A 72,089-nucleotide genomic window follows, 5' to 3' on the forward strand; every position below is an offset into this window, starting at 1 on the left:
GATAGGAAACATTCGGGTTCCCTTCTCGAACCCTTGCGCGCCCACGGCTGAGCCTCGCGATAAATTGGCAGCAGAGGTTATTTCAATGCCTTCGTCTATGACCAACGATCTCGTTAAAACTCCAGCCGCCAAGCGTGAGGAACATTCGGCAAGGAACGTTCGAGTGTCTTCCTCAAATCCTCGTGCACCCGCGGTCAGACCTTGCAGAGCTCCGGTGACGGAGGTTATTTCAATGCCTCCTCGGGATTCGATCGAGTGCTCCCTAGAGAAAAACGCCGTGAAAAGCCGGCCGGAATCGAAGGAGACTCGAGAGATATCGGAGTACACTGCGAGAAGTCGGATCGTGGAGCGTGAGGATCGAGTCCGAACAAAGACTCCTCCGAAATCCGAAGAATTCGTCCTCGAACCTCGTACCGTTGCGTGCATAGCGGTCGACGTCGAAGGACCTAAACAGGGATATATCCGCCGTGTTAACGTATCGCCGGATGTATTCCTGGGTGACTGCGTTGTCACCAATCGTAAAGGCAAAGCGAGCCTCCGGTGTTTTAACACCTCGTCGGAAAGAGTTTCATTTCGATTGCCCCCATTGGAGATGGAAGAAATCGAGTCGTACTCTTCCGACCTTTCTAATTCCGGGTATCATCCCGACGCATTCGGTAACCATCCCGACCTTTCTAATTCCGGGAACCATCCCGACGTATTCGGTAACCATCCCGACCATTCTACTTCCGGGTATCATCCCGACGTATTCGGTAACCATCCCGACCTTACTAACTCCGGTAACCAGCCCGATTCTTATACTAACTCCGGTAACCAGCCCGATCATTATTCTAACTCCGGTAACCAGCCCGATTCTTATACTAACTCCGGTAACCAGCCCGATTCTTATTCTAACTCCGGTAACCAGCCCGATCATTATTCTAACTCCGGTAACCAGCCCGATCAATTCCAAGACCAACTCCATTCCTACGACAATCAAAGATCTTCAAGACCCATATGTAAGCAGGTCTGTTCTATATTGCACAATAAACCCAGTGACAGTTCTAAACCAGAGAAGGATATCAAAGCCTCCAAAGTAAAAGAACTTCATAACTTACTTCGAAATCATATCTTTGATGATCCACAGAAACTCGATTCCTTTCAACTTCCATCTGCACGTTGCCATCCGAAGCGAAACGAATACGATAAAATTAATCTCTGCGCTACAGCGAAATACGCGTCAGCAAGAAAGAAATATAAATCCGAGTACCCTCGCGATAACGGATACCCCTACCAGATCAAACGAGCGAAATACGAAACCTCTGGTCGGCAAAATCTCCTTCCATCACTGGAAGATCAGCATATCACATCGCAACACCGCTCCTCCGAAGCAGCAATCGCCTCAGAAGACCGTCAGTCCTTAGACACACACGAAACTGTAATCATGCAACCGATCCAAGTTGCCATCTTACTCTCTATAGCCACGCGAGTGTACACCCTCATCGGATACGATTGTGGAGGATCTACACTGAACACGACAACGTTCTCCATCATCGATATTCCTGATTGCGAGCCTGAAGAAATCAAGCCCACAGAGGACTCAGTAAAAATCCAATTGCTACAACTAGCAGAATTTACTCAGACGAGAGTAATCCAGTGCCACATAGAAATCGACCGCACGATATTCTATTGTGGCATGCACTCACATGTTTCCATCGTCACGAACGGACGACAAGAATATTTACTGGCAACCACCAGTGAAACCTGTTCCGAGTTGCAGAAGACCGGAACAATCCTCATCACTCCGACCGCCCAGGTCACGGGAGTCCAGCCCAATTCTACTACATCCCGCAGCCTCACATTGGCGGGAGAACTTCAAAATAACGGGCAATGCGCGGGAACAACATACAACGACCCATTCGGCACTTGGACCAGTGTCGTTGTACAGGCCATCGTTCGAATAACCCTGAGGGACTACACAGCAACAGTGAAGCTCTCTACAGGTCAGATCCATCTACAGTCAGGACAAATATGCACCTTCACAAAAGGAAGCTGCCTTGATACGCAAGATGGTCATACATTCTGGGACGTCGTTCCCAACGATTACTGCAAGTTCAATAGCTACGACGTTCTCTACGAAGGACTAGCTACCAGAGTTTCTACAAAGACAAAGTTCTCACCTACACTATATATGGTGGAATCTGAAGACACCACATTCGCGTTGACAGAATCTGGTCGTACATCAATTTGCGGTTATATTATTATTCGCACGGAGCACCCCAAGCTCTTTATTCTGGATACAAGTTTGTCCGGTAAATTCAAGGAACGCACTCACACCATAGTAAGCAATCTGGACATATTCACCTACGTGAATAGTAAGTTCATCTACGTAGAAAAACATCTGAAAAGTCAACTTACCCAGTTGTACCAGGATGTCATCCGGCAAAAGTGCGAACTGGAGAAACAGGTCCTTCAAAACGCACTAACGATGTTACACTCATCACCGGAAGAAATAGCAGCTGCCATTATGCGAGAACCAGGATTCGTCGCAGTTCCAGCTGGAGAAGTGGTGCATATTATAAAGTGCATTCCAGTAACCGTACAAGTTCGGAAAACGGATAAGTGTTTCGATGAACTTCCGATCACTTACCAGAATTCTTCCAAGTTCTTAAAGCCAGGAGACCATATTATAGTTGCCACAGGTACAGAAAAGCCATGCAATGAACTCCTGCCGCCTCTCTACAAAATAAACGGAATTTGGTATCGTTTAACGCCGTCACTCACAGAAACCGTTGCCCCAGCAACATTACAACCGCTCATCAAACCCACGTGGAAGTACGTGGATCCAACAAATATCGCAACAGGCGGAATCTATTCCCAAGAGGATCTCAACAAACTACAGGACCACATCATGTTTCCAGTGGAAAGAGTGGCCGTAATAAATTCTATCGCCCAGGGAGCATCCGGCAGAGATTACGCAACAGGAAACGTTAATATGTTCAACCTGCTTGACGAAAACTCCCTGCAACAGATAGCGGAATCAACAGCACAAAAACTGTGGTCAGGATTCACCACATTTGGTTCAATCAGTGCTGGAGTGCTAGGAATATATATAGTGTTACGTCACGCCCCACGTCCTAGGCAAAGAAGATGACCCCAGGAGGCGGCACGTGGAATTGAAGAGGAAACGGTCTTTTACGCCAAGACAGCCAGACGGGCAGTCATATGCGCTAGGACACCGATAGTCATTTGAGACCGACACCCGCTAGCAGTCAACGCGGATGGCGATACTTCTACGCTGACGCAACGAACGCGGTGAGTTGACATGGAACAAAAGGGGTTACAAAAGATACGAATTCTCACCGGTTAGTTGTTGTATCTTAGTAGTACTGTTGAAGGAGCTGAGCTCGTCGGTCAGCATGGGTCTGGTATAACGGGTCGTCCAGACAGATCTCATCGAGATGAGGAAGGTTTGGCAGCTGTCTCGCTGGGGTACGCACGACAATGCGTCTGTTGGACGGTAGGTACTCGTCCTTGATGATCCTACAGCGAACGTGCGGCAAGATTATGGTGCTCCTGCTGTCATCGTCATCAGAGCTGGTGACGAGATCAATGACCTCGTAACGAACGGCAGGCGGGTTGTTGTTGTCACTGGACAGGTTTATGGTATTCCTGACGTCGTCGTCGTCGTCAGAGATGTCAACGAGATCGGCTATCTCGTAGCGACCAGCAGACGGTTTGGTGACAGGTGAAGAACGCGAGAGGTCCGCGTGGTCGACCTCTGTGTTCGGAATCGGACGGCACGGACAACCGTATACCGATACGTAATCTGACGCGTCGCACTCGATATTCTCGGTCGTTCCGAGAAGTTCAGTCCAATCAGTCGAACTTAAGACGCGGTTTAAGATGGCTGTTTGATTTAATGCCCGTTTGAACTTGGCCAGTTGATACTTTCGGCCTGCACGACGTGTACGACGCATAAGGGATGGGTATGGAAGGAACTGTTTCGGAAGAGTTAATACTCTGAAAATCCTTTTGTCGGATTTTGTCTAAGTCCCAAACGTGAAAGAAAAATTGGCCAGGGGTTCCCCGTAGGCGCTGGCCAGAGGTAATTTACCTGACTCGAAAATGTCCACTCGTTAATCGGCACTACCCAGCAGAGCAGACGAACTGGCCTCCGAGCCGGGTCACCGTGTGACAACGAGGGCACTATTAAAACAGTCACTTCACTTTAGACACTGATATGTTTCCTTTCACAAACTGTCACTTTAACTTTGATAATCTTTTGACTAAGTGTCACCTCGTTGACGTATTGCCTCGGCGGAGCTGTAAGCTTCTCCCTTTGTGACCGAGGTTGAACACGTAAGCGAGAGCTCAATTATTTATTATTAATATTAAATGCGTTTATCTGATTTGGAAAGTTATTAATTCCAAACGTCTACTCGTCAACCACTACTTCTCAGCGGAGCGGACGAACTGACCTCCAAGCCGAGTTCTGTATGATTAACGAGGGCACGATTCGAATTTCGAAAAGAAACTGTCACTGGATTTAGTAGAATGATGTGGAAATTAACTTCACGTAGCACTGGTAAAATATAATATATATATTGAAATAAAGAACGTTGAGTACACTTGAGTATAAACTTGGTAGTATAATAATAAATGAATTAAACGTAATAATCGTATACGGAGTATGAGTTAGTAAGAGTTAGAATTGGAATTGATTTAGGAATTGAATTGGAATGGATTTGGAATAGAATAGTAGAACAAACGTCGATGAACGTCGAAGCGCGAATTAGAAGAGCGCAGATCGACACGTCTGCTCGCTTCGCTGGCTTGGGCCAGACTGACTGATGTCGTTGTGTGAGAATGGAGTGAGCGCAGACCGACACGTCCGCTCACTTCGCTGGCTAGCACCAGACTGATGCAAGAGGCAGCTCTGCGTAGCCTCCTTCGCTCGGAGTGGGGGTTGCTGACGCTGCAGTCCCTTTGTCCTCGCTCGTCGGAGTGGTGACGGGTGCAAGACTGCTGACGTTGCAGTCTCTTTGTCCTCGCTCTCGACAGAGTGGTGACGCGTGCAAGACTGCTGACGTTGCGATCTCTTTGTTCTCGAGGTGGCGTTTACTCGAGCGGAGTTGAGGATTTGAACAAGTTGTAAGTGTAGATGAGGGTTTGAACAAGTGTTAAGTGTAGATGAGGGTTTAAACAAGTTATAAGTGTAGATGAGGGTTTGAACAAGTGTTAGGTAAGATTGAGAGTTTGGAGTGGTGGTTGGGTTTAGAACAATTGGGAGAGTCGAGATTTAAGTAGTGATGGGTATTAGAACAAGTTTAGGAAAAGTCGTGGGTGAAGTAGTGATGGGTTTAAGATGTATTAGAATTAGAACAAGAGTTTGATAGCGATGGGTTTAAGAGATATTAGATTTAGAACAAGAGTTTGATAGCGATGGGTTTAAGAGGTATTATGTACTTAATATTTAATCTTAGCCTAGAATCGAGGTACGGTCCTCGATTCGACCAACGTCGGAGGTCGTCCGACGTAACACCTCCCTCGCCGGAGAAGAGATTTCTCGGAGTGAAATCTCTCGGTCCGAGGTTGTGTTCGGTGAGCGCTCGCATTACAATTTTTGGTTTTGAGACGCATCGTTAGTGAGCGATCCGCGCAGGGAGCTCAGTTCTCGGCGCACGTTGACTGTATTAACAGTACGAAACACTGGATGCACTGAGATGTTGTCTGATTCTGCGCGAGGAGTTGGGGTAGGTTTCGCAATGTCCGACAGTCTATAATCGCAATGTTCATTATTTGACTGTCTTTTATTGGGGTCTTGGGAGGGAATGGGCTCACTTATGTCATTTTCACTTTCACTTTTCCGATATCTGACAGCGTATGTGTATGTTTCGTCTCTTTGTTTCAGGAAAATGAAGAATCTTGTCAAGGAACTCCAGATGGCGACGATGAGGTGGAGGCTCCAGCCGTATAACGAATGGAGAGCGATGCCATTGATGATTGTGCTGATAATAGTTTTTATTGTGCGAATTGCCACATATATTCCTATTAATCCAGCGGTTACGGATCCGAACGTGGTAAATCCTGACCATAACTTCTGTGCGGTAGATTCAGCTATTTGTTGAAGCGACTCTTCGTCGAGCAGGTTGAACATGTTAATATTTCCTGCTGCGTATTGTCTACCTGAGGCGCCTTGTGCAATAGTATTTATTACGGCTACCTTTTCTACAGGGAACATTATGTGATCCTGCAGTTTGTCGAGGTCGTCTTGCGAATATATGCCTCCAGTCGCAAGGTTTTTGGGGTCCACGTATTTCCATGTGGCCTTAGAGATTGGATGGAGTTCTGACGGTGCAATAGTTTCTGTTAGTGATGGAGTGAGTCGGTACCATGTTCCATGTATTCTGTAATATGGAGATAGTAACTCGCTGCACGGCTTCTCTGTACCGGTGTTTGAAATAATGTGGTCCTTTGGTTTCAGGAATCTTGAAGAATTCTTGTACGTGACGGGCAGTTCGTCATAACAGCGTTCCGTTTTCCGGATCTGGACTGTCACTGGGATACATTTGATAATATGGACCACTTCACCTGCTGGGACTGCAATAAATCCAGCGTCTTTCATGATGGCGGTTGCCACTTCTTCAGGGGCTGTGTGCAGCTGAGTGAGTGCGTTCTGGAGAATTTGTCGTTCTAGTTCGCACTTTTGACGAATGACGTCCTTATATAGTTGAGAAAATTGTGTACGGAGATGTTTCTCTACGTAGACGAATTTGCTGTTGACATAGGTGAATATGTCGAGATTGTTGACGAGGGTGGGTGACTTCTCCTTGAATTTCCCTGACTTCCCCGTTTCTAGTATGAACAGTTTTGGATGTTCTGTACGGATTATGATAAATCCGCAGACTGAAGATCGTCCTGTCTCGGTTAGTGCAAATGTTGTATCCTGAGAGGCAACTGTATACAAGGTTGGCGAGGATTTTAACTGTGGGGATAGCTTGGTCGCTAGCCCTTCGTATAGAACATCGTAGTTGTTGAATCTGCATGAATCTGTTGGTGCGGGTTCCCAGAATGTGTATCCGTCCTGTGAATCGAGGCAGTTGCCTTTCTGAAGAGGACAGGTTTGTCCGGATTGTAAATGAATTTGTGCTGTGGATAGCTTTATCGGTGCAATGTAGTCCCGTATCGTGATGCGTATTATGGCTTGCACCACGACGTCCGTCCAGGTTCCAAAAGGATCGTTGTAGGTTGTGCCTGAGCAGCTTCCGTCATTCTTGATTTCTCCTGCCATTGTGAGGCTACGAGAGGTTGTGGAATTTGGCTGGACTCCTGTGATCTGTGCCGCTGGCGTAATATACAGAGTTCCAGTAGTGTGTAGATTAGAGCATGTTTCACTGGTGGTGGTTAGGAGATACTCTTGTCTACCATTGGCGACGACGGAATTATGCGAATGCATGCCACAGTAGTAGATCGTTCTGTCTATTTCAATGTGGCATTGGAGGACTCGGGCTTGCGAAAACTCGGCTAGCTGCAGAAGTTGAATTCGCTCTAAACTCTCGATCGGTGTGACATCTTCGGGTTCGCAATTCAGGTTATCGATGGTAGAGTACGTAGTGACGTTGAGTGTCGGTCCACCGCAATCATATCCAATGAGGGTATAAACTTGCGTGGTAATGGTGCATAGGATGGCAACTTGTAACGGATACATGTTTGTGGTTGCGAAATTGTCTGAAGACTGGAGCTCCTCTGGAATGATCCTATCTTCCGAGGGGCTGAGTCGTGATGCGACAAGCTTATCTTCCGGTTGTGGAAGGAGATTTTGTCGACGCTGGGTTTCGGATTTCGCTCGCTTATCGGTGTTGACCGGACGCGTGATTAACGCGGATTCTAATTTCGCGTCAGCGGAGGACTGTAATGAAATCTCCTGGGAGGGTTTCTTATCGCAAGTCGCAGGAGATGCTACAATCATTGTTCGCGGGTTATCGCAGAGGTATAGTATAATACGAAATTTGTTTCTCCTTTTTGCTGACGCGTATTTTACAGACGTATAATTCCTAGATGGATGAAACTCGCTTTGCGGTGCACGGATACTTGACCGTTGAGATTGGAAGAGATCATGTTCCGGCGAAAAATCAGAGGTAGGTTTTTGAAATGAAATATAGACTCTCTTTGACTCTGATTTAGAAATTATCGCGGGATGATCTTTTATGATCGACTCGTATGCTCGGTCTGTACGAGGTAGAGTTTTATGCTTTATTTTATGTAGACGTTCTGTCGTCTTTAGAGAATCAAAGGCGGGGACATTTCCTTTCAACCTAGACTCGGAATAGAAACAATCGGACTTGATACCGGAGCTTGTAGAATAAACCTTCATAGGTTTGAATTCGCGGGAGTCTTCTTTGGACTCTGGATTAAAATTGTCGGGATGGTTACCGAATACGTCGGGATGGTTACCGGAATTGAAAAGGTCGGGATGGTTACCGAATGCGTCGGGATGGTTACCGGAATTAGAAAGGTCGGGATGGTTACCGAATACGTCGGGATGGTTACCGGAATTAGAAAGGTCGGGATGGTTACCGAATGCGTCGGGATAGTGCCCGGAATTAGTTGAATAACGCTCGATCTCTTCCACCTCTAACACGGGTAATCGGAATGAGATCGGACGCGAAGATGTGTTAAAACATCTGAGGCTCGCTTTGCCTCCGCGATTAGTGACTACACAGTCACCGAGGAATACATCCGGCGCTACGCTGACGCGGCGGATATATCCCTGTTTCGGGCCCTGTACGCTGACTGCAATGCAGGCGGCTGTTCGGGGCTCAACGGCAAACTCATTAGAGTCTGCTGCAGTCCTTGATTCGGACTGTTGATTTTGATTTTTGCGCTTATCGACCGGTTCCTCTACGATATTATTCGATGTGATACGAATCTCTCCCGGTTGCACCCGACGTTTTGAGAGAGGGAATGTTTCTTCCTCTGTCCTTGCGGCGTGCTTTTCAAGAGAGACCTCCGTTTTCGGAGAAGGCATTGAAATAACCCTCGTCATTGAACTATCGCGGGGCTCAGTCGGCAGTGCGCGTGAATTAGAGAACGGAATTGAAATGTTTCCGACTAAAACGAATTGTTTTGCAAAGGAAATCTCAGCTCCTCCTATAAAGAAGGGCGAGCCGAGAATCCCGTTAACACTGACTGGGAATTCGTCCCCGAGCACGTGGAATTTGATAGGGATTGTCCCCTGAATGAATATAACGACTTCGCCGAGTGTTACTATGGAACCCTCGGTTATTCCATGAACTTCGATCGTGCTCGTGGGATCAATGGTTATCCCAGGTTTTAAACTAGACGCGCGTATCAAATTGACTTCCGAGCCCGTGTCTAATAAGAATTCACTTTTCTCGCGAAGCTGAGGGGCGGAGATTTGTACGCGCGGGATCGGCGAGTCTACTGCGAGGTTAACTGCAGAGACGAATCGTCGATCTGGTCTTCGGGGAACTCGTTCGTTCGAACGGCGGTCTGCGTGAATGTTTGGTTGCGCTTTGTTGGGGCGGCCTCCCGCTGTTGATTCGTTCCTGTCGGGAGGCCTGACTCGTTTCCCGAGCGCAGGTTATTGTTATAGGCTCTTTTTCGACATTCGTGAATGTCATGCCCGGGAGTTTTGCAATAGTTGCAAAACTTGCGGGGCTCTCCCGAACGTCTGTCGCGATTTGAATTCGGGTCCCGGTTTTCGCGCTGCGGGTTTTGTTCGCGAGGGGTTTCGGATCGCCACTGCGGAGTTGGAGAACGATAAGAGTTGCGGTTCGAGTTTCTCCACGAGTCTCGACGTTGGTCGGACCCGTTATCGCGACGCTCATCCGGTCTGTTGTCGCGACGTTCAGGGATGCGTTCGCGAGAATTGAAATTGTCAGAAGAGCGTGGGCGATAGGAGCTTCTGTTATCTGAGAAGCTTACCTTGCGGGAATCGTCACGATTAGATTCGCGACGACGGTTTTGATACAGCTCATATTGCTTATATGCAGAGATGGCTGCTTCGAAGATCTCTGCCGAATTCTGAGAACGGCAATGCAAAACTTCGCTGCGAAGTTGTGGGAGTAGACCGCGAAGGAAGCACTCGACTGTGAAACGATCGATTTCTCTGTAGTCGTAATGTCCTTCGGTAGAATCGCTGATGGCGGTTCGTAAATCTTTGACTCGATTTATGAAGTCAAGAATATGCTCATTGTTGCCCTGGGCTACGCTTGCCAATTCGCCACGGTACTGGTCCACGAATTTGTAGGGTCCCAGTACTGTTCGTAGCTTATCGCAAAGTTGTGAGATCGTACGTATGTTTTCGCCTTCAATGGCAGCGTACGCACGATCGGAAAGTTTATTGCAGATTAGTTTAGTAAGGGCACGTTCTATGGATTCGGGGATAGAATCACGCGCGCGTTTGCAGGCGCGGATGAATTTTAGGACGGGAATCGATGTTCCGTCGAATTTGGGTACGAGTTCTGCGGCTTGTTTCAACGCGAAATTTCCTGTTGGCTCATATTGCGGGGTTTCGCGTGGCTCTGATAATGAAGGTTCTCGCGTGTTAGAGACGTTACTGGGGCCTGGTGTAGGCGCTTGGTGACGTAAGTTTTGGTTCAAGGCTTGAATATTGTGGAGCTCTTTGCGTATTTCATCGAGCATGTTATTTTGATTCTGTGCGTCTTCTTCATATTTAAGACGCAATTTAGCAATGAATTCGGTTTGCTCTTTTAAATATTCCTCTTTACGGGCGAGATCTTGCGCGTAAAGAAGTAGCTCTTCCTCGGTTGGCGGAGGAAGGTCTTGATTAGGATCCGCTCGGGGATCCGTTTGGGATCGTGTGATTGGGCGAGACATTTTGCGATATTAGTGTGAATTCTTACTCGACACACGATATAGAGAACAAATGTCAGACGTACGAAAACAATTTGTTAATGGTTCAACTACCGGCGACCGTTTTCGTGTCCTACCGACTGCGCCAAATTTTGTTACGTCACGCCCCACGTCCTAGGCAAAGAAGATGACCCCAGGAGGCGGCACGTGGAATTGAAGAGGAAACGGTCTTTTACGCCAAGACAGCCAGACGGGCAGTCATATGCGCTAGGACACCGATAGTCATTTGAGACCGACACCCGCTAGCAGTCAACGCGGATGGCGATACTTCTACGCTGACGCAACGAACGCGGTGAGTTGACATGGAACAAAAGGGGTTACAAAAGATACGAATTCTCACCGGTTAGTTGTTGTATCTTAGTAGTACTGTTGAAGGAGCTGAGCTCGTCGGTCAGCATGGGTCTGGTATAACGGGTCGTCCAGACAGATCTCATCGAGATGAGGAAGGTTTGGCAGCTGTCTCGCTGGGGTACGCACGACAATGCGTCTGTTGGACGGTAGGTACTCGTCCTTGATGATCCTACAGCGAACGTGCGGCAAGATTATGGTGCTCCTGCTGTCATCGTCATCAGAGCTGGTGACGAGATCAATGACCTCGTAACGAACGGCAGGCGGGTTGTTGTTGTCACTGGACAGGTTTATGGTATTCCTGACGTCGTCGTCGTCGTCAGAGATGTCAACGAGATCGGCTATCTCGTAGCGACCAGCAGACGGTTTGGTGACAGGTGAAGAACGCGAGAGGTCCGCGTGGTCGACCTCTGTGTTCGGAATCGGACGGCACGGACAACCGTATACCGATACGTAATCTGACGCGTCGCACTCGATATTCTCGGTCGTTCCGAGAAGTTCAGTCCAATCAGTCGAACTTAAGACGCGGTTTAAGATGGCTGTTTGATTTAATGCCCGTTTGAACTTGGCCAGTTGATACTTTCGGCCTGCACGACGTGTACGACGCATAAGGGATGGCTATGGAAGGAACTGTTTCGGAAGAGTTAATACTCTGAAAATCCTTTTGTCGGATTTTGTCTAAGTCCCAAACGTGAAAGAAAAATTGGCCAGGGGTTCCCCGTAGGCGCTGGCCAGAGGTAATTTACCTGACTCGAAAATGTCCACTCGTTAATCGGCACTACCCAGCAGAGCAGACGAACTGGCCTCCGAGCCGGGTCACCGTGCGACAACGAGGGCACTATTAAAACAGTCACTTCACTTTAGACACTGATATGTTTCCTTTCACAAACTGTCACTTTAACTTCGATAATCTTTTGACTAAGTGTCACCTCGTTGACGTATTGCCTCGGCGGAGCTGTAAGCTTCTCCCTTTGTGACCGAGGTTGAACACGTAAGCGAGAGCTCAATTATTTATTATTAATATTAAATGCGTTTATCTGATTTGGAAAGTTATTAATTCCAAACGTCTACTCGTCAACCACTACTTCTCAGCGGAGCGGACGAACTGATGTTACGTCGTCCGATGTACGACGTTGGCCTTGTACACACACTATGTATACAAGGTCTGATCTGCATAAGATCCACACACCGTCCCCTAGACATAAGAACATAATGTTAAGATCTCATTATTCTATTGTTCTAATCCTTATCTCCGTCTCTACCCATCACCATAACTTCACCTTGATCACCACCTTACCTCAGTTTCAACCCATCACCACGACACATAATGCAATAAAGTATTGCATCACTCTGGAAGCATCTAGAAGCTTCTAGAAACGTCGAGAAGTCCAAAGACTGCTGCATCAGCAGTCCCACGCTCGTAGAGGGCAATAGGACAGCCACGAGACTGCAGCGTCAGCAGAAATGCACGTGCAGTCCCCGGGAGCGAAGACGCTGCTGCGTCAGCGGTTCTCCCACTCCGACGACCGAAGAACAAAGAGACTGCAGCGTCAGCTATCCCCACTCCGAACGAAGGAGGCAAGGCAGAGCGGACGCTTGCATCAGTCCGCCTCCATCTTGCGACTCGAGCAGTCCGCCTTCAGCCAGCGACTCGCACAGACGTGCCTACCTGGCCTCAGAGTCAGTCCGGCTTCTTCCGGCTTCAAGAGCAGACGTGTTCAGTCTAGCTCCGCGAAAGTGAAGTGTGTCGATCCTTCACTCCTAATTCCAATTCCAATTCCAATTCTAACTCAACTCAACTCAACTCATACATTATTCCTACAACATATTACTATATCCATTATTCATTAATCCAATTACTACTCCTATTATAATATTACTTACATATTGTATACCAGTGTACTTACCAGTTCTTATTTAATATATCGTTGTTATACCAGTGCTTCGATCTTGTTATTCTTGTGTTAGTTCAACACCATCTTCCAATTCAGTTCTTGCATCGAATATATTAAACTCGTGACATATCCGGACTTGGTCTAAAGTGCGCAGTGGAAACGCTGAGCCGCCAATAAGGAATTTGAAGCGAGTCATAGAGAAGTTCTCGTGCCACGTCTAGAATTGGTCTAAAGAGCGCAGTGGAAACGCTGAGCCGCCACTATAGACGTGAAGCGAGTTAACTACCCAAAAAGGTTAACAACAAATGGAAGTTCATTTTCATTATCTTATTAATATTCCGTCACTACTATTCCTTACCCATGCGACGCCCACGTCGAGCGGGACGCAAGTATTAACTTGCTAAATTGAGACGCGCGTTGAGAAATAAAGCGGTGCTCGATCAAATCATTGCCACTACCGAGTGGACAGAACTTCTGGGAACCACCGAGCACATTCCGTGTGACGCGTCCGATTACGTTTCTGTATACGGTTGCCCTTGCAACCCTCCTAAAGAGGTCAACCACGCGGACCTCTCGCGAGCTCCGACGCCAGTTCTACATCCGGTCGATTGTCCAGAGGTGATCGACATAGCCGACGACGACGACAGCCGAGACACGATCATCGTTCCCAGGGTCCGTTGCCGAATCATCCGTGACGTTCCTCTCCCAGCTCATCAGCGTGTCGTCTTGCGGCCAGCATCCAAGGCCACTAACGTCGTCCCGAACCGAGCAGCAGCAACTCTGCCAGATCTTCCCCACCTCGAGGACATCTGTATAGAAGATCCGATGTACGACACCTACTGTCAGTACCGCCAGTTCCTGCTGCAACAATATTATTAGGCGTTAATACAACATTGCGGTGAGTCGTATAATATCTTGTATAATTGTTGAATCCTGTAAACTCACCGTTCTCGTTGCATCCTCTCGCGCGCGATTCTTGTCGGGACACTCCTTGTAACCGCGTCGGACGTTCTTTTCTTGACTGCATCCATAGCAATATCGGTTGTCCTAGTGCATATGACAGCCCGCGGCTGTCTCGGCACGAAAGACCACTCCTCATTTTAATCATAATATCTCAACCGTCCGTCTGTCACTGTTCTCTTTTCTCTCTCCTGGTACCTGTAACAAAAACACAGTGACGGACGTGACAAATTTGGCGCAGTCGGTAGGACATCGAAGTGGTCGCCGATATTTGCATTAATAAGCCCGACGCGTGTCAGTACGAAATTCACATTTTAAATCTCATTTATATCTTTCAAAATGTCTCGCCCAATCACGCGATCTCAAAGGGATCTCCAAGCAGATCCTAACGCAGACCTTCCCCCAATGACCGAGGAAGAGCTACTCCTATACGCACAAGACCTCGCCCGTAGAGAGCACTATCTCAAAGAAGAAACTGATTTTATTGCCAAATTGCGTCTCAAATACGAAGAAGACGCACAAAACCAAAAGAATATGCTCGACGAAATACGAAAAGAGCTTCGCAACATCCAAATCACGAGTCAAACCCTACGTCAACAATCGCCTACACCAGGCCCTAGTAACGTCTCTAATATGCGGGAACCTTCACCGCCAGAGCCACGCGAAATCCCACAGTATGAACCTACTGGTAATTTCGCTCTAAAACAAGCCGCCGAGCTTGTCCCTAGATTCGACGGAACTTCGTCTTCCGTCCTACAATTCATACGCGCATGCAAACGCGCGCGTGACACCGTACCGGCCACTGCAGAGCGTGCCCTCACAAAATTGCTCTGCAATAAACTCCACGATCGTGCTTATGCCGCTATAGAAGGCCAGCACATATTCACAATTTCTGCACTATGCGAGAAATTACGAACAGTACTGGGCCCATACAAATTCGTTGACCAGTACCGTGGCGATCTCGCGAGTGTACTCCAAGCTCCAAACGAGCACATCCTAGACTTCATTAATCGCGTTAAAGACCTTCGAACCGCGATTCAAGATGCCACAGATATTGGCCTTGATTACGAAGAATTAGATCGCTTCGTAGTAGATTGTTTTCTACGAGGTCTCCTTCCCCAGCTGCGTGCCGAAGTGCTTCATTGCCCTTCGCGAAATCCTGCCACTGTTTTCGAAGCAGCCATCTCTGCTTACAGGCAGTATGAGTCAGACCAGACTCGTCGACGAGAACTGATCCGCGAAGAAAAACGAGTCAGCTTCTCTGATAACCGGCCGTATCGCCCGCGTTCCACGAATGAGTCCCCTCGTGACATTCCAGAGCGAACTCAAGAACGCCGCGATAACAGACCGGACTCGTCTCAGCAGTCCTCAAGAAACTCAAACCGGCACTCTTATCGCTCCCCGACGCCGCAACGGCGATGGGAAAATAATCCTCGCGACCAAAACACGTACCGCGATGGTCGCACAGATCGCCCCTCAAGCCCTAACAAATTTTGCAACTACTGCAAAGTCCCCGGGCACGATATTCACGAGTGCCGTAAGCGCGCTTTTAATAATAATAGGAGGTCGGGAAACGAGTCCGGCCTCCCGACCGAAGCCAACCCCAGGCGGGAGGCCGCATCTTCAACCCAAACTACAGCCCGCACCCAAACAGCTATCCGGACGAACGACCAGTCCGACGATTCGTCTCAGCAGTAAATCTTGCTGCAGACTCACCAATTCCGCGCGTAAAAATCTCCGCCCCTCAATTACAAAAGAAGTGTGAATTTTTGTTAGACACGGGTTCGGAGATCAATTTAATTCGTGCGCCAAGTCTAGAACCAAATCTACCTATAGATCATACGAACACTATAGAAGTCCAAGGAATAACCGAGGGATCCATTCCAACTCTCGGTCAAATTAAAATACACTTACAGGGTCAAAACCCTATCGAATTTCATGTCTTGGAAGAAAACTTCCCAATTAACATCGACGGAATCCTCGGTTCTCCCTTCTTCAGAACAGGAGCCGAGATCTCCTTTGCGAACGAATACATTATGATAGGAAACATTCGGGTTCCCTTCTCGAACCCTTGCGCGCCCACGGCTGAGCCTCGCGATAAATTGGCAGCAGAGGTTATTTCAATGCCTTCGTCTATGACCAATGATCTCGTTAAAACTCCAGCCGCCAAGCGTGAGGAACATTCGGCAAGGAACGTTCGAGTGTCTTCCTCAAATCCTCGTGCACCCGCGGTCAGACCTTGCAGAGCTCCGGTGACGGAGGTTATTTCAATGCCTCCTCGGGATTCGATCGAGTACTCCCTAGAGAAAAACGCCGTGAAAAGCCGGCCGGAATCGAAGGAGACTCGAGAGATATCGGAGTACACTGCGAGAAGTCGGGTCGTGGAGCGTGAGGATCGAGTCCGAACAAAGACTCCTCCGAAATCCGAAGAATTCGTCCTCGAACCTCGTACCGTTGCGTGCATAGCGGTCGACGTCGAAGGACCTAAACAGGGATATATCCGCCGTGTTAATGTAGCGCCGGATGTATTCCTGGGTGACTGCGTCGTCACCAATCGTAAAGGCAAAGCGAGCCTCCGGTGTTTTAACACCTCGTCGGAAAGAGTTTCATTTCGATTGCCCCCATTGGAGATGGAAGAAATCGAGTCGTACTCTTCCGACCTTTCTAATTCCGGGAATCATCCCGACGCATTCGGTAACCATTCCGACCTTTCCAATTCCGGGTATCATCCCGACGTATTCGGTAACCATCCCGACCTTTCTACTTCCGGGTATCATCCCGACGTATTCGGTAACCATCCCGACCTTTCTACTTCCGGGTATCATCCCGACGCATTCGGTAACCATCCCGACATTACTAACTCCGGTAACCAGCCCGATTCTTATACTAACTCCGGTAACCAGCCCGATTCTTATTCTAACTCCGGTAACCAGCCCGATCCTTATTCTAACTCCGGTAACCAGCCCGATCATTATACTAACTCCGGTAACCAGCCCGATAAAACCAAGGTCAGAATGACCTATTCCATCGCAAATTCCCACGAAGCTCGCGTGAAAGAGCTATTAGAAACTATCCCCATGGATCATCTCAGCGGCGACGAAATGGACCATGTTAAATCTTTGTTAGAAAAGCACAATGATCTTTTCCATCTCCAAGGGGATCGTTTGGGAAAAACAAACGCGGTGACTCACAAAATCATTACGACGGATGATATTCCAATCCATGTTAAACAGTATCGCTACCCACCAATCCACAAGGACGAAATCAACAAGCAAATGTCCGAACTCTTACGGAATGACATAGTCGTTCCATCTAACTCACCTTATAATTCCCCCTTGTGGATTGTTCCTAAGAAAGCGGACGCCGAGGGTAACAAAAAGTGGCGCATGGTAATCGATTACCGCGCATTAAACGAGAAGTCGGTGGCCGACGCGTACCCGCTACCTAGCATTAACGAAATCCTAGATCAGTTAGGCAGCGCCGCATACTTCAGTGTGTTTGACTTAGCCAGCGGATTCCATCAGATAGGAATGGAGAAGGAGGATGCCGCGAAGACCGCCTTCTCCACGCCTTTCGGCCACTACGAATTCAACAGAATGCCATTCGGTCTCCGTAATGCTCCGGCTACCTTCCAAAGATTAATGGACACAGTCCTCTGCGGCCTACAAGGCAACGAACTCTTCGTGTACCTCGATGATATCGTGATCTACGCGCGTTCATTAGAAGAACATTATGCCAAATTCAATAAACTAGCCCGCCGACTGCGCGGAGCCAACCTCAAATTACAGCCCTCGAAATGCGGCTTCCTTCATAAGGAAGTGGCATACCTGGGACATCAGATCAGTCAAGACGGCGTCAGACCATGTCCAAAGAAAATTAATGCCGTACAAAATTTCCCACGACCTAAGAACGCGAAAAACGTGCGCGAATTTTTAGGCCTTGCAGGGTACTACCGCAAATTTATTAATGACTTCGCTAAAATCTCCAAACCCCTAACCCAACTCCTCGCCAAAGAGCACAATTTCGAATGGGGTCCAAAACAAGAAAAGGCCTTCGAAGACCTACGACAAGCTCTGTGTGACGAACCGGTCCTTCAATACCCGGATTTCGATAAGCCGTTTAACGTCACCTGCGATGCATCTGGATATGCCATCGGCGCCGTACTAAGCCAAGGCGAAGTAGGCAAGGATCGTCCCGTTGCCTATGCCTCAAGGATCCTGCAGGGCGCTGAAGTGAACTATTCTACAATAGAGAAGGAGTGCTTAGCAATAATATTCGCAGTACAGTATTTTAGACCATATATCTACGGCCGAAAATTTACACTAATCACAGACCATAAACCGCTGGTCTGGATGACGTCAGTAAAAGACCCTACGTCGCGCCTCCTCAGATGGCGCCTAAAACTGGCCGAGTTTGAATATAAAGTCGTCTACAAACCGGGAAAAGCGAATTCTAACGCTGATGCCCTCTCCCGAAACCCAGTTACGTTGCCCCTCTCATGGAGCACCCCTGGAGGCACATCGCCGCCAAGAGCACCGTTATCAAATCCAGGAACCCCTCTCTTCGATAACCGCCGAAGGAGATGGGCCGACTCGCATCTTATGCCACCGCCTCAGTCAATTCCCCCGAGGAAGAGGAAATCATCGTCGAACTCAACATCTGAACCACCATCGAAAACGCCACCACGCCCTAGGGCGAGTTCAGATGACGACAGCCTTTTGGTATCACCACCCCTAGTACCCGCCTCCAGTCAAGAGGAGTCACCCATAACAGGACTAGAGGACATTTTAACCGCCGTCCCCAGCCTAATTCCCCAACCAACGGGACCAAACTGGCTCGATGAAGAAGAAGAAACCTTACCCTCCGAGGACGAGGAAGAAGATGAGGAGCCAAGACGACAAGGGAGAGTAACGTACCTCCGCGACCGACTAATTATGAGGAAAGATAATTTAGTATGTTTCACAACCCTGGATGGTCAACCTATAGACCCAGGAGCCGTAGACCTCCATAGACAAAGGAAATTGTCCGACGGTCGAGACCTGACCTTATTCAAAGCAAAGATAAGTAATTTCGGTAGCAACAAGCTGATACAGATACCCATCAAACCATCCCTGACTCACGAGGTTTCAACTGACGACCTAAAAGAATGTTTCCGGACATTACTTGATGTAGCCAACGAACTCAGACTGCGAACATTTTCAATCTCTAAAACCTATATAGACGACAATTCTATGGAGTACGTCTCGAACCTCCTCATCGCGACATTCGAAGACACCCCCGTACACATATTCTTCTGCGCAAACGAAATCCAGATACCGGCCGAAGATAGATGGAATGATATTATCGCAGAAAATCACGTCTCTGCGTACGCAGGGCACAAGGGAATTACAAAAACCCTGAAGAGAATCCGCGAAAGATATTGGTGGAGCGGTATGAAGATCCAGATAACGAACTACGTTAATAACTGCCTCAGTTGCCAACGTAATAAACTGACCAGGGTAAAAACGCGCCTGCCAATGAGAATAACGGATACACCCGGTAGAGCGTTCGATAAGGTGTCCATGGACATTGTAGGGCCCCTTCCAACAACCAACGACGGAAACACATACATCTTAACCATACAGGATCTATTAACGAAACACTCAACCGCAATCCCTCTTAAATCCGCCGATGCCATCAGCACTGCGGACGCATTTATAAACAATTTTATCTGCCGTTTCGGAACACCTAAAGCCATCCTAACGGATCAAGGAGCGAATTTCACAAGTTCCCTGATGAAGGCCATCGCAAAACGATTCAGAATAACTCGGCTGCAAACAACAGCCTTCCACCCTCAAAGCAACGGGTCAATCGAGAGATCCCACCACGTCTTAGCAGAGTACCTGAAGCAATACGTCCACAAGAACAACTGGGACAAATGGGTCGATTTGGCAATGTTTAGTTACAATACGAGTGTCCACGAGGGCACAGATTTCACGCCGCACGAGTTAGTATTCGGCTCTTTGGCGCGAGTCCCATCCGCCGATTCCTACTCCTACGAATGCGAAAACGACTCCTATACCCACTACCTCTCCCAATTGCAAAGAAAGATAACCGAAACCCAGATTCGCGCGCGCGGAAACTTAGTCTCCGCGAAAAGGAAATCCAAATCATACTACGATAGAAGAATTAACCCTGTAGAATTCAAGGTGGGAGAACAGGTATTCCTACTCAAAGAACCCTGCAAGGGCAAATTCGATGCGCAATATACGGGTCCTCACGAAATTTGCGACATCCTAGACTCAAACAATGTAAAAATTAAAGTAGGGAACCATTTTAAGATTGTACACGCAAACAAACTCAAGCGTGCGCCGAATAATCCAACGCAAACCCCGCGTCAGCGAAACGTGACACTCATCTGGACGCAGATAAGAAAAGACAAAAGTGAAAGTGTTAGTGAACAAAGTGATTCCCCACCCACCCTAAACCCCGAGAAAAGACAGTCGAAAAATGAACATTGCGAATACGACTTGTCGGACATTACAAAACCAGCCCCAGCCCCACGTGCCGACACCGACAACATTTCAGTGCGACCAGTGTTTCGTACAAATATAGGAAATACTCGCCGAGAACTGTGCTCCCTGCGCGGAGTACCCCCGGGCGATGCATCGCATGAATGAGTGTGATATCGAGTGTTGAGCGAGAAATTTCTTCCTTGTAAGAAATTTCTTTTCCGCGTTGGGAGGTGTTACGTCGTCCGATGTACGACGTTGGCCTTGTACACACACTATGTATACAAGGTCTGATCTGCATAAGATCCACACACCGTCCCCTAGACATAAGAACATAATGTTAAGATCTCATTATTCTATTGTTCTAATCCTTATCTCCGTCTCTACCCATCACCATAACTTCACCTTGATCAACACCTTACCTCAGTTTCAACCCATCACCACGACACATAATGCAATAAAGTATTGCATCACTCTGGAAGCATCTAGAAGCTTCTAGAAACGTCGAGAAGTCCAAAGACTGCTGCATCAGCAGTCCCACGCTCGTAGAGGGCAATAGGACAGCCACGAGACTGCAGCGTCAGCAGAAATGCACGTGCAGTCCCCGGGAGCGAAGACGCTGCTGCGTCAGCGGTTCTCCCACTCCGACGACCGAAGAACAAAGAGACTGCAGCGTCAGCTATCCCCACTCCGAACGAAGGAGGCAAGGCAGAGCGGACGCTTGCATCAGTCCGCCTCCATCTTGCGACTCGAGCAGTCCGCCTTCAGCCAGCGACTCGCACAGACGTGCCTACCTGGCCTCAGAGTCAGTCCGGCTTCTTCCGGCTTCAAGAGCAGACGTGTTCAGTCTAGCTCCGCGAAAGTGAAGTGTGTCGATCCTTCACTCCTAATTCCAATTCCAATTCCAATTCTAACTCAACTCAACTCAACTCATACATTATTCCTACAACATATTACTATATCCATTATTCATTAATCCAATTACTACTCCTATTATAATATTACTTACATATTGTATACCAGTGTACTTACCAGTTCTTATTTAATATATCGTTGTTATACCAGTGCTTCGATCTTGTTATTCTTGTGTTAGTTCAACACCATCTTCCAATTCAGTTCTTGCATCGAATATATTAAACTCGTGACATATCCGGACTTGGTCTAAAGTGCGCAGTGGAAACGCTGAGCCGCCAATAAGGAATTTGGAGCGAGTCATAGAGAAGTTCTCGTGCCACGTCTAGAATTGGTCTAAAGAGCGCAGTGGAAACGCTGAGCCGCCACTATAGACGTGAAGCGAGTTAACTACCCAAAAAGGTTAACAACAAATGGAAGTTCATTTTCATTATCTTATTAATATTCCGTCACTACTATTCCTTACCCATGCGACGCCCACGTCGAGCGGGACGCAAGTATTAACTTGCTAAATTGAGACGCGCGTTGAGAAATAAAGCGGTGCTCGATCAAATCATTGCCACTACCGAGTGGACAGAACTTCTGGGAACCACCGAGCACATTCCGTGTGACGCGTCCGATTACGTTTCTGTATACGGTTGCCCTTGCAACCCTCCTAAAGAGGTCAACCACGCGGACCTCTCGCGAGCTCCGACGCCAGTTCTACATCCGGTCGATTGTCCAGAGGTGATCGACATAGCCGACGACGACGACAGCCGAGACACGATCATCGTTCCCAGGGTCCGTTGCCGAATCATCCGTGACGTTCCTCTCCCAGCTCATCAGCGTGTCGTCTTGCGGCCAGCATCCAAGGCCACTAACGTCGTCCCGAACCGAGCAGCAGCAACTCTGCCAGATCTTCCCCACCTCGAGGACATCTGTATAGAAGATCCGATGTACGACACCTACTGTCAGTACCGCCAGTTCCTGCTGCAACAATATTATTAGGCGTTAATACAACATTGCGGTGAGTCGTATAATATCTTGTATAATTGTTGAATCCTGTAAACTCACCGTTCTCGTTGCATCCTCTCGCGCGCGATTCTTGTCGGGACACTCCTTGTAACCGCGTCGGACGTTCTTTTCTTGACTGCATCCATAGCAATATCGGTTGTCCTAGTGCATATGACAGCCCGCGGCTGTCTCGGCACGAAAGACCACTCCTCATTTTAATCATAATATCTCAACCGTCCGTCTGTCACTGTTCTCTTTTCTCTCTCCTGGTACCTGTAACAAAAACACAGTGACGGACGTGACACTGACCTCCAAGCCGAGTTCTGTATGATTAACGAGGGCACGATTCGAATTTCGAAAAGAAACTGTCACTGGATTTAGTAGAATGATGTGGAAATTAACTTCACGTAGCACTGGTAAAATATAATATATATATTGAAATAAAGAACGTTGAGTACACTTGAGTATAAACTTGGTAGTATAATAATAAATGAATTAAACGTAATAATCGTATACGGAGTATGAGTTAGTAAGAGTTAGAATTGGAATTGATTTAGGAATTGAATTGGAATGGATTTGGAATAGAATAGTAGAACAAACGTCGATGAACGTCGAAGCGCGAATTAGAAGAGCGCAGATCGACACGTCTGCTCGCTTCGCTGGCTTGGGCCAGACTGACTGATGTCGTTGTGTGAGAATGGAGTGAGCGCAGACCGACACGTCCGCTCACTTCGCTGGCTAGCACCAGACTGATGCAAGAGGCAGCTCTGCGTAGCCTCCTTCGCTCGGAGTGGGGGTTGCTGACGCTGCAGTCCCTTTGTCCTCGCTCGTCGGAGTGGTGACGGGTGCAAGACTGCTGACGTTGCAGTCTCTTTGTCCTCGCTCTCGACAGAGTGGTGACGCGTGCAAGACTGCTGACGTTGCGATCTCTTTGTTCTCGAGGTGGCGTTTACTCGAGCGGAGTTGAGGATTTGAACAAGTTGTAAGTGTAGATGAGGGTTTGAACAAGTGTTAAGTGTAGATGAGGGTTTAAACAAGTTATAAGTGTAGATGAGGGTTTGAACAAGTGTTAGGTAAGATTGAGAGTTTGGAGTGGTGGTTGGGTTTAGAACAATTGGGAGAGTCGAGATTTAAGTAGTGATGGGTATTAGAACAAGTTTAGGAAAAGTCGTGGGTGAAGTAGTGATGGGTTTAAGATGTATTAGAATTAGAACAAGAGTTTGATAGCGATGGGTTTAAGAGATATTAGATTTAGAACAAGAGTTTGATAGCGATGGGTTTAAGAGGTATTATGTACTTAATATTTAATCTTAGCCTAGAATCGAGGTACGGTCCTCGATTCGACCAACGTCGGAGGTCGTCCGACGTAACAATAGCAATCCGAACAATAAAGACTATCATAAGTACCATAATCAATGGTATTGCATTGCACTCACTTTACGGATGGAGTTTGCATCTAGCAGTCGCCGTATGGAGCTCCCTCACAAGATTCTTCATCTTCCTGAAGCAAAAGGACAACACTTACACGTATGCAGCAAGATACAGGAAAAGTGCAAGTGAAAGTGTTAGTGAACAAAGTGATTCCCCACCCACCCTAAACCCCGAGAAAAGACAGTCGAAAAATGAACATTGCGAATACGACTTGTCGGACATTACAAAACCAGCCCCAGCCCCACGTGCCGACACCGACAACATTTCAGTGCGACCAGTGTTTCGTACAAATATAGGAAATACTCGCCGAGAACTGTGCTCCCTGCGCGGAGTACCTCCGGACGATGCGTCGCATGAATGAGTGTATGGTCGAGTGTTGAGCGAGAAATTTCTTCCTTGTAAGAAATTTCTTTTCCGCGTTGGGAGGTGTTACGTCGTCCGATGTACGACGTTGGCCTTGTACACACACTATGTATACAAGGTCTGATCTGCATAAGATCCATACACCGTCCCTTAGACATAAGAGCATAGTATTAAGATCTCATTATTCTATTGTTCTAATCCTTATCTCCGTCTCTACCCATCACCATAACTTCACCTTGATCAACACCTTACCTCAGTTTCGACCCATCACCACGACACATAATGCAATAAAGTATTGCATCACTCTGGAAGCATCTAGAAGCTTCTAGAAACGTCGAGAAGTCCAAAGACTGCTGCATCAGCAGTCCCACGCTCGTAGAGGGCAATAGGACAGCCACGAGACTGCAGCGTCAGCAGAAATGCACGTGCAGTCCCCGGGAGCAAAGACGCTGCTGCGTCAGCAGTTCTCCCACTCCGACGACTGAAGAACAAAGAGACTGCAGCGTCAGCTATCCCCACTCCGACCGAAGGAGGCAAGGCAGAGCGAACGCTTGCATCAGTCCGCCTCCAGACAGCGACTCGAACGGTCCGCTCCAAGCGAGCGACTCGCACGGACGTGCCAGTCCGGCTTCTTCCGACTTCAAGAGCAGACGTGTTCAGTCTAGCTCCGCGATAGTGAAGTGTGTCGATCCTTCACTCCTAATTCCAATTCCAATTCCAACTCTAACTCAACTCAACTCAACTCCTAATTCTCATACATTATTCCTATAACATATTACAATATCCATTATTCATTAATCCAATTACTACTCCTATTATAATACTACTTACATATTGTATACCAGTGTACTTACCAGTTCTTATTTAATATATCGTTGTTATACCAGTGCTTCGATCTTGTTATTCTTGTGTTAGTTCAACACCATCTTCCAATTCAGTTCTTGCATCGAATATATTAAACTCGTGACATATCCGGACTTGGTCTAAAGTGCGCAGTGGAAACGCTGAGCCGCCAATAAGGAATTTGAAGCGAGTCATAGAGAAGTTCTCGTGCCACGTCTAGAATTGGTCTAAAGTGCGCAGTGGAAACGCTGAGCCGCCACTATAGACGTGAAGCGAGTTAACTACCAAAAAGGTTAATAACAAGTGGAAGTTCATTTTCATTATATTATTATTATTATTCCATCATTACTATTCCTTACCCATGCGACGCCTACGTCGAGCGGGACGCAAGTATCAACTTGCTAAATTGAGACGCGCGTTGAGAAATAAAGCGGTGCTCGATCAAATCATTGCCACTACCGAGTGGACAGAACTTCTGGGAACCACCGAGCACATTCCGTGTGACGCGTCCGATTACGTTTCTGTATACGGTTGCCCTTGCAGCCTTCCTAAAGAGGTCAACCACGCGGACCTCTCGCGAGCTCCGACCCCAGTTCTGCATCCGGTCGATTGTCCAGAGGTGATCGACATAGTCGACGACGACGACAGCCGAGACACGATCATCGTTCCCAGGGTCCGTTGCCGAATCATCCGTGACGTTCCTCTGCCAGCTCATCAACGTGTCGTCTTGCGGCCAGCATCCAAGGCCACTAACGTTGTCACGTCCGTCACTGTGTTTTTGTTACAGGTACGAGGAGAGAGAAAAGAGAACAGTGACAGACGGACGGTTGAGATATTATGATTAAAATGAGGAGTGGTCTTTCGTGCCGAGACAGCCGCGGGCTGTCATATGCACTAGGACAACCGATATTGCTATGATGCAGTCAAGAAGAGAACGTCCGACGCGGTTACAAGAAGTGTCCCGACAAGAATCACGCGCGAGATGATGCAACGAAAACGGTGAGTTTACAGGATTCAGCAATTATACAAGACATTATACGACTCACCGCAATGCTGTATTAACGCCTAATAATAGTGTTGCAGTAGGAACTGGCGGTACTGGCAGTAGGTGTCGTACATCGGGTCTTCTATACAGATGTCCTCGAGGTGGGGAAGATCTGGCAGAGTTGCTGCTGCTCGGTTCGGGACGACGTTAGTGGCCTTGGATGCTGGCCGCAAGACGACACGTTGGTGAGCTGGCAGAGGAACGTCACGGATGATTCGGCAACGGACCCTGGGAACGATGATCGTGTCTTGGCTGTCGTCGTCGGCTATGTCGATTACCTCAGGACGATCGACCGGATGCAGAACTGGCGTCGGAGCTCGCGAGAGGTCCGCGTGGTTGACCTCTTTAGGAGGGTTGCAAGGGCAACCGTATACAGAAACGTAATCGGACGCGTCACACGGAATGTGCTCGGTGGTTCCTAGAAGTTCTGTCCACTCGGTAGTGGCAATGATTTGATCGAGCACCGCTTTATTTCTCAACGCGCGTCTCAATTTAGCAAGTTGATACTTGCGTCCCGCTCGACGTGGGCGTCGCATGGGTAAGGAATAGTAATGATGGAATATTAATAATATATAATGAAATGAACTTCCATTTGTTATTAACCTTTTAGGTAGTTAACTCGCTTCACGTCTATAGTGGCGGCTCAGCGTTTCCACTGCGCTCTTTAGACCAATTCTAGACGTGGCACGAGAACTTCTCTATGACTCGCTTCAAATTCCTTATTGGCGGCTCAGCGTTTCCACTGCGCACTTTAGACCAAGTCCGGATATGTCACGAGTTTAATATATTCTATGCAAGAACTGAATTGGAAGATGGTGTTGAACTAACACAAGAATAACAAGATCGAAGCACTGGTATAACAACGATATATTAAATAAGAACTGGTAAGTACACTGGTATAAGTAATATTATAATAGGAGTAGTAATTGGATTAATGAATAATGGATATTGTAATATGTTATAGGAATAACGTATGAGAATTAGGACTTGAGTTGAGTTGAGTTAGAGTTGGAATTGGAATTGGAATTAGGAGTGAAGGATCGACACACTTCACTATCGCGGAGCTAGACTGAACACGTCTGCTCTTGAAGTCGGAAGAAGCCGGACTGGCGGCTGAGGCCAGGTTGGCACGACTGCTCGAGTCGCCGGTCGGAGGCGGACTGATGCAAGCGTCCGCTCTGCCTTGCCTCCTTCGTTCGGAGTGGGGATAGCTGACGCTGCAGTCTCTTTGTTCTTCGGTCGTCGGAGTGGGAGAACCGCTGACGCAGCAGCGTCTTCGCTCCCGGGGACTGCACGTGCATTTCTGCTGACGCTGCAGTCTCGTGGCTGTCCTATTGCCCTCTACGAGCGTGGGACTGCTGATGCAGCAGTCTTTGGACTTCTCGACGTTTCTAGAAGCTTCTAGATGCTTCCAGAGTGATGCAATACTTTATTGCATTATGTGTCGTGGTGATGGGTTGAAACTGAGGTAAGGTGTTGATCAAGGTGAAGTTATGGTGATGGGTAGAGACGGAGATAAGGATTAGAACAATAGAATAATGAGATCTTAACATTATGTTCTTATGTCTAGGGGACGGTGTGTGGATCTTATGCAGATCAGACCTTGTATACATAGTGTGTGTACAAGGCCAACGTCGTACATCGGACGACGTAACACCTCCCAACGCGGAAAAGAAATTTCTTACAAGGAAGAAATTTCTCGCTCAACACTCGATATCACACTCATTCATGCGATGCATCGCCCGGGGGTACTCCGCGCAGGGAGCACAGTTCTCGGCGAGTATTTCCTATATTTGTACGAAACACTGGTCGCACTGAAATGTTGTCGGTGTCGGCACGTGGGGCTGGGGCTGGTTTTGTAATGTCCGACAAGTCGTATTCGCAATGTTCATTTTTCGACTGTCTTTTCTCGGGGTTTAGGGTGGGTGGGGAATCACTTTGTTCACTAACACTTTCACTTTTGTCTTTTCTTATCTGCGTCCAGATGAGTGTCACGTTTCGCTGACGCGGGGTTTGCGTTGGATTATTCGGCGCACGCTTGAGTTTGTTTGCGTGTACAATCTTAAAATGGTTCCCTACTTTAATTTTTACATTGTTTGAGTCTAGGATGTCGCAAATTTCGTGAGGACCCGTATATTGCGCATCGAATTTGCCCTTGCAGGGTTCTTTGAGTAGGAATACCTGTTCTCCCACCTTGAATTCTACAGGGTTAATTCTTCTATCGTAGTATGATTTGGATTTCCTTTTCGCGGAGACTAAGTTTCCGCGCGCGCGAATCTGGGTTTCGGTTATCTTTCTTTGCAATTGGGAGAGGTAGTGGGTATAGGAGTCGTTTTCGCATTCGTAGGAGTAGGAATCGGCGGATGGGACTCGCGCCAAAGAGCCGAATACTAACTCGTGCGGCGTGAAATCTGTGCCCTCGTGGACACTCGTATTGTAACTAAACATTGCCAAATCGACCCATTTGTCCCAGTTGTTCTTGTGGACGTATTGCTTCAGGTACTCTGCTAAGACGTGGTGGGATCTCTCGATTGACCCGTTGCTTTGAGGGTGGAAGGCTGTTGTTTGCAGCCGAGTTATTCTGAATCGTTTTGCGATGGCCTTCATCAGGGAACTTGTGAAATTGGCTCCTTGATCCGTTAGGATGGCTTTAGGTGTTCCGAAACGGCAGATAAAATTGTTTATAAATGCGTCCGCAGTGCTGATGGCATCGGCGGATTTAAGAGGGATTGCGGTTGAGTGTTTCGTTAATAGATCCTGTATGGTTAAGATGTATGTGTTTCCGTCGTTGGTTGTTGGAAGGGGCCCTACAATGTCCATGGACACCTTATCGAACGCTCTACCGGGTGTATCCGTTATTCTCATTGGCAGGCGCGTTTTTACCCTGGTCAGTTTATTACGTTGGCAACTGAGGCAGTTATTAACGTAGTTCGTTATCTGGATCTTCATACCGCTCCACCAATATCTTTCGCGGATTCTCTTCAGGGTTTTTGTAATTCCTTTGTGCCCTGCGTACGCAGAGACGTGATTTTCTGCGATAATATCATTCCATCTATCTTCGGCCGGTATCTGGATTTCGTTTGCGCAGAAGAATATGTGTACGGGGGTGTCTTCGAATGTTGCGATGAGGAGGTTCGAGACGTACTCCATGGAATTGTCGTCTATATAGGTTTTAGAGATTGAAAATGTTCGCAGTCTGAGTTCGTTGGCTACATCAAGTAATGTCCGGAAACATTCTTTTAGGTCGTCGGTTGAAACCTCGTGAGTCAGGGATGGTTTGATGGGTATCTGTATCAGCTTGTTGCTACCGAAATTACTTATCTTTGCTTTGAATAAGGTCAGATCTCGACCGTCGGACAGTTTCCTTTGTCTATGGAGGTCTACGGCTCCTGGGTCTATAGGTTGACCATCCAGGGTTGTGAAACATACTAAATTATCTTTCCTCATAATTAATCGGTCGCGGAGGTACGTTATTCTCCCTTGTCGTCTTGGCTCCTCATCTTCTTCCTCGTCCTCGGAGGGTAAGGTTTCTTCTTCTTCATCGAGCCAGTTTGGTCCCGTTGGTTGGGGAATTAGGCTGGGGACGGCGGTTAAAATGTCCTCTAGTCCTGTTATGGGTGACTCCTCTTGACTGGAGGCGGGTACTAGGGGTGGTGATACCAAAAGGCTGTCGTCATCTGAACTCGCCCTAGGGCGTGGTGGCGTTTTCGATGGTGGTTCAGATGTTGAGTTTGACGATGATTTCCTCTTCCTCGGGGGAATTGACTGAGGCGGTGGCATAAGATGCGAGTCGGCCCATCTCCTTCGGCGGTTATCGAAGAGAGGGGTTCCTGGATTTGATAACGGTGCTCTTGGCGGCGATGTGCCTCCAGGGGTGCTCCATGAGAGGGGCAACGTAACTGGGTTTCGGGAGAGGGCATCAGCGTTAGAATTCGCTTTTCCGGGTTTGTAGACGACTTTATATTCAAACTCGGCCAGTTTTAGGCGCCATCTGAGGAGGCGCGACGTAGGGTCTTTTACTGACGTCATCCAGACCAGCGGTTTATGGTCTGTGATTAGTGTAAATTTTCGGCCGTAAATATATGGTCTAAAATACTGTACTGCGAATATTATTGCTAAGCACTCCTTCTCTATTGTAGAATAGTTCACTTCAGCGCCCTGCAGGATCCTTGAGGCATAGGCAACGGGACGATCCTTGCCTACTTCGCCTTGGCTTAGTACGGCGCCGATGGCATATCCAGATGCATCGCAGGTGACGTTAAACGGCTTATCGAAATCCGGGTATTGAAGGACCGGTTCGTCACACAGAGCTTGTCGTAGGTCTTCGAAGGCCTTTTCTTGTTTTGGACCCCATTCGAAATTGTGCTCTTTGGCGAGGAGTTGGGTTAGGGGTTTGGAGATTTTAGCGAAGTCATTAATAAATTTGCGGTAGTACCCTGCAAGGCCTAGAAATTCGCGCACGTTTTTCGCGTTCTTAGGTCGTGGGAAATTTTGTACGGCATTAATTTTCTTTGGACATGGTCTGACGCCGTCTTGACTAATCTGATGTCCCAGGTATGCCACTTCCTTATGAAGGAAGCCGCATTTCGAGGGCTGTAATTTGAGGTTGGCTCCGCGCAGTCGGCGGGCTAGTTTATTGAATTTGGCATAATGTTCTTCTAGTGAACGCGCGTAGATCACGATATCATCGAGGTACACGAAGAGTTCGTTGCCTTGTAGGCCGCAGAGGACTGTGTCCATTAATCTTTGGAAGGTAGCCGGAGCATTACGGAGACCGAATGGCATTCTGTTGAATTCGTAGTGGCCGAAAGGCGTGGAGAAGGCGGTCTTCGCGGCATCCTCCTTCTCCATTCCTATCTGATGGAATCCGCTGGCTAAGTCAAACACACTGAAGTATGCGGCGCTGCCTAACTGATCTAGGATTTCGTTAATGCTAGGTAGCGGGTACGCGTCGGCCACCGATTTCTCGTTTAATGCGCGGTAATCGATTACCATGCGCCATTTTTTGTTACCCTCGGCGTCCGCTTTCTTAGGAACAATCCACAAGGGGGAATTATAAGGTGAGTTAGATGGAACGACTATGTCATTCCGTAAGAGTTCGGACATTTGTTTGTTGATTTCGTCCTTGTGGATTGGTGGGTAGCGATACTGTTTAACATGGATTGGAATATCATCCGTCGTGATGATTCTGTGAGTCACCGCATTTGTTTTTCCCAAACGATCCCCTTGGAGATGGAAAAGATCATTGTGCTTTTCTAACAAAGATTTAACATGGTCCATTTCGTCACCGCTGAGATGATCCATGGGGATAGTTTCTAATAGCTCTTTCACGCGAGCTTCGTGGGAATTTGCGATGGAATAGGTCATTCTGACCTTGGTTTTATCGGGCTGGTTACCGGAGTTAGTATAATGATCGGGCTGGTTACCGGAGTTAGAATAAGGATCGGGCTGGTTACCGGAGTTAGAATAAGAATCGGGCTGGTTACCGGAGTTAGTATAAGAATCGGGCTGGTTACCGGAGTTAGTAATGTCGGGATGGTTACCGAATGCGTCGGGATGATACCCGGAAGTAGAAAGGTCGGGATGGTTACCGAATACGTCGGGATGATACCCGGAAGTAGAAAGGTCGGGATGGTTACCGAATACGTCGGGATGATACCCGGAATTGGAAAGGTCGGAATGGTTACCGAATGCGTCGGGATGATTCCCGGAATTAGAAAGGTCGGAAGAGTACGACTCGATTTCTTCCATCTCCAATGGGGGCAATCGAAATGAAACTCTTTCCGACGAGGTGTTAAAACACCGGAGGCTCGCTTTGCCTTTACGATTGGTGACGACGCAGTCACCCAGGAATACATCCGGCGCTACATTAACACGGCGGATATATCCCTGTTTGGGTCCTTCGACGTCGACCGCTATACACGCAACGGTACGAGGTTCGAGGACGAATTCTTCGGATTTCAGAGGAGTCTTTGTTCGGACTCGATCCTCACGCTCCACGACCCGACTTCTCGCAGTGTACTCCGATATCTCTCGAGTCTCCTTCGATTCCGGCCGGCTTTTCACGGCGTTTTTCTCTAGGGAGTACTCGATCGAATCCCGAGGAGGCATTGAAATAACCTCCGTCACCGGAGCTCTGCAAGGTCTGACCGCGGGTGCACGAGGATTTGAGGAAGACACTCGAACGTTCCTTGCCGAATGTTCCTCACGCTTGGCGGCTGGAGTTTTAACGAGATCATTGGTCATAGACGAAGGCATTGAAATAACCTCTGCTGCCAATTTATCGCGAGGCTCAGCCGTGGGCGCGCAAGGGTTCGAGAAGGGAACCCGAATGTTTCCTATCATAATGTATTCGTTCGCAAAGGAGATCTCGGCTCCTGTTCTGAAGAAGGGAGAACCGAGGATTCCGTCGATGTTAATTGGGAAGTTTTCTTCCAAGACATGAAATTCGATAGGGTTTTGACCCTGTAAGTGTATTTTAATTTGACCGAGAGTTGGAATGGATCCCTCGGTTATTCCTTGGACTTCTATAGTGTTCGTATGATCTATAGGTAGATTTGGTTCTAGACTTGACGCACGAATTAAATTGATCTCCGAACCCGTGTCTAACAAAAATTCACACTTCTTTTGTAATTGAGGGGCGGAGATTTTTACGCGCGGAATTGGTGAGTCTGCAGCAAGATTTACTGCTGAGACGAATCGTCGGACTGGTCGTTCGTCCGGATAGCTGTTTGGGTGCGGGCTGTAGTTTGGGTTGAAGATGCGGCCTCCCGCCTGGGGTTGGCTTCGGTCGGGAGGCCGGACTCGTTTCCCGACCTCCTATTATTATTAAAAGCGCGCTTACGGCACTCGTGAATATCGTGCCCGGGGACTTTGCAGTAGTTGCAAAACTTGTTAGGGCTTGAGGGGCGATCTGTGCGACCATCGCGGTACGTGTTTTGGTCGCGAGGATTATTTTCCCATCGCCGTTGCGGCGTCGGGGAGCGATAAGAGTCCCGGTTTGAGTTTCTCGAGGACTGCTGAGACAAGTCCGGTCTGTTATCGCGGCGTTCTTGAGTTCGCTCTGGAATGTCACGAGCGGACTCGTACGTGGAACGCTGGCGATACGGCCGGTTATCAGAGAAGCTGACTCGGTTTTCTTCGCGGATCAGTTCTCGTCGACGAGTCTGGTCTGACTCATACTGCCTGTAAGCAGAGATGGCTGCTTCGAAAACAGTGGCAGGATTTCGCGAAGGGCAATGAAGCACTTCGGCACGCAGCTGGGGAAGGAGACCTCGTAGAAAACAATCTACTACGAAGCGATCTAGTTCTTCGTAATCAAGGCCAATATCTGTGGCATCTTGAATCGCGGTTCGAAGGTCTTTAACGCGATTGATGAAGTCTAAGATGTGCTCGTTTGGAGCTTGGAGTACACTTGCGAGATCGCCACGGTACTGGTCCACGAATTTGTACGGGCCCAGTACTGTACGTAACTTTTCGCATAGTGCAGAAATTGTGACTATGTGCTCGCCTTCTATAGCGGCATAAGCACGATCGTGGAGTTTATTGCAGAGCAATTTCGTGAGGGCACGCTCTGCAGTGGCCGGTACGGTGTCACGCGCGCGTTTGCATGCACGTATGAATTGTAGGACGGAAGACGAAGTACCGTCGAATCTAGGGACAAGCTCGGCGGCTTGTTTTAGAGCGAAATTACCAGTAGGTTCATACTGTGGGATTTCGCGTGGCTCTGGCGGTGAAGGTTCCCGCATATTAGAGACGTTACTAGGGCCTGGTGTAGGCGATTGTTGATGTAGGGTTTGACTCGTGATTTGGATGTTATGAAGCTCTTTTCGTATTTCGTCGAGCATATTCTTTTGGTTTTGTGCGTCTTCTTCATATTTGAGACGCAATTTGGCAATAAAATCAGTTTCTTCTTTGAGATATTGCTCTCTACGGGCGAGGTCTTGCGCGTAATGGAGTAACTCTTCCTCGGTCATTGGGGGAAGGTCTGCGTTAGGATCTGCTTGGAGATCCCTTTGAGATCGCGTGATTGGGCGAGACATTTTGGAGGATATAAATGAGATTTAAAATGTGAATTTCGCACTGACACGCGTCGGAGCTTATTAATGCAAATATCGGCGACCACTTCGATGTCCTACCGACTGCGCCAAATTTGTCACGTCCGTCACTGTGTTTTTGTTACAGGTACGAGGAGAGAGAAAAGAGAACAGTGACAGACGGACGGTTGAGATATTATGATTAAAATGAGGAGTGGTCTTTCGTGCCGAGACAGCCGCGGGCTGTCATATGCACTAGGACAACCGATATTGCTATGATGCAGTCAAGAAGAGAACGTCCGACGCGGTTACAAGAAGTGTCCCGACAAGAATCACGCGCGAGATGATGCAACGAAAACGGTGAGTTTACAGGATTCAGCAATTATACAAGACATTATACGACTCACCGCAATGCTGTATTAACGCCTAATAATAGTGTTGCAGTAGGAACTGGCGGTACTGGCAGTAGGTGTCGTACATCGGGTCTTCTATACAGATGTCCTCGAGGTGGGGAAGATCTGGCAGAGTTGCTGCTGCTCGGTTCGGGACGACGTTAGTGGCCTTGGATGCTGGCCGCAAGACGACACGTTGGTGAGCTGGCAGAGGAACGTCACGGATGATTCGGCAACGGACCCTGGGAACGATGATCGTGTCTTGGCTGTCGTCGTCGGCTATGTCGATTACCTCAGGACGATCGACCGGATGCAGAACTGGCGTCGGAGCTCGCGAGAGGTCCGCGTGGTTGACCTCTTTAGGAGGGTTGCAAGGGCAACCGTATACAGAAACGTAATCGGACGCGTCACACGGAATGTGCTCGGTGGTTCCTAGAAGTTCTGTCCACTCGGTAGTGGCAATGATTTGATCGAGCACCGCTTTATTTCTCAACGCGCGTCTCAATTTAGCAAGTTGATACTTGCGTCCCGCTCGACGTGGGCGTCGCATGGGTAAGGAATAGTAATGATGGAATATTAATAATATATAATGAAATGAACTTCCATTTGTTATTAACCTTTTAGGTAGTTAACTCGCTTCACGTCTATAGTGGCGGCTCAGCGTTTCCACTGCGCTCTTTAGACCAATTCTAGACGTGGCACGAGAACTTCTCTATGACTCGCTTCAAATTCCTTATTGGCGGCTCAGCGTTTCCACTGCGCACTTTAGACCAAGTCCGGATATGTCACGAGTTTAATATATTCTATGCAAGAACTGAATTGGAAGATGGTGTTGAACTAACACAAGAATAACAAGATCGAAGCACTGGTATAACAACGATATATTAAATAAGAACTGGTAAGTACACTGGTATAAGTAATATTATAATAGGAGTAGTAATTGGATTAATGAATAATGGATATTGTAATATGTTATAGGAATAACGTATGAGAATTAGGACTTGAGTTGAGTTGAGTTAGAGTTGGAATTGGAATTGGAATTAGGAGTGAAGGATCGACACACTTCACTATCGCGGAGCTAGACTGAACACGTCTGCTCTTGAAGTCGGAAGAAGCCGGACTGGCGGCTGAGGCCAGGTTGGCACGACTGCTCGAGTCGCCGGTCGGAGGCGGACTGATGCAAGCGTCCGCTCTGCCTTGCCTCCTTCGTTCGGAGTGGGGATAGCTGACGCTGCAGTCTCTTTGTTCTTCGGTCGTCGGAGTGGGAGAACCGCTGACGCAGCAGCGTCTTCGCTCCCGGGGACTGCACGTGCATTTCTGCTGACGCTGCAGTCTCGTGGCTGTCCTATTGCCCTCTACGAGCGTGGGACTGCTGATGCAGCAGTCTTTGGACTTCTCGACGTTTCTAGAAGCTTCTAGATGCTTCCAGAGTGATGCAATACTTTATTGCATTATGTGTCGTGGTGATGGGTTGAAACTGAGGTAAGGTGTTGATCAAGGTGAAGTTATGGTGATGGGTAGAGACGGAGATAAGGATTAGAACAATAGAATAATGAGATCTTAACATTATGTTCTTATGTCTAGGGGACGGTGTGTGGATCTTATGCAGATCAGACCTTGTATACATAGTGTGTGTACAAGGCCAACGTCGTACATCGGACGACGTAACAACGTCGTCCCGAACCGAGCAGCAGCAATTCTGCCAGATCTTCCCCACCTCGAGGACATCTGTATAGAAGACCCGATGTACGACACCTACTGCCAGTACCGCCAGTTCCTGCTGCAACAATATTATTAGGCGTTAATACAGCATTGCGGTGAGTCGTATAATGTCTTGTATAATTGCTGAATCCTGTAAACTCACCGTTTTCGTTGCATCATCTCGCGCGTGATTCTTGTCGGACACTTCTTGTAACCGCGTCGGACGTTCTCTCCTTGACTGCATCCATAGCAATATCGGTTGTCCTAGTGCATATGACAGCCCGCGGCTGTCTCGGCACGAAAGACCACTCCTCAATTACTTTTCATATATCCACCGTCCGTCTGTCACTGTTCTTGAGTGCCATCCTTTTCTCTCTCTTGGTACCTGTAACAAAAACACAGTGACGGACGTGACACGGGAACCTTCACCGCCAGAGCCACGCGAAATCCCACAGTATGAACCTACTGGCAATTTCGCTCTAAAACAAGCCGCCGAGCTTGTCCCTAGATTCGACGGAACTTCGTCTTCCGTCCTACAATTCATACGCGCATGCAAACGCGCGCGTGACACCGTACCGGCCACTGCAGAGCGTGCCCTCACAAAATTGCTCTGCAATAAACTCCACGATCGTGCTTATGCCGCTATAGAAGGCCAGCACATATTCACAGTTTCTGCACTATGCGAGAAATTACGAACAGTACTGGGCCCATACAAATTCGTTGACCAGTACCGTGGCGATCTCGCGAGTGTACTCCAAGCTCCAAACGAGCACATCTTAGACTTCATCAATCGCGTTAAAGACCTTCGAACCGCGATTCAAGATGCCACAGATATTGGCCTTGATTACGAAGAACTAGATCGCTTCGTAGTAGATTGTTTTCTACGAGGTCTCCTTCCCCAGCTGCGTGCCGAAGTGCTTCATTGCCCTTCGCGAAATCCTGCCACTGTTTTCGAAGCAGCCATCTCTGCTTACAGGCAGTATGAGTCAGACCAGACTCGTCGACGAGAACTGATCCGCGAAGAAAAACGAGTCAGCTTCTCTGATAACCGGCCGTATCGCCAGCGTTCCACGTACGAGTCCGCTCGTGACATTCCAGAGCGAACTCAAGAACGCCGCGATAACAGACCGGACTCGTCTCAGCAGTCCTCGAGAAACTTAAACCGGGACTCTTATCGCTCCCCGACGCCGCAACGGCGATGGGAAAACAATCCTCGCGACCAAAACACGTACCGCGATGGTCGCACAGATCGCCCCTCAAGCCCTAACAAATTTTGCAACTATTGCAAAGTCCCCGGGCACGATATTCACGAGTGCCGTAAGCGCGCTTTTAATAATAATAGGAGGTCGGGAAACGAGTCCGGCCTCCCGACCGAAGCCAACCCAAGGCGGGAGGCCGCATCTTCAACCCAAACTACAGCCCGCACCCAAACAGCTATCCGGACGAACGACCAGTCCGACGATTCGTCTCAGCAGTAAATCTTGCTGCAGACTCACCAATTCCGCGCGTAAAAATCTCCGCCCCTCAATTACAAAAGAAGTGTGAATTTTTGTTAGACACGGGTTCGGAGATCAATCTAATTCGTGCGTCAAGTCTAGAACCAAATCTACCTATAGATCATACGAACACTATAGAAGTCCAAGGAATAACCGAGGGATCCATTCCAACTCTCGGTCAAATTAAAATACACTTACAGGGTCAAAACCCTATCGAATTTCATGTCCTGGAAGAAAACTTCCCAATTAACATCGACGGAATCCTCGGTTCTCCCTTCTTCAGAACAGGAGCCGAGATCTCCTTTGCGAATGAATACATAACGATAGGAAACATTCGGGTTCCCTTCTCGAACCCTTGCGCGCCCATGGCTGAGCCTCGCGATAAATTGGCAGCAGAGGTTATTTCAATGCCTTCGTCTATGACCAACGATCTCGTTAAAACTCCAGCCGCCAAGCGTGAGGAACATTCGGCAAGGAACGTTCGAGTGTCTTCCTCAAATCCTCGTGCACCCGCGGTCAGACCTTGCAGAGCTCCGGTGACGGAGGTTATTTCAATGCCTCCTCGGGATTCGATCGAGTACTCCCTAGAGAAAAACGCCGTGAAAAGCCGGCCGGAATCGAAGGAGACTCGAGAGATATCGGAGTACACTGCGAGAAGTCGGATCGTGGAGCGTGAGGATCGAGTCCGAACAAAGACTCCTCCGAAATCCGAAGAATTCGTCCTCGAACCTCGTACCGTTGCGTGCATAGCGGTCGACGTCGAAGGACCTAAACAGGGATATATCCGCCGTGTTAATGTAGCGCCGGATGTATTCCTGGGTGACTGCGTTGTCACCAATCGTAAAGGCAAAGCGAGCCTCCGGTGTTTTAACACCTCGTCGGAAAGAGTTTCATTTCGATTGCCCCCATTGGAGATGGAAGAAATCGAGTCGTACTCTTCCGACCTTTCTACTTCCGGGTATCATCCCGACGTATTCGGTAACCATCCCGACCTTTCTAATTCCGGGTACTATCCCGAAGCATTCGGTAACCATCCCGACCTTTCTAATTCCGGGAACTATCCCGACGCATTCGGTAACCATCCCGACCTTTCTAATTCCGGGTATCATCCCGACGCATTCGGTAACCATCCCGACAATACTAACTCCGGTAACCATCCCGACATTACTAACTCCGGTAACCAGCCCGATTCTTATACTAACTCCGGTAACCAGCCCGATCATTATACTAACTCCGGTAACCAGCCCGATTCTCATACTAACTCCGGTAACCAGCCCGATTCTTATACTAACTCCGGTAACCAGCCCGATTCTCATACTAACTCCGGTAACCAGCCCGATCCTTATTCTAACTCCGGTAACCAGCCCGATCAATTCCAAGACCAACTCCATTCCTACGACAATCAAAGATCTTCAAGACCCATATGTAAGCAGGTCTGTTCTATACTGCACGATAAATCCTGCGACAGTTCTAAACCAGAGAAGGATATCAAAGCCTCCAGAGTAAAAGAACTTCATAACTTACTTCGAAATCATATCTTTGATGATCCACAGAAACTCGATTCCTTTCAACTTCCATCTGCACGTTGCCATGCGAAGCGAAACAAATACGATAAAATTAATCTCTGCGCTACAGCGAAATGCGCGTCAGCAAGAAAGAAATATAAATCCGAGTACCCTCGCGATAACAGATACCCCTATGGGAATAAGCGAGCGAAATTCGAAGCCCAGCATCGACAAAATCTCCTTCGACCACCGGAAGATATAGAACAAGTATTCCTACTCAAAGAACCCTGCAAGGGCAAATTCGATGCGCAATATACGGGTCCTCACGAAATTTGCGACATCCTAGACTCAAACAATGTAAAAATTAAAGTAGGGAACCATTTTAAGATTGTACATGCAAACAAACTCAAGCGTGCGCCGAATAATCCAACGCAAACCCCGCGTCATCGAAACGTGACACTCATCTGGACGCAGATAAGAAAAGACAAAAGTGCAAGTGAAAGTGTTAGTGAACAAAGCGATTCCCCACCCACCCTAAACCCCGAGAAAAGACAGTCGAAAAATGAACATTGCGAATACGACTTGTCGGACATTACAAAGCCAGCCCCAGCCCCACGTGCCGACACCGACAACATTTCAGTGCGACCAGTGTTTCGTACAAATATAAGAAATACTCGCCGAGAACTGTGCTCCCTGCGCGGAGTACACCCGGACGATGCGTCGCATGAATGAGTGTGGTATCGAGTGTTGAGCGAGAAATTTCTTCCTTGCAAGAAATTTCTTTTCCGCGTTGGGAGGTGTTACGTCGTCCGATGTACGACGTTGGCCTTGTACACACACTATGTATACAAGGTCTGATCTGCATAAGATCCATACACCGTCCCCTAGACATAAGAACATAATATTAAGATCTCATATATTCTATTGTTCTAATCCTTATCTCCGTCTTTACCCATCACCATAACTTCACCTTGATCAACACCTTACCTCAGTTTCAACCCATCACCACGACACATAATGCAATAAAGTATTGCATCACTCTGGAAGCATCTAGAAGCTTCTAGAAACGTCGAGAAGTCCAAAGACTGCTGCATCAGCAGTCCCACGCTCGTAGAGGGCAATAGGACAGCCACGAGACTGCAGCGTCAGCAGAAATGCACGTGCAGTCCCCGGGAGCGAAGACGCTGCTGCGTCAGCGGTTCTCCCACTCCGACGACTGAAGAACAAAGAGACTGCAGCGTCAGCTATCCCCACTCCGAACGAAGGAGGCAAGGCAGAGCGGACGCTTGCAACAGTCCGCCTTCAGCCAGCGACTCGCACAGACGTGCCTACCTGGCCTCAGCCGCCAGTCCGGCTTCAAGAGCAGACGTGTTCAGTCTAGCTCCGCGAAGTGAAGTGTGTCGATCCTTCACTCCTAATTCCAATTCCAATTCCAACTCTAACTCAACTCAACTCAAGTCCTAATTCTCATACATTAATCCTGTTACGTCGGACGACCTCCGACGTTGGTCGAATCGAGGACCGTACCTCGATTCTAGGTTAAGACTAAATATTAAGTACATAATACCTCTTAAACCCATCGCTATCAAACTCTTGTTCTAAATCTAATATCTCTTAAACCCATCGCTATCAAACTCTTGTTCTAATTCTAATACATCTTAAACCCATCACTACTTCACCCACAACTTTCCCTAAACTTGTTCTAATACCCATCACTACTTAAATCTCGACTCTCCCAATTGTTCTAAACCCAACCATCACTCCGAACTTACTTTCACTTGTTCAAACCCTCATCTACACTTACAACTTGTTCAAATCCTCAACTCCGCTCGAGTAAACGCCACCTCGAGAACAAAGAGATCGCAACGTCAGCAGTCTTGCACGCGTCACCACTCTGTCGAGAGCGAGGACAAAGAGACTGCAACGTCAGCAGTCTTGCACCCGTCACCACTCCGACGAGCGAGGACAAAGGGACTGCAGCGTCAGCAACCCCCACTCCGAGCGAAGGAGGCTACGCAGAGCTGCCTCTTGCATCAGTCTGGTGCTAGCCAGCGGAGTGAGCGGACGTGTCGGTCTGCGCTCACTCCATTCTCACACAACGACATCAGTCAGTCTGGCCCAAGCCAGCGAAGTGAGCAGACGTGTCGACCTGCGCTCTTCTAATTCGCGCTTCGACGTTCATCGACGTTTGTTCTACAATTCCAATTCCAAATCTAATTCCAATTCTAATTCAAACTCAATACCAATTCCGACTCAACGCAGTCTCTATTCCAATACTAATTCATTTACTAACTCCTACGCAATTAATTCATTTAATTCATATTCACATTTATATTAATACAATTGTAACCAAGTGTAACCAAGTTATTATTATAATATATCTTATTTTACCAGAACTTCGCGAGTGACTTCTCTTACAATTCAATCAATTCAGTGACATATTTCTCTCCGATATTCAAACTATATCTTCGTTTATCGTGCACTTGTAGAGTATTGAAACTCGGTCACAAAGGGAGAAGCTTACAGCTCCGCCGAGACAATACGTCTGCAAGCGACATTTTGAACAATTGTTCCATTAGCAATCGTGCACTTGTTGAGTATTGAAACTCGGTCACAAAGGGAGAAGCTTACAGCTCCGCCGAGACAATACGTCTGCAAGCGACATTTTGATCGGTCAAGTGTTCGATCAAGTCTCCATCAAGTGACAGTTCACACAAGGAATACGTGCAGTGCTAGATCTATAGTGACAGTTCTAACAGTGCCCTCGTTCGTTACACAGTGACCCGGCTTGGAGGCCAGTTCGTCCGCTCCGCTTGGGTAGTGTCAATGAACGAGCGGACCTTTTCAATAACTACATTTTATTAAAGTCACAGGTGGAATACCGCTGGCCAGCGCCTCCGGGGAACCCCTGGCCAATTTTCCCTTTTTCATTCAGAACATAGACAAAATTCCTATAAAGGATTTCTTGAGAAGGAGTTGTTAAACCAAGTTCCTTTCGCTCCTCTCTCCTCATGCGTCGAACACGTCACGACCGAGAATATCGAGTGTGACGCGTCAGATTACGTATCGGTATACGGTTGTCCGTGCCGTCCGATTCCGAACACAGAGATCAACCACGCGGATCTCTCGCGTTCCACGCCTGTCAACGTTACACCAGCTGCCCGCTATGAGATCATCGATCTCATAGACATCTCTGACGACGACGACGACGCCAGGAATACCATAAACCTGTCAAGTGACGACAACAACCCGCCTGCCGTTCGTTACGAGGTCATTGATCTCGTCACCAGCTCTGATGACGATGACAGCAGGAGCACCATAATCTTGCCGCACGTTCGCTGTAGGATCATCAAGGACGAGTACCTACCGTCCAACAGACGCATTGTCGTGCGTACCCCAGCGAGACAGCTGCCAAACCTTCCTCATCTCGATGAGATCTGTCTGGACGACCCGTTATACCAGACCCATGCTGACCGACGAGCTCAGCTCCTTCAACAGTACTACTAAGATACAACAACTAACCGGTGAGAATTCGTATCTTTTGTAACCCCTTTTGTTCCATGTCAACTCACCGCGTTCGTTGCGTCAGCGTAGAAGTATCGCCATCCGCGTTGACTGCTAGCGGGTGTCGGTCTCAAATGACTATCGGTGTCCTAGCGCATATGACTGCCCGTCTGGCTGTCTTGGCGTAAAAGACCGTTTCCTCTTCAATTCCACGTGCCGCCTCCTGGGGTCATCTTCTTTGCCTAGGACGTGGGGCGTGACGTAACAAAATTTGGCGCAGTCGGTAGGACACGAAAACGGTCGCCGGTAGTTGAACCATTAACAAATTGTTTTCGTACGTCTGACATTTGTTCTCTATATCGTGTGTCGAGTAAGAATTCACACTAATATCGCAAAATGTCTCGCCCAATCACACGATCCCAAACGGATCCCCGAGCGGATCCTAATCAAGACCTTCCTCCGCCAACCGAGGAAGAGCTACTTCTTTACGCGCAAGATCTCGCCCGTAAAGAGGAATATTTAAAAGAGCAAACCGAATTCATTGCTAAATTGCGTCTTAAATATGAAGAAGACGCACAGAATCAAAATAACATGCTCGATGAAATACGCAAAGAGCTCCACAATATTCAAGCCTTGAACCAAAACTTACGTCACCAAGCGCCTACACCAGGCCCCAGTAACGTCTCTAACACGCGAGAACCTTCATTATCAGAGCCACGCGAAACCCCGCAATATGAGCCAACAGGAAATTTCGCGTTGAAACAAGCCGCAGAACTCGTACCCAAATTCGACGGAACATCGATTCCCGTCCTAAAATTCATCCGCGCCTGCAAACGCGCGCGTGATTCTATCCCCGAATCCATAGAACGTGCCCTTACTAAACTAATCTGCAATAAACTTTCCGATCGTGCGTACGCTGCCAGTGAAGGCGAAAACATACGTACGATCTCACAACTTTGCGATAAGCTACGAACAGTACTGGGACCCTACAAATTCGTGGACCAGTACCGTGGCGAATTGGCAAGCGTAGCCCAGGGCAACAATGAGCATATTCTTGACTTCATAAATCGAGTCAAAGATTTACGAACCGCCATCAGCGATTCTACCGAAGGACATTACGACTACAGAGAAATCGATCGTTTCACAGTCGAGTGCTTCCTTCGCGGTCTACTCCCACAACTTCGCAGCGAAGTTTTGCATTGCCGTTCTCAGAATTCGGCAGAGATCTTCGAAGCAGCCATCTCTGCATATAAGCAATATGAGCTGTATCAAAACCGTCGTCGCGAATCTAATCGTGACGATTCCCGCAAGGTAAGCTTCTCAGATAACAGAAGCTCCTATCGCCCACGCTCTTCTGACAATTTCAAATTCTCCAGAACGCACTCACTCAGCTGCACACAGCCCCTGAAGAAGTGGCAACCGCCATCATGAAAGACGCTGGATTTATTGCAGTCCCAGCAGGTGAAGTGGTCCATATTATCAAATGTATCCCAGTGACAGTCCAGATCCGGAAAACGGAACGCTGTTATGACGAACTGCCCGTCACGTACAAGAATTCTTCAAGATTCCTGAAACCAAAGGACCACATTATTTCAAACACCGGTACAGAGAAGCCGTGCAGCGAGTTACTATCTCCATATTACAGAATACATGGAACATGGTACCGACTCACTCCATCACTAACAGAAACTATTGCACCGTTAGAACTCCATCCAATCTCTAAGGCCACATGGAAATACGTGGACCCCAAAAACCTTGCGACTGGAGGCATATATTCGCAAGACGACCTCGACAAACTGCAGGATCACATAATGTTCCCTGTAGAAAAGGTAGCCGTAATAAATACTATTGCACAAGGCGCCTCAGGTAGACAATACGCAGCAGGAAATATTAACATGTTCAACCTGCTCGACGAAGAGTCGCTTCAACAAATAGCTGAATCTACCGCACAGAAGTTATGGTCAGGATTTACCACGTTCGGATCCGTAACCGCTGGATTAATAGGAATATATGTGGCAATTCGCACAATAAAAACTATTATCAGCACAATCATCAATGGCATCGCTCTCCATTCGTTATACGGCTGGAGCCTCCACCTCATCGTCGCCATCTGGAGTTCCTTGACAAGATTCTTCATTTTCCTGAAACAAAGAGACGAAACATACACATACGCTGTCAGATATCGGAAAAGTGAAAGTGAAAATGACATAAGTGAGCCCATTCCCTCCCAAGACCCCAATAAAAGACAGTCAGATAATGAACATTGCGATTATAGACTGTCGGACATTGCGAAACCTACCCCAACTCCTCGCGCAGAATCAGACAACATCTCAGTGCATCCAGTGTTTCGTACTGTTAATACAGTCAACGTGCGCCGAGAACTGAGCTCCCTGCGCGGATCGCTCACTAACGATGCGTCTCAAGACCAAAAATTGTAATGCGAGCGCTCACCGAACACAACCTCGGACCGAGAGATTTCACTCCGAGAAATCTCTTCTCCGGCGAGGGAGGTGTTACGTCGGACGACCTCCGACGTTGGTCGAATCGAGGACCGTACCTCGATTCTAGGTTAAGACTAAATATTAAGTACATAATACCTCTTAAACCCATCGCTATCAAACTCTTGTTCTAAATCTAATATCTCTTAAACCCATCGCTATCAAACTCTTGTTCTAATTCTAATACATCTTAAACCCATCACTACTTCACCCACAACTTTCCCTAAACTTGTTCTAATACCCATCACTACTTAAATCTCGACTCTCCCAATTGTTCTAAACCCAACCATCACTCCGAACTTACTTTCACTTGTTCAAACCCTCATCTACACTTACAACTTGTTCAAATCCTCAACTCCGCTCGAGTAAACGCCACCTCGAGAACAAAGAGATCGCAACGTCAGCAGTCTTGCACGCGTCACCACTCTGTCGAGAGCGAGGACAAAGAGACTGCAACGTCAGCAGTCTTGCACCCGTCACCACTCCGACGAGCGAGGACAAAGGGACTGCAGCGTCAGCAACCCCCACTCCGAGCGAAGGAGGCTACGCAGAGCTGCCTCTTGCATCAGTCTGGTGCTAGCCAGCGGAGTGAGCGGACGTGTCGGTCTGCGCTCACTCCATTCTCACACAACGACATCAGTCAGTCTGGCCCAAGCCAGCGAAGTGAGCAGACGTGTCGACCTGCGCTCTTCTAATTCGCGCTTCAACGTTCATCGACGTTTGTTCTACAATTCCAATTCCAAATCTAATTCCAATTCTAATTCAAACTCAATACCAATTCCGACTCAACGCAGTCTCTATTCCAATACTAATTCATTTACTAACTCCTACGCAATTAATTCATTTAATTCATATTCACATTTATATTAATACAATTGTAACCAAGTGTAACCAAGTTATTATTATAATATATCTTATTTTACCAGAACTTCGCGAGTGACTTCTCTTACAATTCAATCAATTCAGTGACATATTTCTCTCCGATATTCAAACTATATCTTCGTTTATCGTGCACTTGTAGAGTATTGAAACTCGGTCACAAAGGGAGAAGCTTACAGCTCCGCCGAGACAATACGTCTGCAAGCGACATTTTGAACAATTGTTCCATTAGCAATCGTGCACTTGTTGAGTATTGAAACTCGGTCACAAAGGGAGAAGCTTACAGCTCCGCCGAGACAATACGTCTGCAAGCGACATTTTGATCGGTCAAGTGTTCGATCAAGTCTCCATCAAGTGACAGTTCACACAAGGAATACGTGCAGTGCTAGATCTATAGTGACAGTTCTAACAGTGCCCTCGTTCGTTACACAGTGACCCGGCTTGGAGGCCAGTTCGTCCGCTCCGCTTGGGTAGTGTCAATGAACGAGCGGACCTTTTCAATAACTATATTTTATTAAAGTCACAGGTGGAATACCGCTGGCCAGCGCCTCCGGGGAACCCCTGGCCAATTTTCCCTTTTTCATTCAGAACATAGACAAAATTCCTATAAAGGATTTCTTGAGAAGGAGTTGTTAAACCAAGTTCCTTTCGCTCCTCTCTCCTCATGCGTCGAACACGTCACGACCGAGAATATCGAGTGTGACGCGTCAGATTACGTATCGGTATACGGTTGTCCGTGCCGTCCGATTCCGAACACAGAGATCAACCACGCGGATCTCTCGCGTTCCACGCCTGTCAACGTTACACCAGCTGCCCGCTATGAGATCATCGATCTCATAGACATCTCTGACGACGACGACGACGCCAGGAATACCATAAACCTGTCAAGTGACGACAACAACCCGCCTGCCGTTCGTTACGAGGTCATTGATCTCGTCACCAGCTCTGATGACGATGACAGCAGGAGCACCATAATCTTGCCGCACGTTCGCTGTAGGATCATCAAGGACGAGTACCTACCGTCCAACAGACGCATTGTCGTGCGTACCCCAGCGAGACAGCTGCCAAACCTTCCTCATCTCGATGAGATCTGTCTGGACGACCCGTTATACCAGACCCATGCTGACCGACGAGCTCAGCTCCTTCAACAGTACTACTAAGATACAACAACTAACCGGTGAGAATTCGTATCTTTTGTAACCCCTTTTGTTCCATGTCAACTCACCGCGTTCGTTGCGTCAGCGTAGAAGTATCGCCATCCGCGTTGACTGCTAGCGGGTGTCGGTCTCAAATGACTATCGGTGTCCTAGCGCATATGACTGCCCGTCTGGCTGTCTTGGCGTAAAAGACCGTTTCCTCTTCAATTCCACGTGCCGCCTCCTGGGGTCATCTTCTTTGCCTAGGACGTGGGGCGTGACGTAACAATCCTATAACATATTACAATATCCATTATTCATTAATCCAATTACTACTCCTATTATAATACTACTTACATATTGTATACCAGTGTACTTACCTGTTCTTATTTAATATATCGTTGTTATACCAGTGCTTCGATCTTGTTATTCTTGTGTTAGTTCAACACCATCTTCCAATTCAGTTCTTGCATCGAATATATTAAACTCGTGACATATCCGGACTTGGTCTAAAGTGCGCAGTGGAAACGCTGAGCCGCCAATAAGGAATTTGAAGCGAGTCATAGAGAAGTTCTCGTGCCACGTCTAGAATTGGTCTAAAGAGCGCAGTGGAAACGCTGAGCCGCCACTATAGACGTGAAGCGAGTTAACTACCAAAAAGGTTAATAACAAGTGGAAGTTCATTTTCATTATATTATTAATATTCCATCATTACTATTCCTTACCCATGCGACGCCCACGTCGAGCGGGACGCAAGTATCAACTTGCTAAATTGAGACGCGCGTTGAGAAATAAAGCGGTGCTCGATCAAATCATTGCCACTACCGAGTGGACCGAACTTCTGGGAACCACCGAGCACATTCCGTGTGACGCGTCCGATTACGTTTCTGTATACGGTTGCCCTTGCAACCCTCCTAAAGAGGTCAACCACGCGAACCTCTCGCGAGCTCCGACGCCAGTTCTGCATCCGGTCGATTGTCCAGAGGTGATCGACATAGCCGACGACGACGACAGCCGAGACACGATCATCGTTCCCAGGGTCCGTTGCCGAATCATCAGTGACGTCCCTCTGCCAAATCATCAACGTGTCGTCTTGCGGCCAGCATCCAAGGCCACTAATGTCGTCCCGAACCGAGCAGCAGCAACTCTGCCAGATCTTCCCCACCTCGAGGACATCTGTATAGAAGACCCGATGTACGACACCTACTGTCAGTACCGCCAGTTCCTGCTGCAACAATATTATTAGGCGTTAATACAGCATTGCGGTGAGTCGTATAATGTCTTGTATAATTGCTGAATCCTGTAAACTCACCGTTTTCGTTGCATCATCTCGCGCGTGATTCTTGTCGGGACACTTCTTGTAACCGCGTCGGACGTTCTTTTCTTGACTGCATCCATAGCAATATCGGTTGTCCTAGTGCATATGACAGCCCGCGGCTGTCTCGGCACGAAAGACCACTCCTCATTTTAATCATAATATCTCAACCGTCCGTCTGTCACTGTTCTCTTTTCTCTCTCCTGGTACCTGTAACAAAAACACAGTGACGGACGTGACACTTCATAACATCCAAATCACGAGTCAAACCCTACATCAACAATCGCCTACACCAGCCCCTAGTAACGTCTCTAATATGCGGGAACCTTCACCGCCAGAGCCACGCGAAGTCCCACAGTATGAACCTACTGGTAATTTCGCTCTAAAACAAGCCGCCGAGCTTGTCCCTAGATTCGACGGAACTTCGTCTTCCGTCCTACAATTCATACGTGCATGCAAACGCGCGCGTGACACCGTACCGGCCACTGCAGAGCGTGCCCTCACAAAATTGCTCTGCAATAAACTCCACGATCGTGCTTATGCCGCTATAGAAGGCCAGCACATATTCACAATTTCTGCACTATGCGAGAAATTACGAACAGTACTGGGCCCATACAAATTCGTTGACCAGTACCGTGGCGATCTCGCGAGTGTACTCCAAGCTCCAAACGAGCACATCTTAGACTTCATCAATCGCGTTAAAGACCTTCGAACCGCGATTCAAGATGCCACAGATATTGGCCTTGATTACGAAGAACTAGATCGCTTCGTAGTAGATTGTTTTCTACGAGGTCTCCTTCCCCAGCTGCGTGCCGAAGTGCTTCATTGCCCTTCGCGAAATCCTGCCACTGTTTTCGAAGCAGCCATCTCTGCTTACAGGCAGTATGAGTCAGACCAGACTCGTCGACGAGAACTGATCCGCGAAGAAAAACGAGTCAGCTTCTCTGATAACCGGCCGTATCGCCCGCGTTCCACGTACGAGTCCGCTCGTGACATTCCAGAGCGAACTCGAGAACGCCGCGATAACAGACCGGACTCGTCTCAGCAGTCCTCGAGAAACTCAAACCGGGACTCTTATCGCTCCCCGACGCCGCAACGGCGATGGGAAAATAATCCTCGCGACCAAAACACGTACCGCGATGGTCGCACAGATCGCCCTTCAAGCTCTAACAAATTTTGCAACTACTGCAAAGTCCCCGGGCACGATATTCACGAGTGCCGTAAGCGCATTTTCAATAATAATAGGAGGTCGGGAAACGAGTCCGGCCTCCCGACCGAAGCCAACCCCAGGCGGGAGGCCGCATCTTCAACCCAAACTACAGCCCGTACCCAAACAGCTATCCGGACGAACGACCAGTCCGACGATTCGTCTCAGCAGTAAATCTTGCTGCAGACTCACCAATTCCGCGCGTAAAAATCTCCGCCCCTCAATTACAAAAGAAGTGTGAATTTTTGTTGGACACGGGTTCGGAGATCAATTTAATTCGTGCGTCAAGTCTAGAACCAAATCTACCTATAGATCATACGAACACTATAGAAGTCCAAGGAATAACCGAGGGATCCATTCCAACTCTCGGTCAAATTAAAATATACTTACAGGGTCAAAACCCTATTGAATTTCATGTCTTGGAAGAAAACTTCCCAATTAACATCGACGGAATCCTCGGTTCTCCCTTCTTCAGAACAGGAGCCGAGATCTCCTTTGCGAATGAATACATAACGATAGGAAACATTCGGGTTCCCTTCTCGAACCCTTGCGCGCCCACGGCTGAGCCTCGCGATAAATTGGCAGCAGAGGTTATTTCAATGCCTTCGTCTATGACCAATGATCTCGTTAAAACTCCAGCCGCCGAGCGTGAGGAACATTCGGCAAGGAACGTTCGAGTGTCTTCCTCAAATCCTCGTGCACCCGCGGTCAGACCTTGCAGAGCTCCGGTGACGGAGGTTATTTCAATGCCTCCTCGGGATTCGATCGAGTACTCCCTAGAGAAAAACGCCGTGAAAAGCCGGCCGGAATCGAAGGAGACTCGAGAGATATCGGAGTACACTGCGAGAAGTCGGATCGTGGAGCGTGAGGATCGAGTCCGAACAAAGACTCCTCCGAAATCCGAAGAATTCGTCCTCGAACCTCGTACCGTTGCGTGCATAGCGGTCGACGTCGAAGGACCTATGTCACGTCCGTCACTGTGTTTTTGTTACAGGTACCAGGAGAGAGAAAAGAGAACAGTGACAGACGGACGGTTGAGATATTATGATTAAAATGAGGAGTGGTCTTTCGTGCCGAGACAGCCGCGGGCTGTCATATGCACTAGGACAACCGATATTGCTATGGATGCAGTCAAGAAAAGAACGTCCGACGCGGTTACAAGAAGTGTCCCGACAAGAATCACGCGCGAGATGATGCAACGAAAACGGTGAGTTTACAGGATTCAGCAATTATACAAGACATTATACGACTCACCGCAATGCTGTATTAACGCCTAATAATATTGTTGCAGCAGGAACTGGCGGTACTGACAGTAGGTGTCGTACATCGGGTCTTCTATACAGATGTCCTCGAGGTGGGGAAGATCTGGCAGAGTTGCTGCTGCTCGGTTCGGGACGACATTAGTGGCCTTGGATGCTGGCCGCAAGACGACACGTTGATGATTTGGCAGAGGGACGTCACTGATGATTCGGCAACGGACCCTGGGAACGATGATCGTGTCTCGGCTGTCGTCGTCGTCGGCTATGTCGATCACCTCTGGACAATCGACCGGATGCAGAACTGGCGTCGGAGCTCGCGAGAGGTTCGCGTGGTTGACCTCTTTAGGAGGGTTGCAAGGGCAACCGTATACAGAAACGTAATCGGACGCGTCACACGGAATGTGCTCGGTGGTTCCCAGAAGTTCGGTCCACTCGGTAGTGGCAATGATTTGATCGAGCACCGCTTTATTTCTCAACGCGCGTCTCAATTTAGCAAGTTGATACTTGCGTCCCGCTCGACGTGGGCGTCGCATGGGTAAGGAGTAGTAATGATGGAATATTAATAATATAATGAAAATGAACTTCCACTTGTTATTAACCTTTTTGGTAGTTAACTCGCTTCACGTCTATAGTGGCGGCTCAGCGTTTCCACTGCGCTCTTTAGACCAATTCTAGACGTGGCACGAGAACTTCTCTATGACTCGCTTCAAATTCCTTATTGGCGGCTCAGCGTTTCCACTGCGCACTTTAGACCAAGTCCGGATATGTCACGAGTTTAATATATTCGATGCAAGAACTGAATTGGAAGATGGTGTTGAACTAACACAAGAATAACAAGATCGAAGCACTGGTATAACAACAATATATTAAATAAGAACTGGTAAGTACACTGGTATACAATATGTAAGTAGTATTATAATAGGAGTAGTAATTGGATTAATGAATAATGGATATAGTAATATGTTGTAGGAATAATGTATGAGTTGAGTTGAGTTGAGTTAGAGTTGGAATTGGAATTGGAATTAGGAGTGAAGGATCGACACACTTCACTATCGCGGAGCTAGACTGAACACGTCTGCTCTTGAAGCCGGACTGGCAGCTGAGGCCAGGTTGGCACGTCTGTGCGAGTCGCTGGCTGAAGGCGGACTGTTCGAGTCGCGAGATGGAGGCGGACTGATGCAAGCGTCCGCTCTGCCTTGCCTCCTTCGTTCGGAGTGGGGATAGCTGACGCTGCAGTCTCTTTGTTCTTCGGTCGTCGGAGTGGGAGAACCGCTGACGCAGCAGCGTCTTCGCTCCCGGGGACTGCACGTGCATTTCTGCTGACGCTGCAGTCTCGCGGCTGTCCTATTGCCCTCTACGAGCGTGGGACTGCTGATGCAGCAGTCTTTGGACTTCTCGACGTTTCTAGAAGCTTCTAGATGCTTCCAGAGTGATGCAATACTTTATTGCATTATGTGTCGTGGTGATGGGTTGAAACTGAGGAAAGGTGTTGATCAAGGTGAAGTTATGGTGATGGGTAGAGACGGAGATAAGGATTAGAACAATACAATAATGAGATCTTAATACTATGCTCTTATGTCTAGGGGACGGTGTATGGATCTTATGCAGATCAGACCTTGTATACATAGTGTGTGTACAAGGCCAACGTCGTACATCGGACGACGTAACACCTCCCAACGCGGAAAAGAAATTTCTGACAAGGAAGAAATTTCTCGCTCAACACTCGATCACACACTCATTCATGCGACGCATCGTCCGGGGGTACTCCGCGCAGGGAGCACAGTTCTCGGCGAGTATTTCCTATATTTGTACGAAACACTGGTCGCACTGAAATGTTGTCGGTGTCGGCACGTGGGGCTGGGGCTGATTTTATGCAATTTATTTCGCTTTGTTCATTTTGCATAATTGGGTTTTGGGTGGGTGGGGAATCACTGGTGTCACTGTCACTTTTGTCTTTTCTTATCTGCGTCCAGATGAGTGTCACGTTTCGCTGACGCGGGGTTTGCGTTGGATTATTCGGCGCACGCTTGAGTTTGTTTGCATGTACAATCTTAAAATGGTTCCCTACTTTAATTTTCACATTGTTTGAGTCTAAGATGTCGCAGATTTCATGTGGACCCGTATATTGCGCATCGAATTTGCCCTTGCAGGGTTCTTTGAGTAGGAATACCTGTTCTATATCTTCCGGTGGTCGAAGGAGATTTTGCCGACGCTGGGCTTCGAATTTCGCTCGCTTAACCTCATAGGGGTATCCGTTATCGCGAGGGTACTCGGATTTATATTTCTTTCTTGCTGACGCGTATTTCGCTGTAGCGCAGAGATTAATTTTATCGTATTCGTTTCGCTTCGCATGGCAACGTGCAGATGGAAGTTGAAAGGAATCGAGTTTCTGTGGATCATCAAAGATATGATTTTGAAGTAAGTTAAGAAGTTCTTTTACTCTGGAGGCTTTGATATCCTTCACTGGTTTAGAACTGTCGCTGGATTTATTGTGCAATATAGAACAGACCTGCTTACATATGGGTCTTGAAAATCTTTGATTGTCGTAGGAATGGAGTTGGTCTTGGAATTGATCGGGCTGGTTACCGGAGTTAGAATAATGATCGGGCTGGTTACCGGAGTTAGAATAATGATCGGGCTGGTTACCGGAGTTAGTATAAGAATCGGGCTGGTTACCGGAGTTAGTATGAGAATCGGGCTGGTTACCGGAGTTAGTATAAGAATCGGGCTGGTTACCGGAGTTAGTATGGTCGGGATGGTTACCGAATACGTCGGGATGGTACCCGGAATTGGAAAGGTCGGGATGGTTACCGAATACGTCGGGATGGTTCCCGGAATTAGAAAGGTCGGGATGGTTACCGAATGCGTCGGGATAGTTCCCGGAATTAGAAAGGTCGGGATGGTTACCGAATGCGTCGGGATGATACCCGGAATTAGAAAGGTCGGAAGAGTACGACTCGATTTCTTCCATCTCCAATGGGGGCAATCGAAATGAAACTCTTTCCGACGAGGTGTTAAAACACCGGAGGCTCGCTTTGCCTTTACGATTGGTGACGACGCAGTCACCCAGGAATACATCCGGCGCTACATTAACACGGCGGATATATCCCTGTTTAGGTCCTTCAACGTCGACCGCTATGCACGCAACGGTACGAGGTTCGAGGACGAATTCTTCGGAGTTCGGAGGAGTCTTTGTTCGGACTCGATCCTCACGCTCCACGATCCGACTTCTCGCAGTGTACTCCGATATCTCTTGAGTCTCCTTCGATTCCGGCCGGCTTTTCACGGCGTTTTTCTCTAGGGAGTACTCGATCGAATCCCGAGGAGGCATTGAAATAACCTCCGTCACCGGAGCTCTGCAAGGTCTGACCGCGGGTGCACGAGGATTTGAAGAAGACACTCGAACGTTCCTTGCCGAATGTTCCTCACGCTCGGCGGCTGGAGTTTTAACGAGATTGTTGGTCATAGACGAAGGCATTGAAATAACCTCTGCTGCCAATTCATCGCGAGGCTCAGCCATGGGCGCGCAAGGGTTCGAGAAGGGAACCCGAATGTTTCCTATCGTAATGTATTCATTCGCAAAGGAGATCTCGGCTCCTGTTCTGAAGAAGGGAGAACCGAGGATTCCGTCGATGTTAATTGGGAAGTTTTCTTCCAAGACATGAAATTCAATAGGGTTTTGACCCTGTAAGTGTATTTTAATTTGACCGAGAGTTGGAATGGATCCCTCGGTTATTCCTTGGACTTCTATAGTGTTCGTATGATCTATAGGTAGATTTGGTTCTAGACTTGACGCACGAATTAAATTGATCTCCGAACCCGTGTCTAACAAAAATTCACACTTCTTTTGTAATTGAGGGGCGGAGATTTTTACGCGCGGAATTGGTGAGTCTGCAGCAAGATTTACTGCTGAGACGAATCGTCGGACTGGTCGTTCGTCCGGATAGCTGTTTGGGTGCGGGCTGTAGTTTGAGTTGAAGATGCGGCCTCCCGCCTTGGGTTGGCTTCGGTCGGGAGGCCGGACTCGTTTCCCGACCTCCTATTATTATTAAAAGCGCGCTTACGGCACTCGTGAATATCGTGCCCGGGGACTTTGCAGTAGTTGCAAAATTTGTTAGGGCTTGAGGGGCGATCTGTGCGACCATCGCGGTACGTGTTTGTGTCGCGAGGATTATTTTCCCATCGCCGTTGCGGCGTCGGGGAGCGATAAGAGTCCCGGTTTAAGTTTCTCGAGGACTGCTGAGACGAGTCCGGTCTGTTATCGCGGCGTTCTTGAGTTCGCTCTGGAATGTCACGAGCGGACTCGTACGTGGAACGCTGGCGATACGGCCGGTTATCAGAGAAGCTGACTCGTTTTTCTTCGCGGATCAGTTCTCGTCGACGAGTCTGGTCTGACTCATACTGCCTGTAAGCAGAGATGGCTGCTTCGAAAACAGTGGCAGGATTTCGCGAAGGGCAATGAAGCACTTCGGCACGCAGCTGGGGAAGGAGACCTCGTAGAAAACAATCTACTACGAAACGATCCAGCTCTTCGTAATCAAGGCCAATATCTGTGGCATCTTGAATCGCGGTTCGAAGGTCTTTAACGCGATTGATGAAGTCTAAGATGTGCTCGTTTGGAGCTTGGAGTACACTCGCGAGATCGCCACGGTACTGGTCAACGAATTTGTATGGGCCCAGTACTGTTCGTAATTTCTCGCATAGTGCAGAAATTGTGAATATGTGCTGGCCTTCTATAGCGGCATAAGCACGATCGTGGAGTTTATTGCAGAGCAATTTTGTGAGGGCACGCTCTGCAGTGGCCGGTACGGTGTCACGCGCGCGTTTGCATGCACGTATGAATTGTAGGACGGAAGACGAAGTTCCGTCGAATCTAGGGACAAGCTCGGCGGCTTGTTTTAGAGCGAAATTACCAGTAGGTTCATACTGTGGGACTTCGCGTGGCTCTGGCGGTGAAGGTTCCCGCATATTAGAGACGTTACTAGGGCCTGGTGTAGGCGATTGTTGACGTAGGGTTTGACTCGTGATTTGGATGTTATGAAGCTCTTTTCGTATTTCGTCGAGCATATTCTTTTGGTTTTGTGCGTCTTCTTCATATTTGAGACGCAATTTGGCAATAAAATCAGTTTCTTCTTTGAGATATTGCTCTCTACGGGCGAGGTCTTGCGCGTAAAGGAGTAACTCTTCCTCGGTCATTGGAGGAAGGTCTGCGTTAGGATCTGCTCGGAGATCCTTTTGAGATCGCGTGATTGGGCGAGACATTTTGAAAGATATGAATGGGATTTAAGAAATGTGAACTTCGTACTGACACGCGTCGGGGCTTATTAATGCAAATATCGGCGACCACTTCGATGTCCTACCGACTGCGCCAAATTTGTCACGTCCGTCACTGTGTTTTTGTTACAGGTACCAGGAGAGAGAAAAGAGAACAGTGACAGACGGACGGTTGAGATATTATGATTAAAATGAGGAGTGGTCTTTCGTGCCGAGACAGCCGCGGGCTGTCATATGCACTAGGACAACCGATATTGCTATGGATGCAGTCAAGAAAAGAACGTCCGACGCGGTTACAAGAAGTGTCCCGACAAGAATCGCGCGCGAGAGGATGCAACGAGAACGGTGAGTTTACAGGATTCAGCAATTATACAAGTTATTATACGACTCACCGCAATGTTGTATTGACAACTAATAATATTGTTGCAGCAGGAACTGGCGGTACTGACAGTAGGTGTCGTACATCGGATCTTCTATACAGATGTCCTCGAGGTGGGGAAGATCTGGCAGAGTTGCTGCTGCTCGGTTCGGGACGACATTAGTGGCCTTGGATGCTGGCCGCAAGACGACACGTTGATGAGTTGGCAGAGGGACGTCACTGATGATTCGGCAACGGACCCTGGGAACGATGATCGTGTCTCGGCTGTCGTCGTCGTCGGCTATGTCGATCACCTCTGGACAATCGACCGGATGTAGAACTGGCGTCGGAGCTCGCGAGAGGTCCGCGTGGTTGACCTCTTTAGGAGGGTTGCAAGGGCAACCGTATACAGAAACGTAATCGGACGCGTCACACGGAATGTGCTCGGTGGTTCCCAGAAGTTCTGTCCACTCGGTAGTGGCAATGATTTGATCGAGCACCGCTTTATTTCTTAACGCGCGTCTCAATTTAGCAAGTTGATACTTGCGTCCCGCTCGACGTGGGCGTCGCATGGGTAAGGAATAGTAATGATGGAATATTAATAATATAATGAAAATGAACTTCCATTTGTTGTTAACCTTTTAGGTAGTTAACTCGCTTCACGTCTATAGTGGCGGCTCAGCGTTTCCACTGCGCTCTTTAGACCAATTCTAGACGTGGCACGAGAACTTCTCTATGACTCGCTTCAAATTCCTTATTGGCGGCTCAGCGTTTCCACTGCGCACTTTAGACCAAGTCCGGATATGTCACGAGTATAATACATTCGATGCAAGAACTGAATTGGAAGATGGTGTTGAACTAACACAAGAATAACAAGATCGAAGCACTGGTATAACAACGATATATTAAATAAGAACTGGTAAGTACACTGGTATACAATATGTAAGTAGTATTATAATAGGAGTAGTAATTGGATTAATGAATAATGGATATTGTAATATGTTATAGGAATAACATATGAGAATTAGGACTTGAGTTGAGTTGAGTTAGAGTTGGAATTGGAATTGGAATTAGTAGTGAAGGATCGACACACTTCACTATCGCGGAGCTAGACTGAACACGTCTGCTCTTGAAGTCGGAAGAAGCGGGACTGACTCTGAGGCCAGGTAGGCACGTCTGTGCGAGTCGCTGGCTGAAGGCGGACTGCTCGAGTCGCGAGATGGAGGCGGACTGATGCAAGCGCCTGCTCTGCCTTGCCTCCTTCGTTCGGAGTGGGGATAGCTGACGCTGCAGTCTCTTTGTTCTTCAGTCGTCGGAGTGGGAGAACCGCTGACGCAGCAGCGTCTTCGCTCCCGGGGACTGCACGTGCATTTCTGCTGACGCTGCAGTCTCGTGGCTGTCCTATTGCCCTCTACGAGCGTGGGACTGCTGATGCAGCAGTCTTTGGACTTCTCGACGTTTCTAGAAGCTTCTAGATGCTTCCAGAGTGATGCAATACTTTATTGCATTATGTGTCGTGGTGATGGGTTGAAACTGAGGTAAGGTGTTGATCAAGGAGAAGTTATGGTGATGGGTAGAGACGGAGATAAGGATTAGAACAATACAATAATGAGATCTTAATACTATGCTCTTATGTCTAGGGGACGGTGTGTGGATCTTATGTAGATCAGACCTTGTATACATAGTGTGTGTACAAGGCCAACGTCGTACATCGGACGACGTAACATGAAACCTCGTGAGTCAGGGATGGTTTGATGGGTATCTGTATCAGCTTGTTGCTACCGAAATTACTTATCTTTGCTTTGAATAAGGTCAGATCTCGACCGTCGGACAGTTTCCTTTGTCTATGGAGGTCTACGGCTCCTGGGTCTATAGGTTGACCATCCAGGGTTGTGAAACATACTAAATTATCCTTCCTCATAATTAGTCGGTCGCGGAGGTACGTTACTCTCCCTTGTCGTCTTGGCTCCTCATCTTCTTCCTCGTCCTCGGAGGGTAAGGTTTCTTCTTCTTCATCGAGCCAGTTTGGTCCCGTTGGTTGGGGAATTAGGCTGGGGACGGCGGTTAAAATGTCCTCTAGTCCTGTTATGGGTGACTCCTCTTGACTGGAGGCGGGTACTAGGGGTGGTGATACCAAAAGGCTGTCGTCATCTGAACTCGCCCTAGGGCGTGGTGGCGTTTTCGATGGTGGTTCAGATGTTGAGTTCGACGATGATTTCCTCTTCCTCGGGGGAATTGACTGAGGCGGTGGCATAAGATGCGAGTCGGCCCATCTCCTTCGGCGGTTATCGAAGAGAGGGGTTCCTGGATTTGATAACGGTGCTCTTGGCGGCGATGTGCCTCCAGGGGTGCTCCATGAGAGGGGCAACGTAACTGGGTTTCGGGAGAGGGCATCAGCGTTAGAATTCGCTTTTCCCGGTTTGTAGACGACTTTATATTCAAACTCGGCCAGTTTTAGGCGCCATCTGAGGAGGCGCGACGTAGGGTCTTTTACTGACGTCATCCAGACCAGCGGTTTATGGTCTGTGATTAGTGTAAATTTTCGGCCGTAGATATATGGTCTAAAATACTGTACTGCGAATATTATTGCTAAGCACTCCTTTGTTACGTCGTCCGATGTACGACGTTGGCCTTGTACACACACTATGTATACAAGGTCTGATCTGCATAAGATCCACACACCGTCCCCTAGACATAAGAGCATAATATTAAGATCTCATTATTCTATTGTTCTAATCCTTATCTCCGTCTTTACCCATCACCATAACTTCACCTTGATCAACACCTTACCTCAGTTTCAACCCATCACCACGACACATAATGCAATAAAGTATTGCATCACTCTGGAAGCATCTAGAAGCTTCTAGAAATGTCGAGAAGTCCAAAGACTGCTGCATCAGCAGTCCCACGCTCGTAGAGGGCAATAGGACAGCCACGAGACTGCACCGTCAGCAGAAATGCACGTGCAGTCCCCGGGAGCGAAGACGCTGCTGCGTCAGCGGTTCTCCCACTCCGACGACTGAAGAACAAAGAGACTGCAGCGTCAGCTATCCCCACTCCGAACGAAGGAGGCAAGGCAGAGCAGGCGCTTGCATCAGTCCGCCTTCAGCCAGCGACTCGAACGGTTCGCTCCAAGCGAGCGACTCGCACGGACGTGCCAGTCCGGCTTCTTCCGACTTCAAGAGCAGACGTGTTCAGTCTAGCTCCGCGAAAGTGAAGTGTGTCGATCCTTCACTCCTAATTCCAATTCCAATTCCAACTCTAACTCAACTCAACTCAAGTCCTAATTCTCATACATTATTCCTATAACATATTACAATATCCATTATTCATTAATCCAATTACTACTCCTATTATAATACTACTTACATATTGTATACCAGTGTACTTACCAGTTCTTATTTAATATATTGTTGTTATACCAGTGCTTCGATCTTGTTATTCTTGTGTTAGTTCAACACCATCTTCCAATTCAGTTCTTGCATCGAATATATTAAACTCGTGACATATCCGGACTTGGTCTAAAGTGCGCAGTGGAAACGCTGAGCCGCCAATAAGGAATTTGAAGCGAGTCATAGAGAAGTTCTCGTGCCACGTCTAGAATTGGTCTAAAGTGCGCAGTGGAAACGCTGAGCCGCCACTATAGACGTGAAGCGAGTTAACTACCAAAAAGGTTAATAACAAGTGGAAGTTCATTTTCATTATATTATTAATATTCCATCATTACTATTCCTTACCCATGCGACGCCCACGTCGAGCGGGACGCAAGTATCAACTTGCTAAATTGAGACGCGCGTTGAGAAATAAAGCGGTGCTCGATCTAAACATTGCCACTACCGAGTGGACAGAACTTCTGGGAACCACCGAGCACATTCCGTGTGACGCGTCCGATTACGTTTCTGTATACGGTTGCCCTTGCAACCCTCCTAAAGAGGTCAACCACGCGGACCTCTCGCGAGCTCCGACGCCAGTTCTACATCCGGTTGATTGTCCAGAGGTGATCGACATAGCCGACGACGACGACAGCCGAGACACGATCATCGTTCCCAGGGTCCGTTGCCGAATCATCCGTGACGTTCCTCTGCCAGCTCATCAACGTGTCGTCTTGCGGCCAGCATCCAAGGCCACTAACGTCGTCCCGAACCGAGCAGCAGCAACTCTGCCGGATCTTCCCCACCTCGAGGACATCTGTATAGAAGATCCGATGTACGACACCTACTGTCAGTACCGCCAGTTCCTGCTGCAACAATATTATTAGGCGTTAATACAACATTGCGGTGAGTCGTATAATATCTTGTATAATTGTTGAATCCTGTAAACTCACCGTTCTCGTTGCATCCTCTCGCGCGCGATTCTTGTCGGGACACTTCTTGTAACCGCGTCGGACGTTCTTTTCTTGACTGCATCCATAGCAATATCGGTTGTCCTAGTGCATATGACAGCCCGCGGCTGTCTCGGCACGAAAGACCACTCCTCATTTTAATCATAATATCTCAACCGTCCGCCTGTCACTGTTCTCTTTTCTCTCTCCTGGTACCTGTAACAAAAACACAGTGACGGACGTGACAAATTTGGCGCAGTCGGTAGGACATCGAAGTGGTCGCCGATATTTGCATTAATAAGCCCCGACGCGTGTCAGTACGAAGTTCACATTTCTTAAATCCCATTCATATCTTTCAAAATGTCTCGCCCAATCACGCGATCTCAAAAGGATCTCCGAGCAGATCCTAACGCAGACCTTCCTCCAATGACCGAGGAAGAGTTACTCCTTTACGCGCAAGACCTCGCCCGTAGAGAGCAATATCTCAAAGAAGAAACTGATTTTATTGCCAAATTGCGTCTCAAATATGAAGAAGACGCACAAAACCAAAAGAATATGCTCGACGAAATACGAAAAGAGCTTCATAACATCCAAATCACGAGTCAAACCCTACGTCAACAATCGCCTACACCAGGTCCTAGTAACGTCTCTAATATGCGGGAACCTTCACCGCCAGAGCCACGCGAAATCCCACAGTATGAACCTACTGGTAATTTCGCTCTAAAACAAGCCGCCGAGCTTGTCCCTAGATTCGACGGTACTTCGTCTTCCGTCCTACAATTCATACGTGCATGCAAACGCGCGCGTGACACCGTACCGGCCACTGCAGAGCGTGCCCTCACGAAATTGCTCTGCAATAAACTCCACGATCGTGCTTATGCCGCTATAGAAGGCCAGCACATATTCACAATTTCTGCACTATGCGAGAAATTACGAACAGTACTGGGCCCATACAAATTCGTTGACCAGTACCGTGGCGATCTCGCGAGTGTACTCCAAGCTCCAAACGAGCACATCTTAGACTTCATCAATCGCGTTAAAGACCTTCGAACCGCGATTCAAGATGCCACAGATATTGGCCTTGATTACGAAGAACTAGATCGCTTCGTAGTAGATTGTTTTCTACGAGGTCTCCTTCCCCAGCTGCGTGCCGAAGTGCTTCATTGCCCTTCGCGAAATCCTGCCACTGTTTTCGAAGCAGCCATCTCTGCTTACAGGCAGTATGAGTCAGACCAGACTCGTCGACGAGAACTGATCCGCGAAGAAAACCGAGTCAGCTTCTCTGATAACCGGCCGTATCGCCAGCGTTCCACGTACGAGTCCGCTCGTGACATTCCAGAGCGAACTCAAGAACGCCGCGATAACAGACCGGACTTGTCTCAGCAGTCCTCGAGAAACTCAAACCGGGACTCTTATCGCTCCCCGACGCCGCAACGGCGATGGGAAAATAATCCTCGCGACCAAAACACGTACCGCGATGGTCGCACAGATCGCCCCTCAAGCCCTAACAAGTTTTGCAACTACTGCAAAGTCCCCGGGCACGATATTCACGAGTGCCGTAAGCGCGCTTTTAATAATAATAGGAGGTCGGGAAACGAGTCCGGCCTCCCGACCGAAGCCAACCCCAGGCGGGAGGCCGCATCTTCAACTCAAACTACAGCTCGCACCCAAACAGCTATCCGGACGAACGACCAGCAGTAAATCTCAGCAGTAAATCTTGCTGCAGACTCACCAATTCCGCGCGTAAACATCTCCGCCCCTCAATTACAAAAGAAGTGTGAATTTTTGTTAGACACGGGTTCGGAGATCAATTTAATTCGTGCGTCAAGTCTAGAACCAAATCTACCTATAGATTATACGAACACTATAGAAGTCCAAGGAATAACCGAGGGATCCATTCCAACTCTCGGTCAAATTAAAATACACTTACAGGGTCAAAACCCTATCGAATTTCATGTCTTGGAAGAAAACTTCCCAATTAACATCGACGGAATCCTCGGTTCTCCCTTCTTCAGAACAGGAGCCGAGATCTCCTTTGCGAATCAATACATTACGATAGGAAACATTCGGGTTCCCTTCTCGAACCCTTGCGCGCCCACGACTGAGCCTCGCGATAAATTGGCAGCAGAGGTTATTTCAATGCCTTCGTCTATGACCAACGATCTCGTTAAAACTCCAGCCGTCAAGCGTGAGGAACATTCGGCAAGGAACGTTCGAGTGTCTTCCTCAAATCCTCGTGCACCCGCGGTCAGACCTTGCAGAGCTCCGGTGACGGAGGTTATTTCAATGCCTCCTCGGGATTCGATCGAGTGCTCCCTAGAGAAAAACGCCGTGAAAAGCCGGCCGGAATCGAAGGAGACTCGAGAGATATCGGAGTACACTGCGAGAAGTCGGATCGTGGAGCGTGAGGATCGAGTCCGAACAAAGACTCCTCCGAAATCCGAAGAATTCGTCCTCGAACCTCGTACCGTTGCGTGCATAGCGGTCGACGTCGAAGGACCTAAACAGGGATATATCCGCCGTGTTAACGTAGCGCCGGATGTATTCCTGGGTGACTGCGTCGTCACCAATCGTAAAGGCAAAGCGAGCCTCCGGTGTTTTAACACCTCGTCGGAAAGAGTTTCATTTCGATTGCCCCTGTTACGTCGGACGACCTCCGACGTTGGTCGAATCGAGGACCGTACCTCGATTCTAGGCTAAGATTAAATATTAAGTACATAATACCTCTTAAACCCATCGCTATCAAACTCTTGTTCTAAATCTAATATCTCTTAAACCCATCGCTATCAAACTCTTGTTCTAATTCTAATACCTCTTAAACCCATCACTACTTCACCCACGACTTTCCCTAAACTTGTTCTAATACCCATCACTACTTAAATCTCGACTCTCCCAATTGTTCTAAACCCAACCACCACTCCAAACTCTCAATCTTACCTAACACTTGTTCAAACCCTCATCTACACTTATAACTTGTTTAAACCCTCATCTACACTTAACACTTGTTCAAACCCTCATCTACACTTACAACTTGTTCAAATCCTCAACTCCGCTCGAGTAAACGCCACCTCGAGAACAAAGAGATCGCAACGTCAGCAGTCTTGCACGCGTCACCACTCTGTCGAGAGCGAGGACAAAGAGACTGCAACGTCAGCAGTCTTGCACCCGTCACCACTCCGACGAGCGAGGACAAAGGGACTGCAGCGTCAGCAACCCCCACTCCGAGCGAAGGAGGCTACGCAGAGCTGCCTCTTGCATCAGTCTGGTGCTAGCCAGCGAAGTGAGCGGACGTGTCGGTCTGCGCTCACTCCATTCTCACACAACGACATCAGTCAGTCTGGCCCAAGCCAGCGAAGCGAGCAGACGTGTCGATCTGCGCTCTTCTAATTCGCGCTTCGACGTTCATCGACGTTTGTTCTCCTATTCTATTCCAAATCCATTCCAATTCAATTCCTAAATCAATTCCAATTCTAACTCTTACTAACTCATACTCCGTATACGATTATTACGTTTAATTCATTTATTATTATACTACCAAGTTTATACTCAAGTGTACTCAACGTTCTTTATTTCAATATATATATTATATTTTACCAGTGCTACGTCAAGTTAATTTCCACATCATTCTACTAAATCCAGTGACAGTTTCTTTTCGAAATTCGAATCGTGCCCTCGTTAATCATACAGAACTCGGCTTGGAGGTCAGTTCGTCCGCTCCGCTGAGAAGTAGTGGTTGACGAGTAGACGTTTGGAAATAATAACTTTCCAAATCAGATAAACGCATTTAATATTAATAATAAATAATTGAGCTCTCGCTTACGTGTTCAACCTCGGTCACAAAGGGAGAAGCTTACAGCTCCGCCGAGGCAATACGTCAACGAGGTGACACTTAGTCAAAAGATTATCGAAGTTAAAGTGACAGTTTGTGAAAGGAAACATATCAGTGTCTAAAGTGAAGTGACTGTTTTAATAGTGCCCTCGTTGTCGCACGGTGACCCGGCTCGGAGGCCAGTTCGTCTGCTCTGCTGGGTAGTGCCGATTAACGAGTGGACATTTTCGAGTCAGGTAAATTACCTCTGGCCAGCGCCTACGGGGAACCCCTGGCCAATTTTTCTTTCACGTTTGGGACTTAGACAAAATCCGACAAAAGGATTTTCAGAGTATTAACTCTTCCGAAACAGTTCCTTCCATACCCATCCCTTATGCGTCGTACACGTCGTGCAGGCCGAAAGTATCAACTGGCCAAGTTCAAACGGGCATTAAATCAAACAGCCATCTTAAACCGCGTCTTAAGTTCGACTGATTGGACTGAACTTCTCGGAACGACCGAGAATATCGAGTGCGACGCGTCAGATTACGTATCGGTATACGGTTGTCCGTGCCGTCCGATTCCGAACACAGAGGTCGACCACGCGGACCTCTCGCGTTCTTCACCTGTCACCAAACCGTCTGCTGGTCGCTACGAGATAGCCGATCTCGTTGACATCTCTGACGACGACGACGACGTCAGGAATACCATAAACCTGTCCAGTGACAACAACAACCCGCCTGCCGTTCGTTACGAGGTCATTGATCTCGTCACCAGCTCTGATGACGATGACAGCAGGAGCACCATAATCTTGCCGCACGTTCGCTGTAGGATCATCAAGGACGAGTACCTACCGTCCAACAGACGCATTGTCGTGCGTACCCCAGCGAGACAGCTGCCAAACCTTCCTCATCTCGATGAGATCTGTCTGGACGACCCGTTATACCAGACCCATGCTGACCGACGAGCTCAGCTCCTTCAACAGTACTACTAAGATACAACAACTAACCGGTGAGAATTCGTATCTTTTGTAACCCCTTTTGTTCCATGTCAACTCACCGCGTTCGTTGCGTCAGCGTAGAAGTATCGCCATCCGCGTTGACTGCTAGCGGGTGTCGGTCTCAAATGACTATCGGTGTCCTAGCGCATATGACTGCCCGTCTGGCTGTCTTGGCGTAAAAGACCGTTTCCTCTTCAATTCCACGTGCCGCCTCCTGGGGTCATCTTCTTTGCCTAGGACGTGGGGCGTGACGTAACAAAATTTGGCGCAGTCGGTAGGACACGAAAACGGTCGCCGGTAGTTGAACCATTAACAAATTGTTTTCGTACGTCTGACATTTGTTCTCTATATCGTGTGTCGAGTAAGAATTCACACTAATATCGCAAAATGTCTCGCCCAATCACACGATCCCAAACGGATCCCCGAGCGGATCCTAATCAAGACCTTCCTCCGCCAACCGAGGAAGAGCTACTTCTTTACGCGCAAGATCTCGCCCGTAAAGAGGAATATTTAAAAGAGCAAACCGAATTCATTGCTAAATTGCGTCTTAAATATGAAGAAGACGCACAGAATCAAAATAACATGCTCGATGAAATACGCAAAGAGCTCCACAATATTCAAGCCTTGAACCATAACTTACGTCACCAAGCGCCTACACCAGGCCCCAGTAACGTCTCTAACACGCGAGAACCTTCATTATCAGAGCCACGCGAAACCCCGCAATATGAGCCAACAGGAAATTTCGCGTTGAAACAAGCCGCAGAACTCGTACCCAAATTCGACGGAACATCGATTCCCGTCCTAAAATTCATCCGCGCCTGCAAACGCGCGCGTGATTCTATCCCCGAATCCATAGAACGTGCCCTTACTAAACTAATCTGCAATAAACTTTCCGATCGTGCGTACGCTGCCATTGAAGGCGAAAACATACGTACGATCTCACAACTTTGCGATAAGCTACGAACAGTACTGGGACCCTACAAATTCGTGGACCAGTACCGTGGCGAATTGGCAAGCGTAGCCCAGGGCAACAATGAGCATATTCTTGACTTCATAAATCGAGTCAAAGATTTACGAACCGCCATCAGCGATTCTACCGAAGGACATTACGACTACAGAGAAATCGATCGTTTCACAGTCGAGTGCTTCCTTCGCGGTCTACTCCCACAACTTCGCAGCGAAGTTTTGCATTGCCGTTCTCAGAATTCGGCAGAGATCTTCGAAGCAGCCATCTCTGCATATAAGCAATATGAGCTGTATCAAAACCGTCGTCGCGAATCTAATCGTGACGATTCCCGCAAGGTAAGCTTCTCAGATAACAGAAGCTCCTATCGCCCACGCTCTTCTGACAATTTCAATTCTCGCGAACGCATCCCTGAACGTCGCGACAACAGACCGGATGAGCGTCGCGATAACGGGTCCGACCAACGTCGAGACTCGTGGAGAAACTCGAACCGCAACTCTTATCGTTCTCCAACTCCGCAGTGGCGATCCGAAACCCCTCGCGAACAAAACCCGCAGCGCGAAAACCGGGACCCGAATTCAAATCGCGACAGACGTTCGGGAGAGCCCCGCAAGTTTTGCAACTATTGCAAAACTCCCGGGCATGACATTCACGAATGTCGAAAAAGAGCCTATAACAATAACCTGCGCTCGGGAAACGAGTCAGGCCTCCCGACAGGAACGAATCAACAGCGGGAGGCCGCCCCAACAAAGCGCAACCAAACATTCACGCAGACCGCCGTTCGAACGAACGAGCTCCCCGAAGACCAGATCGACGATTCGTCTCTGCAGTTAACCTCGCAGTAGACTCGCCGATCCCGCGCGTACAAATCTCCGCCCCTCAGCTTCGCGAGAAAAGTGAATTCTTATTAGACACGGGCTCGGAAGTCAATTTGATACGCGCGTCTAGTTTAAAACCTGGGATAACCATTGATCCCACGAGCACGATCGAAGTTCATGGAATAACCGAGGGTTCCATAGTAACACTCGGCGAAGTCGTTATATTCATTCAAGGGACAATCCCTGTCAAATTCCACGTGCTCGGGGACGATTTTCCAGTCAGTGTTAACGGAATTCTCGGCTCGCCCTTCTTTATAGGAGGAGCTGAGATTTCCTTTGCAAGGCAATTTGTTTTAATCGGAAACATTTCTATTCCGTTCTCTAATTCACGCGCACTGCCGACTGAGCCCCGCGATAGTTCAATGACGAGGGTTATTTCAATGCCTTCTCCGAAAACGGAGGTCTCTCTTGAAAAGCACGCCGCAAGGACAGAGGAAGAAACATTCCCTCTCTCAAAACGTCGGGTGCAACCGGGAGAGATTCGTATCACATCGAATAATATCGTAGAGGAACCGGTCGATAAGCGCAAAAATCAAAATCAACAGTCCGAATCAAGGACTGCAGCAGACTCTAATGAGTTTGCCGTTGAGCCCCGAACAGCCGCCTGCATTGCAGTCAGCGTACAGGGCCCGAAACAGGGATATATCCGCCGCGTCAGCGTAGCGCCGGATGTATTCCTCGGTGACTGTGTAGTCACTAATCGCGGAGGCAAAGCGAGCCTCAGATGTTTCAACACATCTCCGCGTCCGATCTCATTCCGATTACCCGTGTTAGAGGTGGAAGAGATCGAGCGTTATTCAACTAATTCCGGGCACTATCCCGACGCATTCGGTAACCATCCCGACCTTTCTAATTCCGGTAACCATCCCGACGTATTCGGTAACCATCCCGACCTTTCTAATTCCGGTAACCATCCCGACGCATTCGGTAACCATCCCGACCTTTTCAATTCCGGTAACCATCCCGACGTATTCGGTAACCATCCCGACAATTTTAATCCAGAGTCCAAAGAAGACTCCCGCGAATTCAAACCTATGAAGGTTTATTCTACAAGCTCCGGTATCAAGTCCGATTGTTTCTATTCCGAGTCTAGGTTGAAAGGAAATGTCCCCGCCTTTGATTCTCTAAAGACGACAGAACGTCTACATAAAATAAAGCATAAAACTCTACCTCGTATAGACCGAGTATACGAGTCGATCATAAAAGATCATCCCGCGATAATTTCTAAATCAGAGTCAAAGAGAGTCTATATTTTGTCACGTCCGTCACTGTGTTTTTGTTACAGGTACCAAGAGAGAGAAAAGAGAACAGTGACAGACGGACGGTTGAGATATTATGATTAAAATGAGAAGTGGTCTTTCGTGCCGAGACAGCCACGGGCTGTCATATGCACTAGGACAACCGATATTGCTATGATGCAGTCAAGAAGAGAACGTCCGACGCGGTTACAAGAAGTGTCCGACAAGAATCACGCGCGAGATGATGCAACGAAAACGGTGAGTTTACAGGATTCAGCAATTATACAAGATATTATACGACTCACCGCAATGTTGTATTAACGCCTAATAATATTGTTGCAGCAGGAACTGGCGGTACTGACAGTAGGTGTCGTACATCGGGTCTTCTATACAGATGTCCTCGAGGTGGGGAAGATCTGGCAGAGTTGCTGCTGCTCGGTTCGGGACGACGTTAGTGGCCTTGGATGCTGGCCGCAAGACGACACGTTGATGAGCTGGCAGAGGAACGTCACGGATGATTCGGCAACGGACCCTGGGAACGATGATCGTGTCTCGGCTGTCGTCGTCGTCGGCTATGTCGATCACCTCTGGACAATCGACCGGATGTAGAACTGGCGTCGGAGCTCGCGAGAGGTCCGCGTGGTTGACCTCTTTAGGAGGGTTGCAAGGGCAACCGTATACAGAAACGTAATCGGACGCGTCACACGGAATGTGCTCGGTGGTTCCCAGAAGTTCTGTCCACTCGGTAGTGGCAATGATTTGATCGAGCACCGCTTTATTTCTCAACGCGCGTCTCAATTTAGCAAGTTGATACTTGCGTCCCGCTCGACGTGGGCGTCGCATGGGTAAGGAATAGTAATGATGGAATATTAATAATATAATGAAAATGAACTTCCACTTGTTATTAACCTTTTTGGTAGTTAACTCGCTTCACGTCTATAGTGGCGGCTCAGCGTTTCCACTGCGCACTTTAGACCAATTCTAGACGTGGCACGAGAACTTCTCTATGACTCGCTTCAAATTCCTTATTGGCGGCTCAGCGTTTCCACTGCGCACTTTAGACCAAGTCCGGATATGTCACGAGTTTAATATATTCGATGCAAGAACTGAATTGGAAGATGGTGTTGAACTAACACAAGAATAACAAGATCGAAGCACTGGTATAACAACGATATATTAAATAAGAACTGGTAAGTACACTGGTATACAATATGTAAGTAATATTATAATAGGAGTAGTAATTGGATTAATGAATAATGGATATAGTAATATGTTGTAGGAATAATGTATGAGAATTAGGAGTTGAGTTGAGTTGAGTTAGAGTTAGAATTGGAATTGGAATTGGAATTAGGAGTGAAGGATCGACACACTTCACTTTCGCGGAGCTAGACTGAACACGTCTGCTCTTGAAGCCGGACTGGCACGTCCGTGCGAGTCGCTCGCTTGGAGCCGACCGTTCGAGTCGCTGTCTGGAGGCGGACTGCTCGAGTCGCGAGATGGAGGCGGACTGCTGCAAGCGTCCGCTCTGCCTTGCCTCCTTCGGTCGGAGTGGGGATAGCTGACGCTGCAGTCTCTTTGTTCTTCAGTCGTCGGAGTGGGAGAACCGCTGACGCAGCAGCGTCTTCGCTCCCGGGGACTGCACGTGCATTTCTGCTGACGCTGCAGTCTCGTGGCTGTCCTATTGCCCTCTACGAGCGTGGGACTGCTGATGCAGCAGTCTTTGGACTTCTCGACGTTTCTAGAAGCTTCTAGATGCTTCCAGAGTGATGCAATACTTTATTGCATTATGTGTCGTGGTGATGGGTTGAAACTGAGGTAAGGTGTTGATCAAGGAGAAGTTATGGTGATGGGTAGAGACGGAGATAAGGATTAGAACAATACAATAATGAGATCTTAATACTATGCTCTTATGTCTAGGGGACGGTGTGTGGATCTTATGTAGATCAGACCTTGTATACATAGTGTGTGTACAAGGCCAACGTCGTACATCGGACGACGTAACACCTCCCAACGCGGAAAAGAAATTTTTTACAAGGAAGAAATTTCTCGCTCAACACTCGATCACACACTCATTCATGCGACGCATCGTCCGGAGGTACTCCGCGCAGGGAGCACAGTTCTCGGCGAGTATTTCCTATATTTGTACGAAACACTGGTCGCACTGAAATGTTGTCGGTGTCGGCACGTGGGGCTGGGGCTGGTTTTATGCAACTTATTTCGCTTTGTTCATTTTGCATAATTGGGGTTTTGGGTGGGTGGGGAATCACTGGTGTCACTGTCACTTTTGTCTCAGGTGACGAGATTACGGCTTTGGCACAAACACTCTGCATCTCTAATTTGCTTGAGTATTGGTGTCTTCGTCCGAGGAAGAGGTGCTTGAGTTTTCGTCCTCTTCTTCGTCGTCCGTGAGAATTTCGCCTCTTTCTCTTCTTATTCTGGCAGTGTCTGTTGCTGCCTGATCCAGTGCGAGGAGGAAGCTGCAGTGGATGCATTCCAATATTGGGGTTTCCCTCAATATGGGTTTTGTACACGCGTCGCATGCGTTCTTCCTTTTCCTTGTAAGAACGTGCGTGTATACGATGACCCTCCTGACTACCGCAGTGAGGCTGCAGGCAAGGCATAGTTCTCTGCCATTTAGGGAGATTCTGTGTCTGCCATTGTAGCAGAATATTCCCTGGTATCTGTAGATGAAGTCTCCGGCTTTGTTCGCCGATGGTCTCGCCGGTCGTAAGTGTCCGCACATGTTGATCGTGTTTGTGGATACTGGACACGATGTGGTAGGCGGCTGGGAACAGGCTGGGATTCTGGCTGTAGGAACTTCTTCGAAGTGCTGCTGTCGTTTGTTCTGTATCTTCCGGCGGTGGAAGGAGATTCTGTCGACGCTGGGTTTCGGATTTCGCTCGCTTATCGGTGTTGACCGGACGCGTGATTATCGCGGATTCTAATTTCGCGTCAGCGGAGGACTGTAATGAAATCTCCTGGGAGGGTTTCTTATCGCAAATCGCAGGAGACGCTACAATCATTGTTCGCGGGTTATTGCAAAGGTATAGTATAATACGAAATTTGTTTCTCCTTTTTGCTGACGCGTATTTTACAGACGTATAATTCCTAGATGGATGGAAATCGCTTTGCGGTGCACGGATACTTGACCGTTGAGA

Source organism: Lasioglossum baleicum, unplaced genomic scaffold (genome assembly GCF_051020765.1).
Source record: "Lasioglossum baleicum unplaced genomic scaffold, iyLasBale1 scaffold0026, whole genome shotgun sequence".
NCBI classification, from domain to species: domain Eukaryota; kingdom Metazoa; phylum Arthropoda; class Insecta; order Hymenoptera; family Halictidae; genus Lasioglossum; species Lasioglossum baleicum.